We start from the raw sequence: 72,089 nt of genomic DNA on the forward strand, positions 1-72,089 counted from the left end.
CCGTGAGTCAGGCACCAACTTGATGACAACAAACAACAGTAATTGTGGTATCAGTTCTCTCTTTCTTTTCTCTTAGGAGACTTTTATGTTTTGTTCATTAAAAAAAAAAAAACTGTCGTTAGGGTGTTTGTTTTTAAAAAGAACAGAATTAAAAAAAAAAAACACAACACTATAATCCCGATACCCAAATGATTCCTATCATTTTTATACAGAGAATAAACAGTACTAATAGATTGAAGGATAGTTGAAGATTAGATTCCCACTTCTCCCCTGCCCCACCCCTAACCCCCTCCCCCCCCAGAAATTGCCATTGAGTCAATTCTGACTTGTGGTGACTTCATGTGCTACAGGGTAGAACAATTCCATTGGGTTTTCCTGGCCATGATCTTTATGGAAGCAGACCGCCAAGCCTTTTTGCTGCAGCGCTGCTGGGTGAGTATGAACTGCTAACCTTTCGGTTAGCAACTGATCATAACACACTGTGTCACCTGGGCACTTGGGCCTACACTCCCAGGGTACTGAATGTTGGTTGATGGGATGAGGCAAAATACTCACAGAGCTAGGAAGAAGTGAATCCGCCGGTACTGCCAGGAGAAGAGGCCAGCCCGACTAAAGTAAGCAATGACCATGCTCAGGAGATACTGATGGGGAAAGGCAAAAAAACCACAAGAGAGTGGTCACATCCCAGAAGAGGAAGAACCTTGGAATCAGGGAATGGGAGGCTGGGGCAGGGCTGTAGCTCAGGAAAGAGAATCTGTGTTGGGTGAGCGTGCTTATTTGGGGAGCAAAAGGGTGGCATCAGTAGGTTAGCTGCAAATCAGGGAAGGCAGAGATGGAGAAGTCCGTGATGTCTCAAGATGACAAACACTGACGGTTTGAGGGAGTGTGTTCAGAATGGCTGGTATCAGGAGGGTCTTTGATAGGCTGGAGCAAAGAGGACCCCAAGGAGCTGAGAGGAGAGGGGCCTGACACTTAAGGCAGCAGCAACCAAAGGGACCAATATCCAGGCAAGACTATGGTCTAAGCCTCAGATTCCAAAGGACCCTGGGCAAAGGCAGGGGCTGCCCATTCACACTGCAAGAACCTTCTAGGACCCCCAAGAGAGGTGTTGTCCGGTCATGAAGAGGCCAGGACTGTGTGAAGCATTAGGGTGGAGATACATAGAGGGAGAGAGAAGTAGAACTGTGGTTTAGAAGGTACCCCCTGCTCCAGGATATGTGTTTAGGCAGGAATAGGGTTTGGTGGAGAACAATGCTACCTTGTCAGAGACCCTCAGGTTTTTGTCCCAGGCCAGGAATTTTTTAATGACAGGATCCTCTGTGAAAAGAAGGCACCTGTTAGATTGGGAACCAGAGCAAGGTTGCCATGGGCATAATCCAGAGCAAAGAGGAGAGCCATACCTCCCTTGGAGAAGTTTCAGGGTTGTGGCCAGAGGTTAGGGCAATGGGAAGAGAAGAGAGAACATTTCGCTGGGCAAGGGATGGTAACTTCCCATCATGAGTTTTCCAAGGAGTTGGGTATCAGTAGAACGTGAGCATAATTAAGATCTTTAAATAAACAATTATGCCCCCTCATTGAACAATGATTGTACCATTTCAGATGACATAGAGTAATTCCCAGTCATTTTCTTATTTGATATTCACATCGGGGTGTGAAGATGGCCTTGTTATCCCCCCTGGTACAGATGAAGACATTTAGAGATTCAGAAAGGTAGGTAAGAGTTAAGAAGTTTCATAGGGTTCAGTTGAAAACAAATTTTCTTATACCAAGTGCAGACCTGTTCCAGGTCTAGCCTAATCCTCCATCGTTTTCTAGCTGTCCCTCATGAGTGGTCAGTATAGAGTTGGCTTGCCACCTCCAGTGATGAAGTGCCCACCCAACTAACAGGGAATTCTTTTCTATTGGAAAGGTGTAGCTATTGGAAGTTCTTCTTTTTAAAAAAGAAGTAGCATTGGAGGGTGCTATCTGGGGCCTTTTCCTACCAAGCAGCCTGTTGAAGACTTCATGATGCTCCGGTAGCACAGATGACACCCGCTGCCTCTTCAGCTTCATCTTGAGGCCGCAAAGAGACTCCACGACCCAGATATCCTCAGCTGCTGGAGTTATCTCCTCCTCGAATGCTGTTGACCAATCCCTCTTCCGGCCAGAAGACTGAAGCAGGGGGTTGGGCTCTACCCAGGGGACTGAGTACAGAAAGGAGGCTTCAGTATACAGCTTTTTTTTCTCCTTGGAATTCAATCATCTATCACGCAAGCTCCCCCACCCGAGACAGAAACTCTCCCCTTCATCCCCTCCAGCCTTGTAGACTATTGGTCTTCCCCCAAGCCATCGCCCCATCTTTCTCCTTTGTTGATACTCTTCTGCTCCCATTCACCTTGCCATTTTTCCATCTCCCTGTCCTCAAAAAATTTTTTCATTATATGTAATTTCTCCATATCAGAAAGAAAAAGAGGAGGAGGGGGGAGACTCTGCTTGTTTCCCTTTTCTCCTCCTTGAATCTCATCTAACCCGTCTTCCTTGATTCCCAGTTTTACCTTCCATGTGGATGTCTGTGTCTCCAGCTTTTGTACTCTCAAATTCCTTTCTTTTACTCACACCCTACTCAGGCACTCCTTCCTAACTTCTGTACCCCTTCCTCATTACTAGTCAACCCTCTCAAATCTCTCCTGATGGTCCAGGCCACTTACCTGATGGTCCTGGGATTTCTTCATTCACTATCACTTCCAGGGGGTACCCTGAGGAGCTCAGCTGGGGACTCAGGTCCTCCAACTGAGAACTTGGTTGACAGCTGTCCATGATTTCTCTCAAACTACTTCTTCCCTTCTACAGAACCTAAGCCCTAATAAGTCCAAATCCCTATTCAGTATTCTGGCTGAACCCAAGCTTGTTATCTCTTCTCCAGAATAGGGAGAAGTTAGGAGTGGGAAAGAGCTCTGAGAAGATGCTATTGCCCACATCCACTGCCAAGCATCCACGGAGTTTGGTCCTTCCAATCAGGAAGGTTGGAAGCCTCTGATGTCATCAGTCAATCCAACCTGGTAACCAGTTTGAAGGAAAACACATGTAACTGCCAGAGTGATGTGGGTTCTTCTCCTGGAGATCAGGGGTCAACGGTATCTCATGCCACTGCTCCAACCTCCAACCATCCCCCCAAACTACCCTCAATGTCTCAGAGTCATAGTATACCCTACTCCCAGCAGATGCCATGTTCTCTCCATTCTACACTTGAAATATATGGGACTCTCAGGTCTAGCCTAACCCTCCACAATTTTCTAGATGTCCCTCATGAGTGGTCAATAGACAGTTGGCCTGCCACTTCCAGTGATGGAGAGCTCACCCAACTAACAGGAAATTCTTTTCTATTGAAAAAGTGTATTTTTGATGGGAAGTCTCCTTTAAAAAAAAAAAAAAAAAAAGGATTGGAGGATGCTATCTGGGACTGCTTCCCACCAAGTAGCCTGTTGAAAACCTCATGGTGTTCAGGTAGCACAGATGACACCTGCTGTCCATCCCCATTTCAGAGCCCAGGCCAGTGGGAGAGAGAGGAAAATGACAAGGAAATTAAGGACAAGCAAAAATGATAAACCTTACAATAATGAGATAAACAAACAAAAAAACACAAACCCATTGCCCATTGAGTCGATTCCAACACCTGACTACCCGATGTGTTACTGAGTAAAACTGCTTTATAGGGTTTTCTAGGCTGTAAGCTTAATGGAAGCAGATCACCAGGCCTTTCTTCCAAAGTGCCACTGAGTGGGTTCAAACTGCCACCCCTTCAGTTACTAGACAAGAGCAAACTGTCCGTGCCACTCAGGGACCTTAAGAGTGAGTTAAGTATGCAGAAAAGCTCCCAGGTACATTGGCTTGTCAGATTAGAAAATTAGTTCAATATAGCCAGGATGCTGCTTAGAAGCAAGGATGGGCGAGACTTTTTTTCACATGCTTTGGACATGTTATCCCAAGGGACCAGTCTCTGGAGAAGGACATCATGCATAGTAGAGATCAGTGAAAAAGAGAAAGACCCTCAAGTAGACAGATTGACACAGTGGCTGCAACAATGGGCTTAAGCATAACAATTGTGAGGATGATGCAGGACTGGGCAGTGTTTCATTCTGTTGTACATAGTGTTGCTATGAGCCGGAACCAACTTGAGGGCACTTAACAACAGCAACAGAAGGTGAAATAGACAAAGAATATCTCATCTAGTATGATGTCCCGAATTCAGACTTCTAGGCTCCTGAATTGTGAGAAAATAAATTTCTGTTGTTTACAGCCTCCCCTCCCCCACCAAAAGATAGTTAAAGCACTCAATTTTGCTGAGCTATTATGCTCAAATTTATGGAAACTCGCTTTGTTCAGGGCTCTGTGCTGGAGGAAGTACATATCCCCCACCCTCAGGCATCTTTGAATCCAAAACACATTTTGAGAATCGAAAAACAGAGCGAACTCTACTTGTATTCACACTTGCTTCAAATGGTGTCTCCAACTTCAGGGAGTCCATGGGTTGCCAAAGCCTACTCTTCAATTCCAATTAAGAAACTCTAGTCTACAAACCAGGAGTCCGTGCATGGCGCAAAGAGTTAGTGGTAAGATTGGTGGTTGAAACCTACTCCAAGGTGCCTTGGAAGACAGGCCTGGCCTTCTGACTCTCAAAGATCGCAGCCTTGAAAACCCGGTGTAAACAGTTCTACTCTGACGCACAGGAGTTGCCATGAGTCAGAATCGACTTGTCAGCAAGGTACAAGTCTACATATCAATTTTTTTTAGCACATACATAGTAAAAACTGCAAAAGTAAGAACTTGTGTAAGGCAGAAACCTGTCAGAGAAGGAAAATTCAAATATTTTCCACTAAACCGAGCGATAGAAAAGTGGTAAGATTGCACCCTGTCAAAGCCAGAAAACTTGCAAGACCTGGAAAAACAAGGCAGTCTCGTCAAGTTCCAGCTGTCACAGGTTTCGCTGTATAGCTTTTGACCCAGAATTGCCACTACCACTTACGTATCATATGAATACAATATCACATGTACCAAAAAGACTAAATGGAAAAATCTCTGATTCACGATAGAATATGGTATTTTCTGTGAAGGTGGTTTCAAACAGGGGAGTACAGATTTGGAAAAGAATCTAACCATCTCAGCATATTACAGTATCAGCGGACGTATGTTCTGAACCTTATAACTCATGTCTGTGCTTTTCGGCCGATCCTGCTTTTGATCCATTGTTTGAACTTTGATGAGAAATAGACCTGTTATTCTGGCCATGCCTAAAGTTTTATTTTGTATTTTGCCCCCTTACATATTTATGGGGGGTTAGTGATGGTTCAGTGGTAGAATTCTCGCCTTTGACAAGAGAGACCCCAGTTTGATTTTCGGCCAATGCACCTAAAGCGCAGTTACCACCTGGCTGTCAGTGGAGATTTGCATGTTGCTACGCCTTGGAAACTCTATGGGGCAGTTCTACTCTATCCTATAGGGTCGCTATGAGTCGGAATTGACTCGACAGCACTGGGTATGATGCTGAACAGGTCTCAGTAGAGCTTCCAGACTAAGACAGACTAGGACAAAAGGCCTAGTGATCTATTTCTGAAAATCAGCCAATGAGAACCCTGTGGATCACAACGGTGCAATCCTGTTATGTATGGTGTTGCAGGGGCCAATTTGATGGCAAAGAACAACAACATATTTATAATTAACCCATAACGGGCATGAGTAAAGTCAAATCTATTCATCCAAGGTGCGGTGACTGAGTATCTACTTTGTTTACAATCATGGACTTTCAGAGTTGGATGAAGCTTCAGAGACCACCTTTCTTGGAAACCCTGGTGGCGTAGTGATTAAGAATGTGCTGCTAACCAAAAAGGTTGGTAGTTCAAATCCACCAGGTGCTCCTTGGAAATCCTATGGGACCGTTCTACTCTGTCCTATAGGGTCGGTATAAGTCGGAATCGACTCGATGGCCATGGGTTTGGTTTTTTTTGTTGTTGTTAACTACAGTGTGGCTGATTGGACCCTGTGGTAGCCTGTAGGGGCCAAGTGGCAGCACTCAATTGACAAAGACAAAGTGGGCATGGTTGCCATAATAGACAGAGGGGTCAAAGCAGTAATCAGAATAGTCAGACTCGTATGGACTTAGGGCATCGTCTACTTAGTCATGGTGTCCCTAGGAGTGAAATGGATGGGAAATCTACTAAATATTTACTTCATCTGTACAAGTGGAGGAATTCTATGTCAAGTGAATAGCAGCCTAACTAGAATCACCAGAACAGAGAGTTATGGCCTGTGATCATTAAGGTTGTGTGAACTGGGCTGGGCCATGATTCTCAGTGGCTTGGCAGTTATGTAGTTTGGCAGTTGTATAATGATGTAATCACCCCCATGATGAGATCTGATATAATGTGATCACCTCCACGATGGGATCTGCTGTGAGAAGCCAGTCAGTTGAAAGTGGATTTTCCTTGGGGGTGTGGCCTGCATCCAATATAGGCGGACTTTCTGGCAAGGCTCGTGGGCTTTTGCTCACCCTGGATCTTGCATCTGGCTCCTGTTCATCTGACCTCCAGTTCTTGAGACTTGGGAGCAAGCAGCTTACCTGCTGATCTTGGGTTCAGCAGACCCTGCAGCTATGTCAGTTGGGAGAAGCCTCCAGCCTGACTTATGGACTTGGAATTTTCTAGCCTTTTCAACCATGTGAGCCATTTCCTTGATATAAATTTCACTGGTTTTGCTTTTCTGGACAACCCAGCTTGAGACACAGCTCATCAATCAATTCCCAGACTTGAGCAAGTTTATAGACCCACAAACCTTTGAAAGAAGAGCAGACCAGGCCCCTTTGAAGAAGGATTCCACTACATTGCCAAAAATTTATACTATTAATCTTTCTCCCAACCTTCCCCAAGGGGATCTATGGTCTTTTGTGAGAGTGAGTGTTCGTTGGGGAAAAGGAAATAATCAGACTTTTCAGGGATTACTGGATACTGGCTCTGAACTGATACTAATTTCAGGAGTCCCAAAATGTCACTGTGGCCAACCAGTCAGAGTGGGGGCATATGGTGATCAGGCTATTAATGGGGTCTTAGCTCAGGTTCATCTCACAGTGGGCCTAGTGTGTTCCTAAATCCATCCTGTAGATATTTCCCCAGTTCTAGAATGCAAAATTGGAACAAATACATTAGCAGCCAACAGAACCCCCAGATTGGATCCCTGACAAGTGAAGTAAGGTCCACTATGGTAGGAAAAGCCTAGTGGAAGCCATTAGAATTGCTCCTCCTAGGAAAAGAGTAAACCAAAGCAATACCACATTCCTGGAATGACTGCAGAGATTACTGCCACCATTAAGGACTTGAAGGATATGGGGTGGTGATTTCCACCACATCCACATTCAACTCTCCTATTTGACCTGTACAAACTAAAGATGGATCTTGAAAAATGACTATGGTTTATTGAAAACTTAACAAGGTGATGACTCCAATTGCAGCTGCTGTTCCAGATGTGATTTCATTGCTTGAGCAAATTAATACATCTCCTGGTACTTGGTATACAGCTATTGATCTGGCTAATGACTTTTTCTCTATACCTCTTTAGAAGGACCATCTGAAGCAGTTTGCTTTCATCTGGCAAGGCCAGCAATACACCTTTACTGTCCTACCTCAGGGGTATATCATCTCTCCAGCCTTATGTTATAATTTAGTCTGTAGGGGGACCTTGGTTGCCTTTCCCTTGAACAAGACATCACACTGGTCCATTACATTGATGACATTATGCTGATTGAAACTAGTAAGGAAGAAGTATAAATGACTCTAGATTTATTGGTAAGACATTTGCATGCTATAGGGTGGGAAATTAACCCCCCAAAAATTCAGGCACCTTTCACCTCAGGTAAATTTCTAGGGGTCCACTGGTGTGGGGATGTTGAGATATTCCTTCCAAAGTGAAGGAAAAATTATTGCATCTGGCCCTAAACCAAACCAAAAACCCAGTGCCATCAAGTCAATTCTGACTCATAGCAACCCTACAGGACAGAGTAGAACTGCCCCATAGAGTTTCCAAGGAGCACCTGGTGGATTCGAACTGCTGACCCTTTGGTTAGCAGCCATAGCACTTAACCACTACACCGCGAGGGTTTCCCATCTGGCCCTACCACAACTAAAAAGGAGGCATAGTGCCTCGTGTGCCTCTTTGGATTTTGGAGGCAACATATCCATCATTTGGATGTGCTACTCTGGCTTATTTATCAAGTGACTCAAAAACCTGCTATTTTTTATTGGGGCCCAGAACAAGAGAAGGCTCTATAACAGGTTCACGCTGCCATACAAACTGCTCTGCCTCTTTGAGCCATATGTTCTTACTGACTCAATGGTGTGTGAAGTGTCAGTGTCAGATAGAGATGCTGTTTGGAGTCTTTGGCAGGACCCTATTTGTGAATCACAGCATAGACCCTTAGGATTTTGCAGCAAATCCCTGCCATCCTCTGCAGATAGCAACCCTCCTTTTGAGAAATAGCTTTTGGCTTGCTTCTGGGCCTTAGTAGTAACTGAACACTTAACCATGGGCCACCAAGTTATCATAAGCCCTGAGCTGCCCATCATAAACTGGGTGTTGTCTGACCCACAGAGTTGTAAAGTCGAACATGCACAGCAGCAATCCATCATGAATGGAAGTGGTATATATGAGATCAGGCCCGAGAAGGGCCTAAAGGCACAAGTAAGTCACATGAAGAAGTGGCTCAAATGCTCATGGTCTCCATTCCCGTCACATTACCTTCCATCTCCCAGTCTGCACCTATAGCTGCATAGGGAGTTCCTTATGATCAGTTGACCTAGGAAGAGAAAACTCATGCCTGGTTTACAGATGATTTTGCACCATATATAGGCAACACTTGAAAGTGGACAATGGCAGCACTACAGCCCCTTTCTGGGACCTCCTCGAAGGACAGTGGTGAAGGGAAATCCTCCTGATGGGCAGAACTTGGAGCAGTGCACCTGGTTGTTCATTTTGCTTAGGAGAAATGGCCAGATGTGTGACTGTATACTGACTCATGGGCTGTGGCCAATGGTTTGGCTTGATGGTTAGGGAATTGGAAGGAACATGATTGGAAAATTGAAGACAAGAAGATATTGGAAGAGGTATGTGGACAGACCTCTCTGAATGGGCCAAAGAAGTGAAGACGTTTGTGTCTCATGTGAATGCTCACCAAAGAGTGACCTCGGCAGAGGAGGATTTTAACAATCAAGTGGATAGGGTGAAATATTCTATGAAAACCAGTCATCCTCTCTCTCCAGCCATTCCCATCATTGCCCAATGGACTCATGAACAAAGTGGCTGTGGTGGCAGGGATGGAGGTTATGCATGGGCTCAGCAACATGAACTTCCACTCGCGAAGATCAACTTGGATACAGCCACTGCTGAGTGCCCAATCTGCTAGCAGCAGAGACCAACACTGAGTCCCCAACAGGGCACTGTTCCTTGAGGTGATCAGCCAGCAACCTGGTGGCAAGTTAATTACATTGGACCACTTCCATCATGGAAAGGGCAGCATTTTGTTCTTACTGGAATAGACACTTACTCTGGATATGGATTTGCCTTCCTTGGACATAACGGTTCTGCCAAAACTACTGTCCGTGGACTTACAGAATGCCTTAGCCACTGTCATGGTATACTGTACAACATCACCTTGGATCAAAGGATTCACTTCGCGGCAAATGAAGTGTGGCAATGAGTCTGTGCTCGTGGAAATCACTGGTTTTACCATGTTCCCCATGATCCTGAAGCAGTTGAATTGATAGAATGATGGAATGGGCTTCTAAAGACAAAATTGTGGTGCCAGGTAGGTGGCAATACCTTGCAGGATTGGGGCAATGTTCTCCAGGAGGCTGTATATACTCTAAACCAGCATCCAATATATGCTGCTGTTTCTTCCATAGCCAGGGTTCATGGGCCCAGGAACCCAGGGGTGGAAATGGGAGTAGCACCATTCACTATTACTCCTAGTGACCCACTTACAAAATTTTTTCTTCCTGTCCCCCTACCCTATGCTCTGCAAATCTAGAGGCCTTAATTCCAAAGGGAAGAATGCTCCCACCAGGTGACACAACACTGATTCCATTGAACTGAAAGTTCAGAATGCCACCTGGCCACTTTGGGCTCCTCATTCCTCTGGATCAACAGGCAAAGAAGGGAGTTTCTGTACTGGCTGACGTGATTGATCTTGATTACCAAAGGGAAACTGGACTGATATTATTTAATGGAGGTAAAGACGAGTATGTCTGGAATACATGAGATCCCTTGGCATGTTTCTCAGTACTACCATGCCCCGTGACTAAAGCCAATGGAAAACTACAGCAACCCAATTCCGACATGACTACTAGCAGCCCAACCCTTCGGGAATTAAGGTTGGGGTCACCCCACCAGGCAAAGAACAATGACTAGCTGAGGTGCTTGCTGAATGTAAAGGGAATACAGAATGGGTGGGGGAAGAAGGTAATTCTAAATACCAGCTATAACCATGTGACCAGTTATAGAAATGAGACTTTGATTGTTATGAGTATTTCTTCCTTTTATGTGTGCATCAAATATTTTTGTTTTCTTCACTTATAAAATATAAGATGTAAACAGTTCGGTTGTACACATGTTAGTTGTATCATGTTAGACATAAGCATGACTTTGTAATTAACTTTATTTAGAGATTAGATATGGTTTAAGGAGATACTTACAAGTGCCAAGTTGACAAAGGGTGGACTGTGATGGTTAAGGTTTTGTGGCAACTTGGCTAGGCCATGATTCTCAGTGGTTTGGCAGTTAGGATGTAGTTTGGTAGTTATGTGATGATGTAATCACTTCCATGATGAGATCTGATACAATCACCTCCCTGATGAGATCTGCTATGAGCAACCCATCAGTTGAAAGGCAGTTTCTTTGGAGGTGTGGCTTGCATCCAATGTATGTGGACTTTCTTGCAAAGCTTGCTGCCTTTTATTCGCTCTGGATCCTGCATCTGACTCATCATTATCTGACCTCTGGTTCTTGGGACTTGAGCTAGCAGCTTACCTGCCAGTCTTGGAATTCATCAATCTCAGCAGCCCATGCATCAGCTGCCTGCTCTCTGATCTGCTGCTCTTGGGTTTGTTAACCTGGACAGCTTTGTGAGTCAGAAGAAGTCTCCAGCCTGATGCCTGATCCATGGACTCTGGAATTGCCATCCTCTACAACTGTATGAGCCATTTCCTTGAGATAAATCTCCCTGTCTCTCTCTGGTTTTGCTTCTCTAGAGAGCCCAGCCTTAGACAAGTGTATATGTGTTCCCCTTAGATTGCCTACCGTGTGATAATTGCAGGGGTATGTGGTATAAAGGGGCCACAGGAGGGAGCAAGGGGTTACAGGAAATTCCTCTCTTAGAAACAGCTTGCTCAAGTGAAACGTGTCTTGTAAGTGATTGCCAGGGAGACTCAGGTAAGAGTAGCTCCAAGGTCTTTTTCCTGAGACATTGTTTCTGCATCTTTTTCATGGAAGAAAATTTCTTGAGGCCATCTGGTAGAAAACGTTTTGGGAGAACTGGAGAAATAGTTTGTCAACATTCTTAAAGTTTGACTGCAGAGAAAACATCTCCCTATTTACCCATGGTTGATCAGTGAAAGGGTGACCGTGTTGGTATTTGAATACCGTGGCATAGCTTCCAGCATCACAGTAACATGCAAACTCCGACAGTACGACACACTGACAAACACATGGGGGATAACTGAGGATAGAAAGGCAATTAGCCACTAAAGGAAAATTATGATTAAAATGCTAAGAATGAAAAGATATAAGCAGAATTCAATATTCATGTGAACCTTTTAGTGACTAGCATTAAACACAAGGGGCTTAGAGGTGCAACGAAATAAAAGTATATCAAGGCAAGAGATAACCCCACTAGCTTCTCAGATTAAATCTAAAACAATAAGTACTATGATAACAAGAAAACTAATTCCTAAAATTCCAACAGCAGTGTATCTCACCATTCTATTTATTTAAACGAGCAAAAATAGAGTCACTTTTGAACTTCCCATTTACCATAGACCTGTTATAAAGTCAATAACCTTGAGCACATACAATAGAAAAAAGTATAGCAAATGTAAAGAAAATAGTGGTGCAAAGTCCAAGAATATTTTCTCCACTTACTGGGATCTTTTAGGGTTCTGGAGAATATACAAGCTTGATCTGGTCATCTTGGGCATGGCCGTCCACACCAGGTGTCATCTGCTGTCCTCCAGGTCGCTTGAACTTCAATTTAAGTCTTCAGTGGGTAGAATAGTCCATTTGAGAGTGGAGGCCTTCCTCAGTTGAAATAAGTGACCCCAAGGCTTTACTCCCTGCAATTTTGCAGCACAAGGATTAGTAAGAAATACTAGATAAGGTCCTTTCCTTCAGGTTCAAGAGAGTTTTTAATTGATGTCTTTTCCAGTAAACACAATCACCTGACTGCAGAGCAGCTTCTGTAGCCTCTACAGGCTTTCCTTTGTTGAAGGCATCCTTAACTAAAGTACTGTAGGTTTTGGCATAATGCATCAAGGCTTGGCAACATTTTTTAAAAAACAGCGTGAATAAAACTGGAACCTCTCCAACCTGACCAGTAAGGAAGATCCAGAGGGCTTCCAGTAACAATTTCATGTGGGGTCAATATATAGCGCCCAGATGGTGTAGATCATAGATTTAATAGCACTGGAGGCGGTACTTGGTCCCAGGACACCTGCAAAGAATGTGATAATTTGGCTAGTTGCCCTTTGATGATTCCATTAGTTCTTTCAACCAGTCCAGATGACTAGGGTTGGTAAGGGCAATGCAGCCTTTGAAAAATAGGAGATATCTTACAAATATCTTTTATGATTTGTCCAATAAAATGAGTGTCTCAGTCACTGCAAAGGGTCTTGGGGGCACCCCAAGTAGGGGTGATGTTTTCTAAAACCTTGGGCTACAAAGGAGGCAGTAGCATTATGACTAGGAAAAGCTTCCATCCAATATGAAAACCTGCAGACCATTACTAGAACATATCTGTAGCTGTTGGGGGGAGAAAGTTGGATAAAATCAACTTGCCATTTCACCATAGGCCCAATAGGTAGGGATACCTCCCAGGGGGCAGTTGACATGGTTGCTCAACATTGAATTGGAAGCAGATAGTACAGTATTTAGTAACGTAGTTGGCAACACTCCAAAAATGGCCCTACCAATGCTGAGACAAAAAATTTACTAGCTTATCTTGCCCCCAATGATTATGAACATGAAGACTTTGTGCTAGGGAATGTGCAAAGATCTGGGCAGGACTGGTTTCTTATTAGGACCCTCCCAAATTTGAAAGCCCAGAGAAACAGGTCCTTCCCCTAACTTAGCACTACGGTTAAAATGGCAGTCTTCCCTTCTCCATTGTTCCTTTTCTTCTGGGGTCATGTTTTGATGTTTTGATGGCTCACTAAATTATGCCATATGGTCACATTGAGGGTGTCATCTTGGACAAAAATGTTTCCTTTGTCATTATCTAATGTTACAGGAGCACAGTCTCGACAATTATCAGATAGGCCAGCTTGGAATTTTGTTGATACCGCTAACTTGGCAGCTTTATCAGCCAGATTATTCCCTTTTATTTCCTCCATCTGAGGGACTCCGTTAGACTGATGGGCCTGCACCCTGATCACTGAGGTTGCAGAGGGAAACAAAGGAGTCTCCATCAGGTCAGCTACCACGGGACCGTTCTTTATTTGGGCCTCTGAAGAAGTAAGGAAATCCCTGTTTCCAAAAGATCCCAAAATCATGTACATCTCCAATGGCATACCTAGAGTCCATATAAATGGTTACCAACCATCCGGAAGACTTCGTGCAAGCCTGTGCAACCAATTCAACCTGTTGGGCAAAAGTCACCTCAGGAAGAGGACCACTTTCTAAAACTTTAGTGAAGGTGGTTACTTCATATCCCCCTTGATAGCTGGAGCCAGGAGATCTTAAATATGAGCCATCAGCAAACAAAGTTAAATCAGAATTATCAAGTAGAATCTCTTGTTAGCCAGGCCTGAAGATTAATAAGTGGTCAGATAAATCAATACAGTCGTGAGGAGGACCTTCTTCCACCTCAGGTAGGGCATTAAAGTGGCAGGGTTGAGTCCAGAGATAGTATGTAATTGGATGTATGTGGCAGCCAATAAGAGAACCTCATAAGTCACCCTGCTGGCTGAAAGGTACTGAGTGAGACCAGAGCTCAAAATGGCAGACACTGCATGTGGGACATAAACATTCAAGGTGTTGCCCAAGGCAGTATCACCTGTTGTCTCTACTAGATGGCCAGCGGCTACCACCGCTCTCAAACAAGTGGGATATCCTTTAGCCACTGGGTACAGTTGTACACTGTAGTATCTAACTGGCCTCTTCTTTCCCCCAAGTTGTTGTATTAAGACCCCTAGGACATTTCTGGCCACTTCATGAACATAAAGGGAATAATCAAGTGCACAGCAGGGAAAACCAAGGCAGTCATTTGTAACAGGGATTCCTTCAACTGGCAGACAGCAGTCTCTTTTTTTCCAGATAACTGGAATTCTTTAAATATTGATAAAGAGCTGGGCAATTAAAGAAAAGTTGGGAATTCAGGCATGACAGTAACCACCAAAAAAAAAAAAAAAAAAGCCAAACCCATTGCCATCGAGTTGATTCTGACTCATAGTGACCCTGTAGGACAGAGTAGAACTGCCCCACAGAGTTTCCAAGGAATACCTGGTGGATTCAAACAGCCAACCATTTGGTCAGCAGCCATGGCACTTACCCACTACACCACTAAGGTTCCCAAGCCAGTAACCACAGAGACCCAAAAAAACTCTTAACTTTTTCTTAGTTTTTGGACATAGGAAAGGCTAAAATTGCCTCTTTCCATTTGGGGTTCAGTGGAATGTCTGCTGGTGAGATATCAGGCCCCTAATATTTACCAGAAAGGTTGTACTAAGTGAAGCTTCTCCTTGGAGGCCTTATGGCCCCCATTAGCCAGGCAAGTCAAAAGAGTAACACTGTCTTTTAGGCAAGCTTCTTCACTGGATGAACAGAGTAACAGATCATCCATATACTGGAGTAGGACTGACCCATGAATGGATCTTAAAATTTTTTGTAAGTCACCATGTAAAACCTGTGAAAAATAAGTGGAAGTTGGTGTACCCCTGGAGCATCACTGTCCAGGTATATTGTTGATCCCCCCAGGTGAAGGTAAAAAGATATGGACTGTGTTTGCAGACAGGAATGCTGAAAAAGGCACTACACAAATCTAAACAGTAAAATGGAAGGAATCAGAAGGAACATTAGATAACAACTTGTGTGGGTCAGGCACAACTGGAAACCTGGGAATTACAATGTGGTTGATGGTCCTCAAATATTGAACAAAATGCAACCCCAATTGTTAGACTCCTTCACAGAAAAAAACAGGTGTACTGCATGGGCTAGTACAAAGAATAATAAATCTTTTGGTTAAAACGTCTCGTATCATGGGGGCAAGGCTCTCTTTGCCCTCCAGCTTTATTGGATATTGGGGAATATCAGGCAAGGGCTTGGAATGGTCAATTTGAACCTCAATAGGTGCAGCTGAAAGCATTTACTGAACATCTGTAGGAAATGTGGCCCATAGGGAGTGGTTTATAACAGGAGGTACTAAAGGGGCAAGTAGAAAAGCTTCAGGTAAGGTTAGGGCTTGTGGGTAACACAGAGTATACTTCTAATCACTGTACAATATTGGGTTGGGATACTTTCAGGTAGGCTTAAAAAAAATTCACCCTCCTTTGTAAACTGTAGGCTGCACTTCCATTTTGAGAATAGGTCTCTCCCTAATAGAATAACTGGCATGTCAGAATTTCAAAGGAAAGGACGCATGTCCTTTATAGGATCTAGAGAAATACTAACAGGCAGAGAATAAATCAAAGTTTGTTCCTGATCAGTCACTCCCACAATTTTAGAAGTTTTCATACTCTGGGGAAGGGGTTTCTATAAACACATGGGATTTAGAACTGACAAGGTGGACCCTATATCAATGAGAACATACAATCCTCCCCATTTACATGGAAAATAGCTTCTGCTTGGGGGCCTAGGGCCACCATGAAAAACCCCTTTTATTTCCCTTGAGTGCCATCACTCATCTTTGAGAGCTAGAGGTGTGGAAGGTGGTGTGTACATTTTGTTCTTAAGTTTGAGACATTCTCTCTTAAAGTGTCCTGTTTTTTAAAATAAAAACAAATATTAGTCCTGAGATTGCTGCTGCTTCTGGGACCTCTCCTTTGGGCTGGGATTCCTTTTCTTCCCCTAGGTTGGATAAGTAACTGTTGCAACTAAAGCCATTAATTTCTTTGCTGCTGCAGTCTCTTTAGTCTCCATAGTTTAAGCCAACTCATGGGCCAGTCCTGTGACCTCAGCAGTGGGGATATTTTTCCAAGTCAAATTCTTTCTCTTTACTAAGGTCGAAAGCTCAGAGCTAAAACCTCAGGGTTAAGACATTTTAACAAATGTTGCATTAAAAGTCCCCAAAGCCCCTGGGGTATCTGTGTCGAAGCTGAAGTGTTCAGCAATTTTTTAAAATCTAACTGTCTTGGTTATCTAGTGCTACTATAACAGAAATACACAAGTGTATGGCTTTAACAGAGAGAAATTTATTCTCTCACAGTCTAGTAGGCTATTAGTCCAAATTCAGGGTGTCAGCTCCAGGGGAGGGCTTTCTTTCTCTGTCAGCCCTGGAGGAAGGTCCTTGTCATCAGTCTTCCCTCAGTTTGGGAGCATCTCAGCGCAGGAACCTCAGGTCCAAAGGACACACTCTGCTCCCAGCACTGCTTTCTTGGTGTTATGAGGTCCCCCTGTCCCTTTGCTGGCTTCTCTCTTTTATATCTCAAAAGCAATTGTTTTAAGACACTATCTAATCTTGTAGATCTCATCAATATAACTGCCACTAATCCATCTCATTAACATCAGAGGGATAGGATTTACAACACATAGGGAAATCATATCAGATGGCAAAATGGTAGACCATCACACAATACTGGGAATCATGACCTAGCGAAGTTGACAGATATTTTGGGGAGACACAATTCAATCCATGACTATAACCTACCCTGATAATTATACATAGTCTCACCCCCTTCTGTACACAGCTATGAATTTTTGTCCAACCTGCTAAAGAAGGAAAGGCTTTCTTAAGAGCCTTATGCAATTCATCTGCTTTATCCTTGGCATCCTTTAGCATATCTGCAGCAGACTTGGTAGGATCTATAGTTAAACTAGCTTGGGCATCCTTCCAGTCCGCATGTTCTAACAATTTTGGCACACCCCCGGGGCTTACCAGCATATGCACTAGTTGATAAGGGTCTGGTAATCAAGGCTGGTACGCATCTGTAAGAACTTTGAATTCTCTGGTAAACTTAAAAGGATCCCTTCTTAAATTGGGAAAATCTTTACCAATTCTATGTAGTGCAGTACAGGTCCAAGGGATGAAGGATACGTTAGCTTCCCTAGTTCCCAGCAGGATGGGGTGCAATTTAAAAGGCATCTTGGGAACCAGGGCTTCCTCCTTAGGAGGTTCCTTGGAGGCCTCCTCCTTACAATAATAAGGCAATTTAGATAGAATATTTTCAGAGGAGTAAGCAGGTAAGAAAGGGCAAAGAGAGACAGCAGCTGCCAGGGGAGCAAAAGGAGGAGCAGAGAATGAAGAAGAGAAGAATTGGCTGAAAAAGAGGTCTGGCTCTGTAATTCCCTAGTTTGCTTAGCCTGATTGGATACTACCTCTCACTGAGAGGTAAACTTACTGGCATTTTGTCTTTTAGTAGATTTCAGGTACCAATAATTTTCCCGTTGATTCTGTTTTATTCTAAAAACTTTAGATTCTAATTTACTGCACAGAAAAATTAATTTATTCAGGTCAAAACTTCCATAAATGGGTGGCTGATCCCCAAGGCTCCCTTCATGAGTGCATGCAACTGATTCAAATAAACTACTGACCCCAGGCCATAATGCTTGCTCATATATGCGGTGGAGGTCAAAGCCAGGGGGCCTACGTGGTCCTTAGAGGTGGCATTCTTTATCTCACTTAGACCTTTATGTGTTCTTTAGAAAACAGAAGAAGAGCCTAAACAGAATTACACTATTTGGCCACTGTCATGGATTGAATTGTGCCCCCTCAAAATATCTGTCAACTTGGCTAGGTCATGATTCCCAATATTGTATGACTGTCTACCATTGTGTCATCTGATGTGATTTCCCTATGTGTTGTAAATCCTATCTCTATGATGTTAATGAGATGGATTAGTGGCAGTTATATTGATGAGGTCTACAATACTAGATAGTGTCTTAAGCCAATCTCTTTTGAGATATAAAAGAGAAAATAGAGCAGAGAGACAGGGGGACCTCATACCACCAAGAAAGCAGTCCTGGGAGCAGTGTGTCCTTTGGACCTGAGGTTCCTGTGCAGAGAAGCTCCTAGGCCAAGGGAAGATTGATGACATGGACCTTCCTCCAGAGCCAACAGAGAAAGCCTTCCCCTGGAGCTGACACACTGAATTTGGACTAATAGCCTACTAGACTGTGAGAGAATAAATTTCTCTTTGTGAAAGCCATGCACCTGTGGTATTTCTGTTATAGCAGCACTAGATAACTAAGAGAGCCACTAAATGGCAATTCTGGTCTTTGGTAATCTTGGAGGCAAGTGCTGCCTGGGGAACCACTCTCAGTTTTCTCCAAGTCATAGGCTAAACTTAAATAGGAATGCTATAGGGCTTGTACTGGGTTTTGCTTAAACAAATGTGTGCCTTCATTGCATGAGAGTCTGCTTGTGACTGGCGGGCAGCCTACAGTCCTGGCCCATCTCACACCCTGCTTATCCTGTCACAGGAGACTTTAACTGCTCGTGTGGCTGGTGACTGCTCTAGCAGCATTTACTAGCTGACCTGTGCCCTAGATTTCAGTGGCTTATAGTGACTCAGAGCTCTTTGAAAGTGGAATTACCCCAGTGGTTACTGAGAAACGAAGCAGCAACTATAAAGGCTTCACACAACATTCAAATTAGGAACAGAAATAAAAAGTGAAAGGCCTTAATAAATGCTCAGAGAGTCACTCCAAAAAATGCAAGGTTCCATCTAGAAGCTCTTACCTCCAAGCGGGTCTCAAGGGCTTTGGGAAAACGAAGAGCCCAAGAGGCAGGGTGCCAGCACCAGGCTCTGACCTGCAAATCCTCAGGGTCCACCAAAAGGGAAGATGTCTCCAGATCCTGCCAACTAAGCCAGAGAAATGTCTCAGAGAAGAGTCTCCAGACCTTAAATCAGCCAAAACATAGAGGATTTATTGCGCATTCAGATACCATTTGAATGTGGGAGCTGTAGGTCCACCTGAGTGAAACCAAGTGGGTCTAAAATGCAGGAGCAATGGACACATATTTAAGGAGTTAGAAGAACCTAAGTTACATCATTTGATTGGAGGTTACAAACTTAGATCAACATAAAGCAGGTTTCCTGGAAGCAGGGGCTGTGGGGGGATTGGCTTAGAGAGCATATGTGTTCCCCTTAGATTGGCTACAGCATGATAATTGCAGGGTATGCGGTAAGAAGGAGCTACCGGTGGGGATTACAGGACATTCCTCTCAGAAACAGCGTGCTCAAGTGAAACTTTTCTTGTAAATTGTTGCCAGGGAGACTCAGAAAAATATGGTGCCAAGGTATTTTTCCTGAGACACTGTGGCTGGTATAAAAAGTTTTGGTAGACCTTCAAAAACAGTTTATCAACATTCTTCCAGCTGGACTGCAGAGAAAACATCTCTGTAATTACCCCTGATTGTTGCCCAGAGAAAGGACTCAAAGGTGTACATTGTTAAAATTCTCAATTTTGATTTCGCTGAATATAGTAGGGGTCAGGGTTAGTTCAGCCATTTTACATTGATCAAGGGGGCTTCAGGGTTTCCCCTTTAAAGTTCAAACCACCAACTTTTCAGCTAGTAGTCTAGTCCAGAGTTTAACCATTGGAACCACTCAGGGCCTCCACGTGAGTAAAATTCTCTAATTCGTTTGATGTGTAAAATTTCTCATTCTGTTCTGATTAACTCCTCCACCCTCCCCTCACTTGCCCATGCTGGGATCTAATTTGGTTATATTTTCATAGGTAGTGTAGGGTAGACATAGTTCTGGGAAGTATGGACTCAAGGACTGCAAGTATAAAATCTGCCAGCAAGGCAAGACCGTCTCAACCAGAAAAAAGTCCTGTTTATGCAGGTGTATGTGGACCCCAAAGGGGAAACAGGCTTTGCAAGCCTGAACATGAGCGCCCTCATGCAGTCCACTGGTTCACGACAGTTTGCTGAGTCATTCTTATGTACTCCCCTGGCTTGTAGTCACTATTGTCCACTACCGCTATAAAACCTCTGCCTTCCCACTGCAGAGCGTGGAGATCTGCTTGGTCCTGTCACCACCCAAGACTCATCTCATATGTAAGTCTCCCTAATAAACTCCTTTGCTGCCACCCTGGAGTTTCCCACCTCTTTCTTCAGTCTCTCAGTGCCCTCCATTTTTGGAAACAAATTTCATGCCTGGACAATTGATGAGCCAGCCAAGAGACCAAGGAAATGGCTAGTGGGAGCGAAGCCTCTGTGGGGGAAATTCCAGGTTGGCCAGTGACTTCCATGTCGGGATGCATATGGACCACTGCATGGGTATAGGGATGCCCTGAACAGCATAGCCCGGTTGTGGGCAAACACGTGCCTTCGTAAGTGTGGAAAAGAAGCTAGGAGAGCAGTAGCGGCCATGGAATGGCTGCTGCTCTGGGCTGTTCGGCTGGCCACCAAAGCCCAGCTAGCTACTGAAGCATGCATAAGAGCTTTGCAGAAAAATTACAGTTGGAAGGGGATGTGCGGCAGTTGTGTGTGGCCACAACTGATGTATTCTGCAGCCGATCCGCGAACGGGAAGAGCAACTAGAAATGCTTGCCTGCAGGTTTGTAAAGATGGGGGATTCAAGGGCTAGGGGAACAGTTCCCTAGCCATTGCTCAAAGCCCCCCAGTCATGGGACTGGAGATCGTTGGGCTAAGCAGGTCCCTGATGCTGAGAACATCCTGTAACACCTAGCACAAAGCAAGAGTTAAAACAGCAGGAAAATAAAAGGAGTAAAAAGCCCTTTAAGATAGCTTGTGTTGAGCAGCTTTGAAGAGAATCTTAGAGGACCTCTGTGGGATTCTCTGATGTTTGCCCCCACCAAGACAATCGAGCAGCAACATAGTCACAACTCCAATAGTAAGGGGAAAACTGAAATAGGAGGGCTGGCCTCCATGTTACCAAGCAAATGAGCTGTACTCATGTTTGCAATTGGTATGGTAGAAGTGTGGTCCACAAATGACTGAGAGCTCTGCCAGCTTTGCCCAGGTCTTCTGACTTTCAGAAATAATTAAGGCTGAGGATAAAGCCTAGGTCTCTCTGTCACCAGGGAGGGCCAAAGGCCTTATGTTACAATTAAAGTTCAACGAGGAAATGGAAAGAATTATATGTCTTCAGTTTTTAGATACCATTGCACAGGTGACTGTGATCTCTGTGACACTTGGCACCAAAATGAGAAAAGTTTTTGAGCCTGAACTTACCATCATTGAAACCCTTGCCCAAGCCTGACTCTGCATAAGTCCCTTTAGGGGTTCTACAAACCCCTGTTGTATGTATTGGTGATGTTGATATATTAATGTACCAAAAACCAAAAACCAAACCTGTTGCCATCAAGTCGATTCCGACTCATAGCGACCCTACAGGACAGAGTAGAACTACCCCATAGAGTTTCCGAGGAGCACCTGTTGTGGATTTGAACTGCTGACCTTTAGGTTAGCAGCCGTAGCACTTAACCATTACACCACCAGGGTTTCCATATTAATGTACATCTTTGTAAATTTTTGCCTCCAAGCCCTGATGAGAATTGCTGCCATTAGGGGCATTTTTAGTGGGGTACCCAGAAACTGTGATGTGGGTTATAACTAATAGCCTGTACATCAATTCTGGCCACTGACAACCCTTGAACTGACATATAAAGCAAGCCCCTGTGGGGATGAGACATCTGGACCAATAATAATAATAATAATAATTTCTGGTCCTGATAAGCTTTTGTTTCTTGGGTGGATGGTCGCCAGACAAGCCCCTATGCTGAGAGGGAAAAACAATCAATGAGCAGACCGCCTTTGCCAACTGACTGCTGCCTCTGCTCCGGAGAAAGAGACATGCAACCCACCATCTTCTGGATTTAAGAGCCGATGACCCATGGAGATTCACACACCACCCTAGACTGGGCCTACGCTCGTGGACTGCCACTACCATCAGAAAATGCCAAATCAGAACAGCATAGAAAAGCTGACCTGCCTACGAGACCCTGGCCAAGGCTGAAATCTGCCCAGGGACTGATTCCTGAGCCAACAAGCCAGGGCGTTCTTGACAGGTAAATTACATCAGGGCCTATACAGAGGCTTCCACTGGATCGTGAAGGAACTCTTCACGCTCTATGTCACCCCCAAGCCATATTGAGCACTTCAATGGACAGGGTTAAATAGTTGATGGAAGGGGACAAGACAACCCCAGCCTGAACTTTACATTTCAGGCAGGCAGTCTGGGGTCTCAATACAGAAGTTCCCTGCAAGGTCATTTCTCATTTGCACTGTATGTTTGATCAAACTATTCTATAAAATGTGTTTCTTTGGTATACAACTGTTCCTGACAAAAGATCTGGGTTCCCACAGAAGTCACTGCCTCAAGGCCAGGACAGACAGCCTAGGTGAGTATAACTGGGCAACCCTCACCTCAAATCCCATAGGAGATAGAAGAAGGAAGGAGTGAATTCTTAATGTTGTCTCTTTTTCTCCCCAGATTATTTCACAGTGATGGACAGGCCCCTCATCCATGTGCCCCAGTGATACAGGCTTTTGTCTGAGCTACCAATCAGATCAACCTTGGCTCTGTCAACATTTGAACTCAGATGATGAGTCATCTCCCCACATGGTTCCGGCTGATCTGTCAACAAGGACGACACCTCGTGGACCAACCGAATGTGTAACCTGTTGTACTGAGGAGATCATGTGGTAAATGAATATGGTTGGCTGCACTATTATGGAAAATATCTTTCGAAGTATGAAAGCTGCCTGTGGGAAGTGCTCCAACTTTAGAAAAAAAAAATTCCTCTGCTTTAAAAATGTAAAGAGCATAGAACTGGGTGGCTTGTCTCTGAGAACGGTACTTTTAAGACTGAGTTTGACGTTACTCTGGACATAGAGATCTTGCAGACTATGACCAGGTGGCCCAATGTTCATTGAGTGAGTACGCCAAGTCTGAGTTAGCCCGGTCTGGCAATGGTAATACCTTGCTCATGTGTGCTGAAAAAGGGAGCTTTTGTACTAATTTGTACTAAAATGCATACTGTTTGTATAATATGCTATTTTTACATAAATAAATCAGGACATGTTACGCATACGTAAGACTGGACAAATGCAGCCATTTGATCTATTCAGGTGGGTTGGATTAAGCCACAACTAGGGTGGCTGGTTGGAATCTTTCCTCCACGTAGGCCTGATTCGTCTGCTAGGGGCAGTCCTTCCAGTAACCCTCATTAAATGCTGCTTCAAATGATGAACCGATATATCATTCACCAGAATTATGCATCAACTCAATATCCAAAATGGGTGATGAGCCTACCAGGACTTGGTATCGCTTTGCTTCTTTTTCTGGCACTCTGATGGAAGTCAGGGGCGTGGATTTTTGTAGAATGGTGTGCCTCTACGTGTCCCATTCAGGCTGCCTCAGTCAAGGACTTGGGCCCAGAACATTCTCTGATACGGAGGCTGGGAATTGGGTCACCTTCTCTCTCTCAGTTCCTTCTCCTTATCAGAGACGCTTTCGCTCTGTTCTGGGCACACAGTAACTTTCTCTGTTTCTTGTACATGTGTGAGCACCATAAGACACCTGGCCAACCCCACTTCTGTATTTGTTTCCAGCAAGGAGGGAACGGGGTCTCCTACACCATGACGCAGAAGGGGAACGCGCCAGATTGTAAATTCCGAACAGCCTCGGGGGGTCCACTGAAGGGGAACAGGCTCTGCAGGGCTGAACATGAGCGCCCTCATGCGGTCTACTAATTTGCTACAGTTTGCAGAGTCACTGTTATGTAAGCCCCTGGCTTGTAGCCGCTATTGTCCACCACCGCTATAAAACCTCTGCCCTCCCCCACTGTGGAGCACAGAGATCTGATTGGTCTTGCGGCCACCCAGGACTTGCTCGTATGTAAGTCTCCCTAATAAACTCTATTACTGCCATCCTGGAGTCTCCCACCTCTTTCTTCAGTCTCTCAGTGTCCTCCATTTTTGGAAGCAAATTTCACATTATTGGCCCATGCCTGGACAACCCTAAAACCTGAGGTGCTTGGCATGAATAAAATAGTTGGCCCAGCTCTAAATTAAAACTCCATTTTGGATCAAGTTGCAATTTAGCCTGGAGTCTCTGCTCCTGGTCTTCTAACAGGATAATTTAGTTTCTTGTAGAAATTTAACTGTTGAAACTCAGAAGGGAGTAAGGGTCAAGATTTTAGCCTTGTGCTGGGAATTTGTTTGTTAAAGATATTTGTCAAAAATGTTTACACAGCTTTCTCCTAGGAAGACTACTTTTAGTCAACATTGTCCCAGAAGGTTAGGACATAGAACTGATAATGTTAAGTAAAGATGAAGCCCGGAAATTTTTCTCATAACTTTGTAACCAGGATAAGTTAGAAACCAGTTAACAAGATCTTAGTTCTAATCTACTGACTTCCTCAAATCAGACTTTATTCAGTCACCGAGACCTTTGTCCCATTTCTGCTGACTCTTTGTAAAATCTATAAAGGTATAGCTTTTTGCCTCAAGATAAGAGGGAAAGGCAAACATAGAGAAAATTGACTCAATAATTCCTGATAGAATGCTTTGTTAAACAAATCCCAGGATGTAACAGACTACTAATGTTAAGAAAAACATTTAAGAAAGATTAACGTTTACCATGTAAACTCCAGTGCTTGCAAGCACATGGTCCTTTGTTAATGCTACCTGATAAATACCTCTCTCTCTTCTTGCTTTTTGGGACACTGCAGCGTCCTGTTTGGGTGATTGTCTGGCCTCCTTTTTTTGAGACATTTTATCTTTCAATAAAAACTCTGTTTTCAACAGAGTGTAAACCTGGTGCTTCATCATGACAGGCCGTACCTCAGTTCTGTTGCATTAGAATCAATGAAACTGGGTCCAAAACCAAAAAGAACCAAACCCATTGCTGTCCAGTCAGTTCTGACTCATAGCAGCCCTATGGGACAGAGTAGAACTGCCCCATAAAGTTTCCAAGGAGCGTCTGGTGGATTCAAACTGCCGACCTTTTGGTTAGCAGCTGTAGCTCTAAACCACTACGCCACGAGGGTTTCTGAGACTGGGTCCAGGCATCTCTATTTTAATTACTGTAGATATTTTTATATTAAGTCGCATAATTAAGAGGAAAGGAGGTTTGAGAAATACTTATTTTGCTTTTCCCTGAACATATCTGTAAAAATTGCGTGGGGGCAGTATCTGACCTCCTGTAACTTCACAAGGGGGAGGACAATCAAGATCAACAGCCCAAGACTGATTCCTATGAGGCAGAGGTCAGACATGTCTCCTCTCTCTGCCATCTTTACCAATTCTGACACCAACCATCCCTTCCACAGCACTCTCTACTTCTCTGCCAGGTGTGATAATTCATTGCAATGGCCACACAGAACTCACACACAATACTCAGGATTATGGGGCTTATTAGGAAGCAACAGGTTCCAATCCAGGCTCAGAAACACTCAGGATATAGTTCTTTGACCAGGACAGCCTCTTCCCAGCCGTGCAGGAGGCACACCTCTCTCTGGTCCCTCAGCCTCCACCCTGCTTCAGTTAGTGTTACAAAGCTCTTTTAGCTCTGCTGACTGTGAGAAAATAAATTTCTCTTTGTTAAAGCCATCCATTTGTGGTTATTTCTGTTATAGGAGCACTAGATGACTAAGACACTCTGTGGGCTAGAAAGCCCACCACATCATCTCCTGCTGCTGGCTTCTGCTGCCCTCGTTTCTCTGCCACTGTTTCTTGCCGTCTTCAGTATTACAGCTCTATCTCTCTCTCTTTCCTTCTGTCTTGGTCTCTTGGTTCCAGGAGCTACTCAGTGCAGGAGTTGTGGGTCCAAAGGATATGCTCCAGTATTGGCCCTTCTTCCTTGGTGGTAGTGAGATCCTCCTTCTGCTCTGGAATTGGCTCTCTTTTAAGGCAAAACTGACCAACCCCTTTGGTGGGCCACAATTACCTTATTTGCACAGTCCCACCCAATCAGTTGTGTGGGAGTTGCAAGATCATGGTGAAAAAGCCACACAAAAGTGATTCTTCACACCACAATATCAGACCCAACCTAGACTGTTCAGTCGTCCATTTTGGGACAACATACCAACATGCTTTAAGATGGGCATTGCCTAATTGTAGCATTTTTAGAAAAGGTGGCCAGGATAGAAAGGAATGTGCAAACCAGGACTTGAAGAGTGATTAAAGTGTCAAAGAGAGAAATTGATAGCAGATATCTTGCTTTGATCTTGGAAGTTTTCTTACCCACAAAACCAAATGTTCACTTAAAGAAATCCCAGGCCAAAATTAATCCAGCAGGGGCTTTTCTTTTACCCAAAGTGAAATCTTTTCTTTCCTGCTCCAAGCCAAAAAAAAAAAAAAAAATTCATACTATATGATTCCATTTGTATAAAATTCTAGGAAATGAAAACTAACATAACATTGGAGGTGATGGATATGTTCATTATTTTATTGGGGTGACAATTTCACAGCTATATGTATGTATGTGTGTGTATATGTATATACATACATATGTGTATATATATATATATATATACCCTTTGCCATTGAGTCAATTCCGATTCATAGTGACCTGATAGGACAGAGTAAAACTGCCTCGTGGGGTTTCCAAAGAGTGCCTGGTGGATTTGAACCGCCAGCCTTTTTGTTAGCAGCCCAAGCTCTTAATCACTGTGCAACCAGGGTTTCTTGTTCAAAGCCACACTTACTAAATTTGAATTTCAAAAGATATGGCTATGTGGGGAGCCAAAGACTATCTTGTGACCTGTAATAGTTGATCTCAGTAAAAGGGGAGGGCATGGTTCAATCAATTATGTTAAGATTAGCCAATGGTTGATCTTCTATATTTCTCTGTCCTCTTTATAAAGGAGCCCTGGTGGCACAGTGGTTAAAGCAATCGACTGCTATCTGAAAGGTCAGTGGTTTGAAACCACCAGCCACTTGTGGAAGAAAGATGTGGCAGCCTGCTTCCATAGAGATTATAGCCTTGGAAACCCCATGGGGTTGCTATGAGTTGGAATCAACTCCACAGCAGTGAGTTTGATTTGGTTTTCGGTTCTATTTATAAGCTTCATTGTACCTAGCTTCTTCAAGCAATTTGCTTTTTCTGGAATCAAAATCGTTTCCCTGTATGCATATAGGATAACTTCTCAGAATAAAACTTGTGTTCAAACATCGTTGTTACTGTAACTTGTTAGATGCCGTTGAGTCAGTTCCCACTCATAGTGACTGTACAACAGAATGGAACACTGCCTGGTCCTGCGCCATCCTCATAATCATTGCTATGCTTGAGTCATTGTTGTAGCCACTGTGTCAATCCATCTCTTGAGGGTCTTCCTTTTTTTCACTGGCCCTCTACCAAGTATGATGTCCTTCTCCTGGGACTGGTCCTCCTGATAATATGTCCAAAGTATGTGAGAGGAAGCCTCACTATCATTACAACCCAAGAATATTTTTTTAAGGCCCTGAGAGCCCATTTATTTGAAATGTAAACCTCAAGGAAGAGGGAGCCCCACCTCCCCATCACCATGGGAGTTTAGTGTGGGCACCTTGCTACAAACTGTTACTACCTGCTTGTTATAGAGATATGAGTTTTATTTTTTCCTGTGGCTAAAGGTAAATAACTTGCACATATGGCCACCTGGATTACCAGATGAATTTAGAATCAGCTATGTAAGAATGTGGCTATGAGTCAGAATCCAACCGGTTTTTTTTTTTTTTTTTTAGGCAACATCATGATAAATGGAGAAAAGATTGAAGCTGTCAAGGATTTCATTTTACTTGGATCCACAATCAACAGCCATGGCAGCAGCAGACAAGAAATCAAAAGACGCATTGCATTGGGTAAATCTGCAGCAAAGGACCTCTTCAAAGTGTTGAAAAGCAAAGACGTCACCTTGAAGACTAAGGTGCGCCTGACCCAAGCCATGGTATTTTCAGTCACATCATATTCATGTGAAAGCTGGACAACGAATAAGGAAGACCAAAGAAGAATTGAAGCCTTTGAATTGTGGTGTTGTTGAAAAATATTAAATATACCATGGACTGCCAAAAGAACAAACAAATCTCTCTTAGAAGAAGTACGACCAGAATGCTCCTTAGAAGCACAGTCTCACCAGACTGTGCCTTACATACTTTGGACATGTTTTCAGGAGGGATCAGTCCCTGGAGAGGGACATCATGCTTGACAAAGTACAGCGTCAGCGGAAAAGAGGAAGACCCTCAATGAGGTGGATTGACACGGTGACTGCTACAATGAGCTCAAGCGTAACAAAGATTGTAAGGATGGCACAGGACTGGGCAGTGTTTCGTTGTGTTGTGCACGGGGTTGCTATGAGTCGGAACTGACGCAAGGGCACCTAACAACAAAAACAATGTATAGCAAATGATGCTGTCAAGTCCCCTTCCACGAAGACAAGTTACTATTTACCTTGATAACATATATAAAATGGATTGTATATACAGGATTATATATAAAGTTGAGGTTTATTTTTCTTTTTGCAATCTTTTTAGGAGGTCGCCTGGGATCCGCATCACGGTCTGGCTTAATGCTTATTTAATAAAACTGTTTTCTTTCTTTCCTATATTTGTGGAGAGGATTTTCTGGGCTGACAGATTTTATTTTCAATTTTTCCCCAAACTGCATTTAAGAAACAATTGATCAACAACACTGTTGCATTGTTTTAAAAAGTAATAAATCATTGTTCTTGGATCCTATTTCTGGAAAAAAAAAAAAAGACATTATTACCTAACCATCAACATGATACCTTCGGAGAGTTAAGATTACAGGCATGTCTTTTCTTCTTCTGGTTTGCGTGTATTGTCTGAATTTTGTACAGTTTTTATGTGTTATGTAATCTAGAAAAGCTACAATTCCGGGTTTTTTTTTTTTTTTTTTTCCTTCCTTGGTGAAACCCTCTGTCCCTGGGTAATCTTCTATTGTATCGCTGAGAATTTTTTGTATCCTAGTACTTTAGCTTTTTTTGTTGTGTTTTAGTATGTTAGTGAGTCCTCCAGTATGTTAGTTAAGAGGATACACATTTTCCTTATCCTGGTTGTAGGGAAAAAGGAGTTCTTATTGAAAAGGTTTTAGAGAAAGGAAAGGACTAGGACTCCAGAACGCAATCACGCAGTCCGCTACGTGAGGCAAGACATTTCGCCACACGCTAAGTTAAGTCGGGGTTCTGCACGGCCAACCTTCCTAGCACGCATCGCCTCTCAACCGCCACATACGGTGGAAACGTTTAACATGTTCCCCAAAAGTGGAGACGCATCGGCTTATGGGAACTGGAGTCCCGGTGTCTGTACTGTTACCACCGGTGGAAACTGGTGGGAGGACTTCCGGTGTTTTCCTGCGCGTGCGCATCTCGCTCTGCATGCGTGTTCGCGCGTGCGCACCGCCGCCGCGCAGCTCTCTCTTCCGGTCCCTCCGCAGGTCGCTGCTCGCCCTCGTTCCTAGGCTTTGGCCTCTGGCGGGCGAGAATCCCGGCCTCTGCGCGTGTGGGCGCCAGCCAGGCAAACGCGGGGCTCTGCAGGCAAGGGTTCGTGCAGTCCGGGCGGAGCTCCAGCGGGCACCCCCGGGCGCGACCCCCGAGCCCGCGGCGTTGTGGCCGGAGGGGCAGAGCCGGGCAGTGGTGGCCGCCGCAGAGAAAGCGCTCTGTGGGCGGTGGGGCCTCCCTTGGCCCGGGCTCCGAGCGCAAGCTCCGCGCGCTCCGGGACCGGCCCGTCTGCATCGCCAGCGGCCCTGGTCTGAGTTTACCCACGGCCAGGCCGAGGCCCCGGGGACCGTGAGTTACACGGAGGCCGATCTGGGTCCGCGAGGAACGTTCCGGCCGAAGTGCACTTCTCCTGCAAGCCCCGACCCAGCTTCTCGGGGGCAGGAGACATCGGTAAAGTGGAAGAGGAGATTCGGGAGCAGAGGCCGCGCCTGAGAGATCAGACCCGGACGCGGTCCGCTTACCCGAGCCGTGGGGCAGAGCCGAGCGACCCCCGAAAGGGTAGGTCGTGAATCTGCCGTCCCCGAGGCAGTTCTTGATCCTTCTGCCCGAGTGAGCATCCTTGGGCGAATACGGTCCATGTGAGGACATTCCAGAGTGCGTGATAGTGGGAGGTGTTGGGTTTGTGGGCGTGGGGCAGGTTGCACAGGAAGGGGCCCTGTGTGGGGAGATTGGTGAGGACAGGGTTTACTGGGGGCGAGAGGGTCACCAGCCGCGGCTGAGGACATCCTGTCTCCACTCCTCCTTCCACACCTTTATATCCTTCCTTCTCCTGCCACCCTCTCCGGATTCCAAACGTGTCTCTAAATGCCCATCATCACCTCTGGTCTCCAAGTTTGTGCCGATTCCCTCTCAGTTTTGCTGTTGTGGAATCAACAAGGCTCTTAAAAAAAATGAAACAAAACCCAAAGCCATTCCCTGGGAGTATATCCCTAGTCATGGCAACTGCATTTGTTAAGAAGGTAGAATTTCATACTGTCTTGTATGTAATCTTGATGGAAGCAGATCAGGAGACCTTTAGTCCCCGGTGCTGCTAGGTGGGTTCAGACTGCCAGCCTTTCAGTTAGTAGCCCAGAGCGAACCGTTTGCACCACCCAGGTACCTACACAATGCACACAGTGCAGGAAAAGTCCAAAAGGGTTATCTCTTGTTGTCTTATTTGATAGAGGAAGAAACTGAGAAGGTAGGTGACTTGTGCAAAATGGCCATGTGTGGGATTGCTGACAGAGATTAAACTCCTAGCTCAGTACTCTGCCTGGCAGCCTGACCCCTCGTGATGTCATTACTTGTGTCCTCCTCCCCCAGGTCTGCCTTCACTCTTAATGTCCTCCACGCTTCCCCAAGAGCAGCAGAAAATGGATAAGGCCCTGGTGAGTGTTTCAGTTCATGTATTTCTTCCCTACTGTATTTTATAATGCATTTTGGGAGGGGTGTAAAGGTTCAGCTTTAAAACGGGAAAGTGGAAATAGAGGAAAGATATGGTCAAACAAAACATGGAGCGGAAGAGCAGCACGAAGCATCTTTGCCCTGTTCTGTGTAGCTGGTGTGATCCTGCAGAGCCACTAAAGCTGAGCCACACAGACGTCATGTTCTTGACGTTCATGACAAAAAAAAAAAAGATAAATACCATCTGTTTCAGTTATCTAGTGCTTCTATAACAGAAATACCAAAAGTGGGTGGCTTTAACAAATAAAATTTTATTTTCTCACAGTTTAAGAGGCTAGAAGTTAGAATTCAGAGTGCTTACTCTGGGGGAAGGTCACTGTCTCTTTTCAGCCTGGTTCCTTGGAGAGCTCCTGTGGTCCCCTGTCTGTGCTTGCTTGCTTAATCTGCTCTTTTATGTCTCAAAAGAGATTGGTTTAAGATACACACACTATACTAATACTGCTGCATTAACAAAGAAAACCCATCTAAACCACAGGTATAAAAAAGCAGTTGCCCTTGAGTTGATTCTGACTCAAGCAACCCTACAGGAGAAGAGTAGAACTGCCCTACGGGGTTTCCAAGGTTATAAATCTTTACAGAAGCAGGGTACTGTATCTTTTTCCTACAGAGTGGTTGTGGGTTCTAACCGCAGAGCTTTCTGTTAGCAGCCAAGCGCTTAGCCAGTACAACACCGGGCCTCCTACCACAGGTATAAAAAACCTGTTGCTGTTGAGTTGACTTCGACTCACAGTGACCCTATAGGACAAAGTAGAACTGCCTCATAGAGTTTCCAAAGAGCACCTGGTGGTTTCAACCTGCTGACCTTTTGGTTAGCAGCCATAGCACTTAACCACTACGCCACCAGAGTTTCCACCGCAGGATAGGAGTTAAAATTACAACACATATTTTGGGGGACACAGTTCAGTCCATAACACCATCCGTTACTGGACTTACACTGACCATAAGAAACATTTTTTTTTATGTGTGTGGGTTTTAAAGATTTCCTGGAGTTAAATTTTTCTTTGACTATCTTACTATGATTGTGAATAGCCCTCCTAAATAACAACCCTTAAACTGATGCCATTCATGCCTTAAACTCGTTTTCATGTAAGCAGAGGGCTCATGGCCCAAGGAAGACTCAGTGCATGTAATTTTTTTGGCGACTAAAACATAGTCCTTTAGAAATGGGTGCTGTGCGTGTGAGGGGAGAATTGGTGGGGTGAGGCCTTGAGTCTGCAGGAGGGCCTAGCAGAGTCTGTGGGTTGGGGGTGGACTGGCACGTGGTTAGAGATAGGCTGGACATATGGCATTCTTTTCTGATCTTTTTTCTTAGGGAGGTAAGAGGCTTATCAGCTACGAGTGAGGATGAGGGTGAGATAGTTTGTGAGGGCCTTGGAATGATTAGGATTTGAGTAGATTGCTCAGAAAGGGTTGGACGGTTTGCCTGAATATCTTGACAGTGCCGCTCCATTATTGTCTTGCTTTGCATTCTGTATTCTTGAGATGGTTGCGAGGGTAAGATGCCTAGTTCTCAGTGTACTTAGGTGCAGCTTCTTTAATGCTGGTAGTCCTGTACTAACGACTGGATTTTGTTGCAGCGACCCCTTCAGAAGTCGGTTCTGATGTAAATCGAATACCTCTGTTGTAGTCATCTAATGCTTCTATAACAGAAATACCACGAATGGCTTTAACAGGGAGAAATTTATTCTCTCGTGGTCTAGTAGGTTACAAGTCCAAATTCAGGATGTCAGCTCCAGGGGACGGCTTTCTCTGTTGACTCGGGGGGAAGATTCCTTGTCATTAGTCTTCCCCTGATCGAGGAGCTTCTCAGGCACAGGCACCCCAGGTCCGAATGATGCACTCTGCTCTTGGCACTCCTTTCTTGGTGGTATGAGGTTCTCCCCTCTCTGCTTGCTTCCCTTTCTTTTTATCTCTTGTAAGATAAAAGGTGGTGCAGCCCACACCCTGGGGAAACTCCATTTACTTTGGATCAGGGATGTGGCCTGAGCAAGGGTGTTACATCCCACCCTAATCCTCTTTAACCTTAGGCAGAGATTATGATTTACACCACATAGGAAAATCACAAAATGGAGGACAGCGACACATGGCCTAACCGAGTTGACACATATTTTGGGGGGACACAATTCAATCCATTACAACCTCAATTTTTTTTTTTTTTTTAGTTTCATTATTATTGCCTTTTATTAGTAGTATCTTTGTAAATCTGATCTTATCTGTCTTTGGGGGTTGGAGTGAACATGTGAGAACGGTAACAACAGCAAGTTACGCACTACGACATGTAGCACATATTACAAAAGCATGGCTCGTCATTAACTCAAATACATCGTAAGTCGGGGACTGCCTGTAGATGATGTCGGTGGTGTTGGTGAAGTGGGAGGAATTAGTTTGTCAGTGTTTCTTTTTCATTTCTGTTGTTAGCTGCTGCCTCTGACTCGTGGCGGTCCTGTGTGTAACAGAAGAAAGTTGTCATGTCCCACGTCATCTAACAATCTTTGGGATGTTTGAGTTCAGTCAGAAAATACTCTGTTTGAACCATAGGGTTTTTGGTACCAGGCCTTTCTTCCTAGTCTCTTAGTCCAGAAGCTCCACTGAAATCTGTCCACCGTTGGTGACCCTGCTGGTATTTGAAGTACTGGTGGCTTGCAGCATCACAGGAACATGAAGGCCACCATGGTGGCTGGTGATTTATGTCTGTGGGAGTCTCCATTTTTTCCTCTCATTATCTTTGGAGGACTTAACTGCTTTAGTTGTTTTCCTTGGGTAGGGCACATAGGTGCGGCACTAATTTTCTGACTCTTAGGTCTTTGGATGTCTGAGAGTGTCTGTCATTTTCCTGATGTGCACCAGCTATCTTGGTGCCAGTGGAAGACTCCTGGCTGCAGTCTTTTGGTCTCAGTAGGCTCTAGCTGTTGGTTGATTGTCATTTAGCCTCCAGTGATGCGTGTGTGATGTCTGAGGTACCGATGTCACTGTAACACGCAGAGCCCATCTGTTGACATCCTCTCAGGTCTTTGTCATATTACAATCCTCTGAGGAATATATTCTTTTTCTCCCAGTATTTACCAATGAAAGTCCAGTGCTTAATCTTGAAGTTACAGTCCTTCCCCAGAGCTGTGGAGCAGCGGGTACCCCCCACACGTAACCACCTCTGGTAAAGTGGGAAACTGAGATGTTGTCAGAAGCGGGCTCAGTCTCCTGCCCAGTCTTCTAGGTGGTGTGGAAACATGTAACCCAGCTCTGTGTTCTGTTGTTATAAAACAATCTGTATGGAGTGGTCTCTTAAGAACCATCTATTGTGGACTTTTCCCTTGTCTTTGTGAAACTGAGCTAAAACCTCTAATTGCAATTCTGTGTTCTAACCATTTGTTACCAAGGTTTTCTGAAACCCATTTTCTCAAAGCTTAAAATGCTTTTATAAAGCTTTTTTAAGCCAGAGGAAAAGCAGTATAGTTTTCTCCCCCCTTGATGCATACAGGTGAACTTGGGGCCAGCTGTTCAGGTTTAACTGCCGAATGAAAAAATCAGTTTGGAACATTCACCTTAGTGCTGTTTTCAAGCAGCCACAGTGCATGTGTTTTTCGTCATTCCAAATATTTAAAAAAAAACTCTAATTTTTTTCTTAGTGTAGTGTTTTTTTTAATAAGACAAAATTAGAAGCAATTTTTAAAACCCCACAAATTGCATATTTCGTGAAATTACAAATGCAAAACCAGAAACTTAGAGCAGGTGCACATTATTCCGTGTATGCATTAAAATTAGACTGCCACTTTTATGCTCGCTGCCTGTTTTAACTTCCCAGTGCTACGGTAACAGAAATACCACAAGTGGGTGGTTTGAAAAGAACAGAAATTTATTTCCTCACAGTTTAGGAAGCTAGCAGTCTGAATTCTGGGTGCCTGCTTTGGGGGAAGGCTCTCCCTCTGTCAGCTTAGGGGGCAGGTCCTTGTCTCAGCTTCTGGGGCATCTGTCTTTCCCCGATTTGTGCTTGCTTGTCTCTGTGTCTACGCTGCTCCTTAAAATGCCACAGCGATTGGGTTTAGGACACACACTATAGTGATATGGTCTTATTGACATAACAAAACCTCGTTCCCAAATAGGATTACATCCACATGAGTTGGGGTTAGGATTCCAGTACGTAATTGAGAGGACACATTTCAATCTATAACAGTTGTCTCACTTTATTGCATTTGGTAAGAACTTTTAATATATAAGAACTTAATTGGCTGACTCACTTGAATAATCATTTGTTTATTCATTTATTCACTCACAAAACTGAGCATTCTCCTAGCTTCCGGGACTCCAAAAAGAATTAAGTATTCCTAGGAGATCCCATACACTAATGGGAATGACACAAACAAAAAACAAGTAGTTATGACATTATATAAGGATTGTAGGATAGAAGCATGAATGAAATGAAATGGCATGTTTGTTTCTAAGGATGTTTTTGGTATAAAGAGATTTTACCATTTATCATAATCATAGATTTGTGTTGTTTCCTTTTATCTTACTGTTTTTATTTGAAATACATCCTTATTTGTTTGCTTCTCTTGCCTGAATTGTCCTGCTTTTCTTCTCCACATTTTTCCTCGTCCTCTTATGAATGATCTGAAGGTCATTTGTTGTGTTTTCACCCATTGTACCATCACTGTATTGACAGACAGATACTAAAGTCTAAGGTACAGCTTGACAGACAGACTACCCAGGGACACGCACTTGTGTGAGTGAAGCCAGGCTTATTTTCCTAAGAAATAACACCAGGCAGTTACTGTCACTCAGCAAGGCAGAGTGATGTGATATGTGACCTTCTGGACCTCTGGCTCCTCCTCAGGGCAGCCACAGCTGTGGTGGGTGGTGCCTGAATGAAGTGTGGGCAGGGCTTCTGGAAGACGGAGTGTCCCCTTCCGAGACTGTCCCAGTCATCGAGGGCTGGGGCAGCTCTGCACATAGATTAGTCTGGATTCGGTGGGAGCTCCGCCTTCCACCACAGATGGCTCGTTAGCCATGAGACTCTCTCCAATATTGTAACCCTCGACCTCCCCAGCAAAGCCTGGTCCATGGATGTTTCTGAACCTAGAGCTGAGGGAGAGCAAGGGTCAGCTCACCAGGCATCTCAGGGAATCCTGCCAGCAGGACACACGCTGCATTCTTCTCTTGTTTCACATATAAAAACTTAAACTCTCCAGTCCACATCAGCGGTTTGTCCTTATTTCAAATGGCCCCCGAGCATGACATCACTTTTCCCTTCCCTAGCCTTCCACATTGCATTCCTCCCTCCATGTTTGCTTGAAATTATCTGAGCCTTTTTGTTTAACATACAGATATCATCTTATAATCTTTTTTTGGTAGTTGGATAAAATTTAACAGTCATGTTATCTTTAGTTGTTTAAACGTACCTGTGTGTTTTTTGGTTAATTTTCTGTCCTAATTTGGAAAGCGATAGGATACGATAATTAGTCAACAATAGTAGCAGTAAAACCTGCAAAAGGCGGAAACCTGTCAGAGAAGGAAAACACAAATATTTTCCACTGAAATGAGCGATAGGAAAGTAGTAATACTGTACCCCGTCAAAGGCGGAAAAGTCGTGAGACCTGAGAAAACAAGGCAGTTCCAGCTCTCTGAGATTTCTCTACGGTAGATGTCATTTATAAGTACATACAGGTAGTCCCTGATTTTCATCGGGGTTCTGGTCTAAGGCTCTGATGACTCCGTTGTAGGTTGGTTCTGACATAAGTCAAATATCTCTTTTTTTTAGTTTTCATTATTATTGCCTTTAAATCTGCTTTTTGTCTTGAGGGGTTGGAAACATATATAAACTTACATATTTTAATATATACATAAAAGATATACAAATCATAAAAAAAAAAGGTCATAAGTGTGGTTCATCAGAACTTGTATACATTATAAGTCAGAGACTACCTGTATTATGTCCCAAGAACTGTGTTAAGTGCTTTACATGGATTAGCCCGTTTAATACTGATATTCTCTGATGTGATAAAAACAAAACCAAACCCAGTGCCGTCGAGTCAGTTCTGACTCAGTGACCCTATAGGACAGAGTAGAACCGCCTCACAGAGTTTCCAAGGAGTGCCTGGCGGATTCAAACTGCCAACCCTTTGGTTAGCAGCTGTACCACTTAACCTCTGTGCCACCAGGGTTTCCTGTGATGTAGTAGGTACCATTATTATTTATATTTTAAAGCTGAAAAGTTATAATAACCTGCCTGAGTATTTGTGAATTGGGACAGTTTATTTAGAAGTTACACATTTAAAGATATTGTTTAGATAGCTCTAGACCTATTGTTAGCTGTCTGTCTTTAGTCAGAAATGTGCTTCTCCTCTCTTGGAATGTGTCGTTGAGAAGAAAGGGAATTCAGGGTTCCTAGGCTGGGAGTCAGGGGCACCCTAACCAAGCTTTTACTGGTAACTCACGGGGCAAGTGTGGTCAGATTTGCTGTAGGCTTACCCTTGAAATACAACATAAGACTAGAATGTGTGTTGCCTGGCTTGCTTGTTGCTTAGGTATTTGTGGCAAATACTGCACATTGGTTCCAGTGTCTTGTGGTGTGCTGTGCCTGTGTTCTTCAGAGACTAGATAGCTAAAGGCGACATTTTTCAGACTCCCTTGCTGCCAGGATTCTAGATGTGATGGAGCATCTCTGCTCCTGTTGCTTCCATGTGTGTGTCAAGCAGGCTCTGTTGTGCAGTGCCTGATGATTTCCCAGCTACTGTCCCATCATCCCATCCCTAGCTTCATTGGGACATCAAGGGACAAGGTGCAGGACATCTGTTTTTTGGTTAGAGGTTGAGTTGGAGTATAGGTACAGTTACGTGTGAGGCCTTACAGCAGCAATGGTGGGGGTGTGGCGGGGAGGGAGTAGGAGTAGCTCCTTGGGCTCCGGGACAGAACTAGAAAGGTGGAGGGAGGAGGTGGCTCATGTCAGATGAGGAAGGCTGTAGGAGAAGCCATTCCATTCCAGGGGTGTTGAGTTTGAGATCTGGGAACATACGTGGAGTTTGAGAGTGAGGCCTGGGCTGATGATACAAATTTGGGTGATGTTGGGCTACATGTAGATATTAGTTAAAGCCATGGGGTGAGCTGGGGTCACTATCAAAGCTGGGAGTGCAGATAGAAATAAGAAATGAACCTGAGACAGAGCCCTGGGCACTCCCACTTCGGGATGACTTGGAGAATGAAAAGGAGCAGCCAGGGAGGTCAGAGGAGAAAGATAAGCGTTAATATTCTGGAAGCAGAATGAAAAGAGGGTCCTGAGGAACAGCGTGCCCGCTCTGGGCCAGGTGTGCAGTGAGAGCCATTGTTGTCTTTGTTTTTTAGTTTGTACTGAACGAACCCCATGGCAGTATGCTTATTTTCCTCCCACAGCCTGTAATATGGGGGGAAAAAAAAGTACAGGGTTTCTACTTCACCAGTGAACATGGTAGGATCTTGTCCCTGTAGGCCTTTTCCACGTCATTCAATTCCAATCATGGTGCCATTACAGGGGTCAGTGTCGTTCAAGGATGTGGCCGTGGACTTCACCCAGGAGGAGTGGCAGCGACTGGACACTGCTCAGAAGACAATATACAAGGATGTAATGCTGGAGAACTACAGCCATCTAATTTCGCTGGGTGAGGAGAGCTTGCATTCTGAGTTGCTAAAATATACGGGGTTGCTCTTAAATGTGGTGACCTTAACTGTGATGGGACAAATGTGTTTAACCTCTTCTGGGCACCAGGCAGGGCTTTTGTCTTTCGCCTCCCGATGAAAGGTTCTAATTTTGGTAAAGCCCAGATGGGCATGTACACGGTGCAGCTCATATGGCAGCACGTCCCTCCTGTGACACAGATTCCAAAGCCAAGCAGCAGGCTCAAGTTCTCTTCCATTTCTCATCAACAGGGCATCCCATTATCAAACCGGATGTTATCACCAAGTTGGAGCAAGGAGAAGAGCCATGGATAGTAGAAGGAGAATTCCTACTTCAGAGTTATCCAGGTGTGTTAGTGGAGGCAGTGAGGAGATTGGTAACTTGGAGGTGCTTTTTAGGATTTTTTTAACGGTCCCAAACCTTTAGAAGTGACTAAAGATAGTTACTTGTATGTCTTAGATACGTAAATCTCACCCTGAGCCCTCCTTCCCCACAGACCTTGTGTTATAGAGCTTTTCTGTCCTGACCACTACCCCAGAATCCAGTGACTTCCTTCCTTCTCTTCAACCTTGGGTATTGGCCTGCTCTCTCTAGCATTTTCAATAACCCATTACCATTGACTTCTTTTGTTTTCAGGCATTCATAAGTCCGTCATAAAAAATAACTTATGTGACTCTTGTGTTCTTACTACCTTCCCTGTTTTTCTTCTCCTTTGCTGTGAAATGCCTCAGACTGGTTTCTGTCCCCAGTTGTACGTTTCACATCTCTTTTCTTTGAGGTCAGATGCCAAGTCCCCATCCTGTGCCTACGCCGATGAAGTCTCCCCTTTGTTGTTGTGCACACTTTGGCTTCATCTGACAGTGCTGTTCGTTGTTCCTGGTATCTACTTGTTCTTCAGTTTAGTGACCACAGTAACTGGGTCTCCCTCTTTCCCCCAGGTGTTTGTTTTTATCTCGTCTCTCTTATTTACTGTTCTGTTACCTTGAATAACTTCCTGTCAGAGCAGGTACTCAATAAGTAATATTACGTATGTGCATTTTGAGGCATTTACCCACCTTCTCCACCCTCCAGGAATGCCTCTGAAGGATCCGTTTCTGCTTTCTGTGATTTTCCTTGTCTCTTGAGTTTCTCAAAGGGCTCCTCCAATGTCACACCTGAAGAATTTGTATTTGTTTTTATACTACTCACACTCAGACTGATAACGTCTAGCACCATCGTCCAGCCTCTGCCGTAGTCCAGTATTTTTTGTGATAGCAGTACAGCAGTTCCTTCGTTCTCGTCATGTCTGAAATGAAATCAGGAACTCTTCCAAATTATGACTACTACTCACCTTTCCCACCTCTTTATTTACTAAATTATACTCCTCCCCTCTTTCCCACTAGTGGCCACTATGAAATCACCTGAAAATATCCACTTTCCAGGTATTACTAATCTCTCCATGATTAGTGGTTTTTCTGTGTGAAGTGTCCTTATTTATCCTTTGCATAGTCTTAGCTTTCTTTGACGTAATGTACACAAAACCTTTATTCTGGCATGTCTGGATTGCTGAGTCCTAATTGAGTTTGTAAGATGTGTTCATCTGATGTCTCCAGTTGGTCTTACCATTGGCCTCATAAGATAAGCCTGTAGCTATTCCCTGTTACTTCCTAAATGGAATTTAAATTCCTTGTCCTTTCAGGATCCCCTCAATATGGCCCTGTATTACCTGCCAAAATTCGTTCTCTACTTTTTCCCAAAACACTCACTAAAGTCCATTTGATCCAGACTCTTAACTGTACTCTATTCACACAATTATTGTCCCTACAGCTTTACATTTTGTTAGGGAGTTTCTACTTGACCAGGTAACACATTTAAGTCCAAGCTCAAATTTTTCAACTCCTTGAAGTTTTTCTTTCCTTACTCTGTCATCACTACACTATCTTCCTTCTCTTAAATTTGATTCCACCCAGTGCCGCTGCCTTAAGAAAATTAGGTGTGATCATGTAGTCTATTATTTGATCATGCATTTTTTTTGCTTGCGTTTCTTTCCTCCCCTGGATTATAATCTTACAAAGAGAAGGATGTGTTTCCTCCCTTGCTATCGTGTACAGGTTATAACAGACATTTACTTCTTTTATTATTTGAGGAGATAGGTAGGTGAAAGAGCTTTCTTATCTCCCCAGAAATAATTTATAGGTGATTATTTATAAATTTAAAAGCCTAGGTCACACCCCCATACATTCTGCAAGTACTTGAAAGATACTCATGTAATTCAGATTAAGAGCAATTTCTTTAATTTCTACTTAGGGATTGAAAGGAAATAGAAAATGGAGTCATACTTTTTAGAAGATAGGTTTTGGTTAAGAAAAGAGAACAAAGCTGTGCGAAGTAGTTTAAAACTCAGCATTTTACATGAAATGTTTATGTTCCCATGCAAGGTTGGACCACTTTGTGCTCAAATTATTTTATGGACAGTATTGTTTTCTACTTTTAAGGGGAAATGGAGCTAAAAGAAGTAGGAAAGGATTTATTAAATTTTTATTTTTTAAAGCATAGAACAATAGGTCCCCCTAAAAGATAGGTTATGTGTAGATCAAGACTGGAAGTCAAGCAGATGTGTACAGCAGTAAGAGGACAGACTCGTGGTTGAAAATGAGCTGGGGCATTTGTTGGGTACTAATAGCTTTGGTTCCCTAGAGCAGAAGTTAACTTTTGGTAGACTAGTATAATGCTAGTTTGGAATCATTGTGAATCCAGGAGGTGAAAAGTATTATTTATCAGGATTTTTTTTTTTTTTTTTTTAACATGTTGATATTTTGGCAGTAGGCTCAGGGAAGTTGTAGATTTTGGAGGACAAGGTTGATACAGTTTTACTTAGTGTGGATGGTAGATAGAAGTACAATAGTCAAGTCCATCCAAAAATTTATAAGATACATAAAAATGAAAGTCATTATTTTAGGAAGAGATTGAGGACCCTGAGTCTTAAAGTTTCTACATTAAATAAAACTCAGAGGAGTGGGGAAGCACTATTCACATTCAGAATTAAGTGACTAGAATGCCAGAGACAGGCCTGGTCAGGAGATTGAGAATGGCAAAAATAATTGCTATGATTATTGAGCAAGTGTTTTGTGTCAAATTCTGTACTGAGTGATTTATTATTTATATAATCCCCACAACAACCCTATGATAGGTACCATAACCCCCATTTTACAGATGGATGAAACTGAGTCACAGAGGGGTATTATTTAATAAGTTGCCCTAGGTCAGCTAGCCAAAGTTTACGTTGTGTTGTCCAAATAGGAACAAATATAATTTGATGGTCGGAATGAATTCAGTATGAAATCATAACATTATTAGAATACGTAAGATATGTGAAACTTTTGAAAGGGTAGCATGCTCTGTGATCTGTTTCATACTTCCAGTTCAACTTACATGTTCCTGGGACTCTCAAGTGAAACTGAATTATAGTTGGAACCCAGATTACAGGATTATTCCTCTAAACATCAGGAAGTTTGAATGAAATTTATTTGGCACTACTGTACAGAATGGGGGAAAAAGGGGGAAAGAGTTTTAATGGATCTAGACTAATGAAGATGCTACTATAAAAGTCTCATTACAAGGTGATAATGCCAAATTTGATATAAATAGTAAGGTATAAAGTTAAACTAAGCCATACCTGGAGACCATCCTGGTCCAGCAGCAGTCTTTGTCATCCTGTCAGTTTACCCCATTTGCTGTGAGTCCTTTCACATCTACTTTATCAGCCATTCGTCCAACATCCTTTGTCTTCTGATCATTGTTCCTCGTTTATATTTCCCTTCTATGCCCAGTTTTGAACAAAATTTTAACAAAGTAGCTAAAAGCAGGTACTTGTGTTTTTTATCAGTTTGCTTCCCCCCTTCCCCCACCACTGGAGATTGTGTGTGTGTTGTTCCAAACCAAAAGAATTAAGGAAGAAAGTAAACTTGGAATTATTTTTATCTGTCCATGACACCATCACCTACCCCACAATAATATACTTATGTACAGGTATACTTACATATCTTACATAGGAAGATGTACAAAGTTCTGTTATTCTTTCCTCTTTTTAGAAGAAGCCCAGAAAGTTGATGACCTGATAGAGAGAGTCCAGGAAAATGAAGATGAACTTTCAGGGCAATCGGTATTCATCAACAAGACTCTGATGGAAGAGAGAGGTAATATTCTTGATAAAACTTTGAATGTGGAATCAAGCCCTGATCTTTCAAGAAAAATCTCCTATAAATGTGACTCATGTGAGAAGAATTTAAAGTCTATTTCAGGGTATATTACCAGTGATGGAAGCTATGCAAGAATGAACCCTGATGAATGTAGTGGATGTGGGAAGTCACTTCTCCATATTAAGCTTGAGAAAACTCATCCTGGAGATCAGTCGTATGAATTTACTGAAACTGGGGAAACTGATACTCTAAATGATGGAAGTATTTATCAGAAAATCCATATTTTGGAGAAACCCTTTGATTATATTGAATGCCAGAAAGCCTTCCAAACGGAGACAGTTTTTGTTAATCATATGGAGGAGAAACCCTGTAAGTGGAATGAATCTGAAATAGCCTTCCTGCAAATGTCAAACCTTGGTGTACATCAGAGATCTCATATGGAAATGAAGCCCTATGAATGCAGCGAATGTGGGAAATCCTTCTGTAAAAAGTCAAAATTTATTATACATCAGAGGACTCACACGGGAGAGAAACCTTTTGTATGTAATCAATGTGGGAAATCCTTTTGTCAGAAGGGAACTCTCACTGTACATCTGAGAACACATACAGGGGAGAAGCCCTATGAATGTAGTGTATGTGGGAAAACATTCTACCAGAAGTTACACCTCATTCAACATGAGAGAACTCATTCAGGAGAGAAGCCCTATGAATGTAACTATTGTGGAAAATCCTTTTGCCAGAAGACCCATCTCACACAACACCAGAGAACACATTCAGGAGAGAGACCTTATGTTTGTCATTACTGTGCAAAAACCTTCTCCCAGAAGTCAGCACTTAATGACCACCATAAAATTCATACAGGTGTGAAGCTCTATAAGTGTAATGAATGTGGGAAATGCTTCTGCCGCAAGTCTACACTTACAACACATCAGAGGACACACACAGGCGAGAAACCCTATGAATGTAACGAATGTGGAAAGTTTTTCTCTCGGTTATCATATCTCACTGTACATTATAGAACTCATTCAGGAGAGAAACCCTATGAATGTAATGAGTGTGGGAAAACCTTCTATCTGAACTCAGCGCTCATGAGACATCAGAGAGTACATACAGGAGAGAAACCCTATGAATGTAATGAATGTGGAAAATTATTCTCCCAGCTGTCATACCTCAATGTACATCATAGAACTCATTCAGGAGTGAAACCCTATGAATGTAATGAATGTGGAAAGTCCTTCTACCAGAATTCAGCCCTCTGTAGACATCAAAGAATACATAAAGGAGAGAAGCCCTATGAATGTTACATATGTGGAAAGTTCTTCTCTCAGATGTCGTACCTCACCATACATCATAGAATTCATTCAGGAGAGAAACCTTATGAATGTAGTGAATGTGGGAAAACCTTCTGCCAGAATTCAGCCCTTAATAGACATCAGAGAACACACACAGGAGAGAAATCCTATGAATGTTATGAATGCGGAAAATTTTTTTCTCAGATGTCATATCTAACTATACATCATCGAATTCATTCAGGAGAGAAACCCTTTGAATGTAATGAATGTGGAAAAGCTTTCTCTCGGATGTCATACCTCACTGTACATTATAGAACTCATTCAGGAGAGAAACCCTATGAATGTAATGAGTGTGGAAAAAAATTCTATCACAAGTCAGCCTTTAATAGCCATCAAAGAATTCATAGGAAAGGGAACATAAATGTAATTGACGTGGAAAGGCTTCTCTGAAATCAGACCTCATTTTATGCCATAGAACCTTTTCAGTATAGTGAATAAAAAAAATCCTACCCGGAGTGAAATACTATCACACATTAGAGAATTCACACAGGTGAAATGGAAAAGCCTTTGTGCATTAGTCAGACTTGTAATATGAAAACTCACAGGGTAGAAACCTGTAAGATCACAGAACTCACTGGATACCAGACTGTACAGGAGTAAAAACTTTAAATATTTAGAGTGTGTAAGTTTTCACTATGGACTCAAAATATTTAATAGATCAGGGAATTCATACCACGAGAGAGCTATCGGTGTAAGAAATGTGGAAAACATACTCGACATTTGGGAATTATTAATACTACGTTTGGGAATTGTTAATACTAAAAGATAGGTTTCAAATATCAAACTTTTTGTTTTTAAAAAAAAAAAAACCAGAAGAGATCTGCTGTGAATAGACATTCACCTTCTATAAATAGAAGCTGTAAAATCATCAAGATAGTTCATCAAAATAGCAACATTAAACATCTAGGAGCAGTTCTTGAGGTAGATAGGGCTTATTTGTATTTAGTTTTTTAGTATGCTCCGTTAACGGGAATTGTATGCTTGAAAAGGCAGAGTATCTTCATTAGAGTGATTTGTAATACATATGGTAAGATCATCCCTTCTAAAAAGCACCACTAAGTCAGTATCTTAATATACATTGCCACTGAAATAATACTTGGCAGGCATAAAGTATACTTTTAGTTGTGTTTGGTTATTGTTAATGAACTGAATCTTATGTAAAGAAGCTAGTGGTTTTAGTGTTTTCAACTGTATCTGATTCAGCAAAATACATAGAAATCTATGCATAAAATAGATAGAAAACTCTGTATAATTTTAAATTGTTAATACCAGAAGGTTCCATGAGGGAAAAACAGCTGTAGTATGCACTGCACTCTGTCCAGTTTAAAAATGAACTTAAAATGCTCCGTTTTTGTATATTGTTTAAGTGTAATGATTTATTTGGATGCCTACGTGAGTGTGCAGAGCACGAATACTGTGTAATTTAGGAATTACCTGTATTTTTATTTGATATGATACGCCTTTGAACATTGTGCATGCTCCTTCCTATTATTGAATTAATTCATAACATTAATATAGGTTTGTGGCAGACGTTGTTGAGTGACTGCCCTAGTCACGCCCTTCCTTTTGTTTACCGGCAAAGTTTGGGTGTCCGCTCCTTTAAGGAGTTGGGGTAAGCCCTGACTCATTTCAGTCAGTAATGAAAATCCCATCCTCATTGGTGGTGATTGGTTTAGTGTGATCATAGGACCCAGTTCTAGACAAATAAAGGGAGTATCTGTTAGATTATTTCTGGAAAAGTTTTCCTCAAAGATTTAAGGAATCATGCAGGATTAAGTAGAATTTGTTTTCAGTGAAAATTACGTTGTCTACATACGATGCCTGGTTATGTCTCTCAACAATGACAAAGCAGAAAGCCTGGGAGAACCTGGGACCTGGATGATGTTACTGAGCCACTGACCTGGTCAACTTTGTAGCCACTCCACCTCTGGACTATTTTTTTTGTGTGTGTGAGAGACGAAACCTCTTTAAGCCAGTTGATTTAGTGGGCTCTGTTAGTAATAGCTAAAGACATTCTGTCTGAAGTTATGCAATTCAGAAGTGGACTTTGGGGAAATCATTTATTTTGCACTGCTGATAAAAAGATTTGTCTTATTTTCTGTAAATTTTGATGTAAATAGATTGAGCATTAGAAGTCAACTTGAAACAATTGTGTATGCATCAATGAACTGTGTTACTATTGACCTAAGAAATTAACTTTTGGAATCTGACGTTAACTGTCAGGTATAACTTCTTTTTTTATAACACATGAAGTCTTGTTTAATTCGTATTGTTCGTTGATCATTGCTACAATGTTAGTTGACAGTACATGTTTGAAGTAAGGATCTAATTTTGTTTGCTTTCAAATGCCTAAGCTGATTGCCTGTATTAGTCAAATAATTTACCCTTTACCACTAAGATGAAATGCCATATTTTTTATGTATTAAAATCCACATAGATCCCATTTCTGTTCCTTAGCACTTTTTCTCCATGTTCTTCTAGATGATTGTGAGTATGCTACGTAACAGGAACTAGATGTCTGGTAGATTGCAGAGTTTGTGTAAGCAATATGTATGCATAATATAGTTGTTGGAATAATATTTGCAAAGATTTCCCTCATTAGTATATCATTGTAGCTTAACTCTACAGTATGCATATTAAGTAAAGTATTTTTAAAATGAAAAAGGTCTACCCCATTCTTTTTGTCCTACAGATTGCCAGCATATAAAAGGGTCTAAATTGTCTGTTCAATAATGTAGTCGTTGTGGAACATTCTCATAGTTTCAAAGATGCAAATATTTTTGTATTACCTCATCTCTGAAATTAGGATCAGTAGCATGTTGCAATTTAATTGGCATTGTTTTTATTTTTTCTTAGAGTTACTTAGACTAATGGTTTGTCTTAGATTTGATGAAAGGCAGTATTTGAAAAATGTTTTAATTATTCCTGGAAGAGTGTAAGATACACAGGCCTCCATGAAAGACATCACTGTGGGATGCTGGCTCAGCCTACTTGTCCTACAGCAAGGACTGAAAATGGAATTGATGGAGCTGAGCACGAGCACCTGCTTTTTATACACAGTGACCTCGTAACTTGGAGTGTGGGCAGATCAGGAACTGTTAGAGCTATTTTCAAGAACTGAGCAGACCTTCCTGGCAGGTAGAAGTGAAGTCCCCCTAGTTTTTTCAGTCATCCCAGGATTAGTGAAATGGTTACTTCCATAGTTTCTGAAATAGGTCAAAATGAGACATGATATTACCACCACAGACACATTATTTCTGAGGCTGAAGATTCATCCTGTACTCTCTATTCCATCTTAGTATGCCCAGCTATGTTGTTCAGTCAAGCTCCCTGTCTTAATTTTTTAGTGCTGCTACAGCAGAAATACGACAGGTGGGTGGCTTTAACAAACACAGTTCTCACAGTTTAGGAGGCTGGAAGTCTGAATTCAGGGTGCTGGCTCAGGGGAAGGCTCTCTCTCAGCTCTAGGGGAAGGTCCTTGTTTCTTTTCTGTTCCTCAGTCCTTTGGCAGTCTTCATGTGGCCTGGCATCTGTCTTCCCCCATCTCTGCTTCCTTGCTTGACCAGCTATATCTCAAAAGATTTATTTAAGATACACCCAACACTAATACTGCCTCATTAAGATAGCAAAGAAAACCCATCCCCAAGTAGGATTATAGCCCAGGTATAGGGATTAGGATTTACAACACATATTTTGGGGGAATGCAGTTCAATCCTTAACACTCCCTAAAGAAGGCTGTATATAATAACCCACATGATTGTGCATCCCCAATAATTGCCAGCTTCATAGAACGTCTCAAACAAAATGAAGCCCACAAGGAAATATAATTTTTAAATTTTTTTTTTTGCTCGTCATAGAAATAACTATGTAAAAACTTACTTTTTCCTTCGTTGACTGTAAAGTCTGTGGTTCCTGTCAGGTTGACAGATTAGCTTGGGCTGATGACTGTATTCCACAGCCCATGTCTGGAGATGCTGCAATAGTTAACAGCAGCATATGGCACCAGAGAAGTAAATGTGAAAAATACCCGGAAGGATTTTTTTTATTGTGGTTGTAACTACTCGATCTGTTGGTCGGTCACTTTCAAACATCCTCCCTATGCTGAAAGAATACCCCACCTTATGAATATTTGCATCACATTATAGAACTCCTTTGGTATAACAGACTGATTATTGTTCCCTGTCTTAATTGTTTTAAAGAGATTCCTCCTCAAGTTTCAACTGGAGACTTCATTTCCCAAATTTCCTTTTAGTTAGGAAAGCTTACTTCTGGGCAGTGAGATGCAAGGGGAGATAAGTGAAATTGAAAACGGAATCAGTGAAAACAAGAGTTAATTGAGGGGATCAACAAAATCAACAAACCTTTAGCTACACTGACTTAGGAAAAATAAGATTTCATATTACTAAAATCAAATGATAGTGGGGACATTAATGCAGACCTTATGAAATAAAAAATACTGTTATACTATGAAAAATTGTGCACCAGCAGATTAGGAAATACAGATGAAATGGACAAATCCTAGAAACTGCTAATACTAAAGAAGAAGTAGAAAATCGGAACACTTATAAAAAGTAAGGAGATTGAATCTGTAATCAAGAACTTTTCAACAAAAAAAAAAAGCCCAGGACACGATGGCTTCACTGGTGAATTCTAGCAAACATTTATTTAAAGAAAAATTAACAATCCTTCCTCAAAGTCTTCTAAAAAATAACAGGAGAAAACACTTGGGAACTCATTCTGTGACGATTGTCGTCCTTCCGTTTTCTCTGACTCGACAACCTTGTGTAACAGAACGAAGCCTTACCTGGTTCTGCACCGTCTTCATGATCACTGATGTGTCTGAGTCCATTGTTACGGCTCTTTTGTCAGTCCATCCTATTGAGGGTTTCCCTCATTTTTGCTGACGCTAAAAGCCAGCCACCACCTGTGGGAAAGGAAGATACTTCAGAGGGATTTCTGTTAGCACAGAAAGAACTTGCTGAGAAAACATTGAGGGTTTACCAGATCACAAAGGAGTCATCCTGAGTTGTAGAGAGATGCGTGCACAGTGGGGGAGTTTGAAAAGTTATATATGGGTGGAATTAGTGGTACGGACAGAGACGCGTGTGGATTCGAGCAAAGGTTTTGAAGGATACAATGAGCACCATTCAGATCTGGAGTCAGGTGAGGGGGGAAGAGACTGAGTTATCTGGGCAAAGATGTGGGTCTTTCCAGGAGGGACACATTGGAGGGTGTGACGGATTAAGTTATGTACCCCTAAAAATGTGTTTAGCAGTTGGGCTGGGCCATGATTCCCACCATTGTGTGATTTTCCTGTATGTTGTAAATTCTGCCTCTGTGATGTTAATGAGGGAGGATGGGTGGCAGCTGTGTTAGTGAGGTAGGTCTCGACCTACAAGATTGCACTGTGTCTTGAGGCAATCTCTTGACATATAAAAGAATTGAGCAGAGAGACGGGGGACCTCCTACCGCCAAGAAAGAAGCACTGGCAGCAGAGCGTGTGCTTTAGACCCAGGGTTCCTGGGCAGAGAAGCTCCTAGCCTGGGGGAAGATCGATGAGTAGGCCGACAGAGAGAGGAAGCCATCCCCTGGAGCTGACACTCTAAATTTAGACTTCTAGCCTACTTTACTGTGAGAAAATAAACTTCTCTTTGTTAAAGCCATCCACTTGTGGTACTTCTGTTACAGCACCACTAGATAACTAGGACAGAGGGCTATGTGCTACGTTGATGTACTTTGTTGAACACTGTCCTCAAAATGCATGCCCATCTGTGAATGTGACTGTCATGAATTGTGTCCCCCAAAAATGTGTCAACTTGGTTAGGCCACGGTTGCCAGTATTATGTGGTTGTCCTCCATTTTGTGATTGTAATTTTATGTTAGAGGATAACAGTGCGATTGGAACACCCTTACAAAGGTTACATCCCTGATCCCATGTAAAGGGAGTTTACCTGAAGTGTGGCCCACACCACCTTTTATCTTAACAAGAGATGAAAGGGAAGCGAGCGGAGAATGGGGACTTCATACCACCAAGAAAGCAGTGTCAGGAGCAGAGCGTATCATTTGGACCCAGGGTTCCTGTGCCGAGAAGCTCCTAGTCCAGGGGAAGATTGATGACAAGAACCTTTTTCCAGAGCCAAAAGAGAAAGCCTTACCCTGGAGCTGATGCCCTGAATTTGGACTTCTAGTGTACTATGAGAAAATTAATTTCTCTTTGTTAAGGCCATCCACTTGTGGTATTTTTATTTAGAAGCCCTAGATAAATAAGACACAGATGTAATTAAGTAACTGTTGTCCTTATAAGAAGTCATATGAAGCACATACACACAAGGGAAGACCACGGAGGTACAGAATGGAGTAATGGTGCCACAAGCCAAGGGCCACCAGAGGCTGGGAGAACCAAGGAGGGATTCATCCCCAAAGCCTTCAGATGGATTATGGCCCTGCTGTTTCAGACTTCCATCCCCCTAGAACTGTGAGAAAGTAAGTTTCTGTTGCTTTGAGACACCCAATTCATGGGAATTGAGCTGTTATGGCCCTAGAAAACTAATACACTTAAGGCCGAAGACATGTCTGGGAAAATGGAAATCTGGGGTGAAACACCTGTGAGCTCGAGTCCCAGGTCCTCTACACTGTGATCCTAAGCAGATCATGTCACCCTTCTGAGCCTTGGTTTCAATGTTGGCTACAAGCAAGATGGTACTATGACCTCACAGGGTGGTTATGACAATTAATTGTACTTAAAGAGTTTTGTCAACAGTAGCAGTGAACATTTTTGGTGCCTGATGACTGAAGGTTTGCCTGGCCCATCGTATAAGGAATCCCCATAACAGCACAAGGGGATATTAATCTTTAATAAATAATATTTAAACATTTTTCTTAGATGCCTAATGATCATAATACAGAGGAGGTAATTTTGACATGCATGAACTAGAAATGTGCAGTTTATATGAAGAAAACTATACAACTTTGCTGAATAGAACTTGTAAAGAGATAAATCACTTACCTGAATGTGACTACTAAATATTATTTGACACAATGCAAATAAAAAAAAATCTCAACTATTTGAAGGATGACTTTGACTTTTCACTGATGAATCTAAACTTCTAGAATAATAAAGTAGGAAAATAGAAAGCTTTTGTAAAAGCAGGGTAAGATGTCAAGTGCCACCGAGTCAGTTCTGACTCAGCAACCCCAGGTACAACCAACAGAACACGCCGGGTCCTGCGCCATGCTCACAATTGTTGCTATGTTTGAACCCACTGTCGCGGCCACTGTGTCAGTCTATCTCGTTGAGGGTCTTCCTCTTTTTCACTGACAATCTACAAAGCATGATGGCTCTCCAGGGACTGGTCCGTCCTGCTAACACGTCCAAAGTGTGTAAGGTGAAATCTCGCTATCCTCACTTCTAAGGGACAATCTGGCTTCCAAGACAGATTTGTTCTTTTGGCAGTTCATGGTATATTCTATATTCTTAATTGAAACCGTAATTCAAAGACACTGATTCTTCTTTGGTCTTCCTTATTCATTGTCCATCTTTTGCAAGCACATGAGGCAATTGAAAATACCATGGCTTGGGTCAGGCGCACCTTAGTCCTCAAAGTGACGTCTTTGCTTTTGAACACTTTAAAGAGGTCACTTGCAGAAGATCTGCCCACTGTAATAAGTCATGTGATTTCTTGACCGCTGGTTCCATGGGCATTGATTGTGAATCCAAGTGAAGTGAAGTCCTTAACAGCTTCAATATTTTTTTCATTTATCCTGATGTTGCTTATTGGTCCAGTTGTGAGGATTTCTGTTTTACGTTGAGGTGTAATCCATACTGAAGGCTGTAGTCTTTGATCTTCATCAGTTAAGTGCTTCAAGTCTTCAGTTTCATCAAGCAAGGCTGTCATCTGCATATCGCAGGTTATTCATGAGTCTCCCTCCAATCCTGATGCCGTGTTCTTCTATATAGTCAAACTTCACATACTATTTGCTCAGCACACAGACGGAATAAGTGTGGTAAGAAGTTACAACCCTGATGACCACCTTTCCTGATTTTAAACCACGTAGTGTCTCCTTGTTCTGTTCCAATGAATGCTTCTTGGTTTATGTACAGGTTCTGCATGAGCACCGTTAAGTATTCTGGAATTCCCATTCTTCACAATGTTATCCATAGTTTGTTATGATCGATACAGTCGAATGCCTTTCCATAGTCAATAAAACACAGGTAAACATCTTTCTGGTATTCTCTGCTTTCAGCTGTGATCCATCTGATATCAGTAGTGATATTCCTCATTCCACATCCTCTTCTGAATCTGGCTTGAATTTCTCCAGTTTCCTGTCGATGTACTGCTGCAACCATTTTTGAATTATCTTTAGCAAAATTTTATTTGCGTGTGCTATTAATGGTAGTTTGATAATTTCCACATTGCTTTGGACCACCTTTCTTTGGAATGGCCAAGTATATAGATCTCTTCCAGTCACTTAGCCAGGTAGCTGTCTTCCAAATTTTGTGGTGTAGACAACAGAGACTTCCAACAAGACTAAGACCTACAAAGTTTATCATGATTATTTTAAATATTGTAAAACCTACCAAATAATATAATTTTTAAATATCATAATAAAAATTTGTATAGGTCAGAAAATATATTTACAAAGGAAACTACTTGCCGTTGAGTCATTTTTGACTTATGATGGCCATGCTTGTCAGCGTATAACTGGGCTCCATTGGGTTTTCAGCGGCTGATTCTTTAGAAGCAGATCACTGGGCCTTCTCCGGCACCTCTGGGTGTACTCAAACCTCCAACCTTTCATTTAGCAACATAGTGCATTAACCATTTCCACCACTCAGGGGTGTCAGAAAATATAAGGCATGTAAAAATGTATTACATGGTAAAAGCATCTTCAAAACTGTGAGTGACATGGGGACCTAAACAGGATTGGAATAACTAATTATAGAGCAAAACCAAATTAAGTTTGAACCTGACCTCACGTCATATAAAACTTTTTTTCACTTGGATTTAAGACTTTTTAAAGTTCGTAATACAGAAATTTTCAACTATGCACTGTGGTAAAATGAGTTCCTTTACGTAGCCTTTTGCCCTGGTTCTTCAGAAAAACAGCTTGAGAGATTTTCCCCCTAAGCCTTGAGGTGTTACCTTTGCCGTAGTTTTCTACCCCAGAGGGTTTGTTACTTTTGTCCAGATTGATATTTCCTGGCTAAGTTGTAAACAACTTGATGGTCTGAACCTTTTTGTATGGCCCTAGGCTGCTGCCTGTCCTGTGACTGGTACACACCTTGTAGGGATTGGTCCACATTTTCTGTAAGTGAAGTGACTATTGTTGTTGTTAGGTGCCACTGAGTCAGTTTCAACTCATAGCAACCCTATGGGCAACAGAATGAAACACTGTCTGGTCCTCCACCATCCTCACAATTGTTTCTATGCTTGAGCACATCATTGCAGCCACCGTGTCAATCCATCTTGTGGAGGGTCTTCCTCTTTCACTGACCCTCTACTTTCCCAAGCATGATGTCCTTCTCCAGGGACTGGTCCCTCCTAATAACATGTCCAGAGTACATGCAACAAAGTCTCACCATCCTTGCATATGAGGAGAATTCTGGCTGTACTTTTCCAAGACAGATTTGTTTATTCTGGCAGTCCATAATATATTCAATATTCTTCGCCAACACCGTAATTCACATGCATCAATTCTTCAGTCTTCCTTATTCACTGTCCAGCTTTCACATGCATATGAGGTGACTGAAAATACCACGGCTTCTGTCGAATGCACCTTAGTTCTCAAAGTGATATCTTTGCTTTTAACACTTTAAAGGGGTCTTTTGCAGCAGATTTTCCCAATGCAATACGTTGTTTGATTTGACTGCTGCTTCCATGGGCATTGATTGTAGATCCAAGTAAAATGAAATCCTTGATTATACGTTATGCAAATGAATTGTTATAGACTATGAAAATGAAGTGAGTATGGTTCACTGAGGAGACTGGTCAGTTTGTGGCCTTGCTAGAAGGACCATGCCTTGCAATTGACAAGGAGTTTGCTTCTATAAGCAACCAACTGCGCAGAGGTTTCAGAAAGGAGAAAAGGCAGTTAACTCGTGCTATTTGATTATTCTGAAATAGAGGGTAAGCAGAATAAATTCATTCTCTCCACTTAAATGCCAATTTTCAAATAAGGACTTGGTACCTTAGTTACCTCCAATAGTAACTAATAATTTTCTCCTCTCTTTTTTGAGAATCATTACGCACCCATAGGTGTTTATATATTCAGTGTTTAACTCAGCTGTTATTCTTCTGATGCTCAAATTAATTCATCTTTTGCCAAGAGAGTCTTCAGTTGTCCCTGAATTCTTTTCATACAACCCAAGTGATACCTGATAGCTATCTTGCTTTCTGGCACAAAATAATGTTCCAGGCTCATAAATTTCCTGCCCCACACTTGGAATTAGCCATTTTCCCAAGGACCCTTTGGTTCCCTGGTGAGGAGTGATAGCATAACCTAAACAAAGTATTTAAAAAATATATTTTTATAATTATTCTTTATAACTCTTGGGTGGGATATACATGACACCAGATGCAGAAACAATAATGAATCACTGAGGCCCAGAAAGAGGGGCTGACATTTCCCAAGTCTGTCTTCATCTCCCACCTGCCTGTTTTCTCTGGATCTGAGGATCCCATGTCATACCAGGGAGTTTCTGGAGTCTGACTCCAGGGTCTGAGGGAAGAGGTAGTGTCTTAGTCATCTGGTGCTGCTATAACAGAAATGCCACAAGTAGATGCCTGTAACAAATTTGTCTTCTCACAGTTTAGAAGACTAAAAGTCCAAATTCAGGACACTGGCTCTAGGGGAAGGCTTTTTCTCTCTGTTGGCTCTGGGGGAAGGTCCTTGTCTCTTTTTTCAACTTCCGTTTCTTGGTTCCTTAGTGATCTTCATCTTTGCTTGCTTCTCTATGCCTAGTATGGTCTTTTCTATCTCAAGAGATTGACTTAAGGCACACCCTACACTACTGCTGTATAATTACCCTAACAAAAAAATGCATTCACAAATGGGATTATAACCATAGGTATAGGGGTTGGGATTTACAACACATATTTGGGGGGGGACACAATTCAATCCATAGCAGGTGGAAAAAACTCCCCAGATCTGATGGTGGGGGGCTTGGGGTCTTCAAACTCCAGTCACCAAGGGACAATGGTAGGTTCAGTGGAAATACTGAAAGTGGAGCCAGCAGTTTCTCTCTGGGAAACAGAAGGTAAATGTGAGGAGCCCCAAATCGACACCTCTAATTCCCTGGCTCACGTAGGCCAAGACACTGCTCCTGAAGCCAGGACTGTGGCTGTTAAACGATTGTGACGGGGCTGCTAAGGTGGTAGTGGCACCCCAGGGAACACAATGCCATCTCTTCCAGCTGCTGAGCGGGGCACTCAGCCTGAACAGGGGAGTATGGGAACCATCAGGGAACTGAAGGCCAGGTTCAAGGCAGGGCAAGCATGCAGTTCAGCAGCCAGGCTCAGAGGAGTCCTTGGAGGATGAACATGGCTGGGCACCTCAAATCCCAAAAGGTACAAACCTTCCGACCTTCTGAAAAGTCCACGTCAGCTGTCTTGTAGAGCGCCCCACATTCTGGATCTGTTTCTCATAGTGTCACTGAACTTGTTCCTCTAACTCCTATAAATATTTCCTGTAAACTAAAAGTCAGATCTAAACCTTGATTAGATTCATGTTGAATATTCTGGCAAGAATACTTCAGAGTACAATATAAGTGTGGTACAATTCCTTACCTTTGTGTGTGGCCACGGTCTTGTGACTTCCACCCAGGTTATTGGGTGAGGCTGTGCAAATAAGACAGATAATTGTGACCAACGGAGGGAATTGGTCAGTTTTGCCTTAAAAGAGAGCCAATTGCAGAGCAGAGAGGAAAGCCCTCCACCACCAAAGGAGAGACCTGCAGGAGACAGTCCAGTGGGCTTCTTGGCCCAGGGAGTGAGAAAGCTGAGTGCCTCTGGGCAGAAACTAAGGGCCAGGGAGAAGTCTACGCCTCGCCCACAAACTTGGGACTTGCCAGCCTCCACAACTGCCTGAGTCATTTCTTTATACAGTTCTTGAGTTCTGTGAGATGTTGCAGTGAATTAGGGACTCCAAAGACAGGAGGGAGAGTACTGAGGCAAGAGGGAGTAGTTGATGTTAGAGACGATGGAGAGGTACAGCAGCTTAGAAAAGTTAGACAATTGGGACATCTTTAACCTCTGCTTCACAGGAAACAGCTTTGTGCTGATCCTTATAAATTATTTGTTTAGTACCTCATATTTCATCTCATTAAGAGCGTCACTCGATTAGAATTGAGACAATCATGCCATTGTAAAGATACATTTTTTCCAGTGTCAATGAGCAAGTTATCTGCGACACTACAGCACTACACAAATATCCTGTTTCCCTTTCATCTAATGCTCTTAGCATCCTCTGACGACCTTTGCCTAGATACACTAACTAGTTGCCATCAAACTGATTCCAACTCATGGCAGCCTCAAGTGTGTCAGAGTAGAAGTGTGCTCCACAGGGTTTTCAATCCCAGGCCTTGCTTCCGAGGTACCTGTAAATGCACCTGAACCGCCAACCTTTCAGTCAGCAGCTAAGTGCATTAACCATTTTGTACCACACCTAGAAACTCTGAGACACACTAAAAAAAAACCAAACCCACTGCCGTCGATTCCAACTCATAGGGACTGCAAATTAACAACTTTTCAAATTCTGCAGTTCTTTCTACATTTATTAGCTGACATTATTCTGACAAATGCCTTTCCCACAACTGGAGGTGAACAACAGTTCCTTCTAAAAGGACAGGCTGAAGATCAAATTCCCTCTAAATACAGAGTAAAGAATTGGTGTAACAGTTGCCTCCAATGTTGATGAATGGGTTTTAGCCCCTTCCTCTTTTCTTTGTATCATTGTGGACTCACACTTTTACTTAATTCAAAGTATTACAGTCAGTTACAGTCCTTTTTGATACCCATATTACCTCAAATTTGCCAAGCTGAAGCCCCTTCAAGCTAGCTTCTCTGTCCTCTGGCACACCTCCATTAATATTTGAGTACTTCGTTGCTTTCTCACACAAGAGTTCCCAGATCACTTTGTACACTTCAGGTCCCAGACCTACGATCAACCATTTTTCCAATAAGCCCTAGTCTCTTATAGTGGCCAGTACAGGGGACTGAATTTGCTCATCAATAATGGAGCACCATTATTTCTAGGCTATTTCAGTAGACAGAGCTAGGGAATACATGTTTTTGCAAAATAATGAGTGATATTTTCAATTCACATTTATCATTATGGAAAGTTTTACAGGAATTCTTTGATTTTATCATTTTATCTCTTCGCTCAAACTGAAAATTTGGTTCCTAGTAACAATCTGCAGTATCCTACAAAAGATTAAAATATTAATAATAAGAAAATTAATGAGTGATTTTATCATTTTATACAGTTCTTTTTGTCCTTGAATATATCCCACTAAGAATGCACCCAGTACTGTGTTCAGAAATTTCTTGAAAGAATTATTTTCTCTGTGGTTAAGTTACCATTTTATTAAAGTTGACTTCTTTCTGTTTTCAATTTCACGGTTTGCTTTTTTCTGTTTCATTTTTGAATATGTAAATAATTTACATTTGTCCAAAAGTAAAAACATCATAAAAAGGTGTACTAAAGAGTTCTTCTTTCTAACTGTATTGTTACTGGCCTGCCTGCTCCTGCCTCCATAGGTATTCGTTTTTATTACTTTGTAGTTTATTCCTTTAGTGTTTCTCTGCAAAAATGAGCAATTATGGACATAGATTATTTCCACTCAATTCTTACATAAGAAGTAACATGTTATATACAGTTTTCTGCACTTCACTTTTCTCAACAATATGTGAAACTTGTCAAGCAGTGTCACTTATAATGTATACTGCAATATTAACATACAAGGAAACACGGTTCCTGGGTAGTGCAAATGGTTTGCTCTCAGCTGGTAAACAAAAGGTTGGCCCATCAAACCCACCCAGTGGCATCGCAAAAGAAAAGTACTAGTGATCTGTTATTGTAAAGATTCCAGCCAAGAAGACCCTATGGAGCAGTTCTACTCTGTAACACATGGGCTGCCATGAGTCACAATCAACTCAATGACACAGCAAAACACAATAGAAGCATTACTGAATTCTGAAATACTTTAAAAATCCTACACGATACAAAGGAACACTAATTGTATTTAGTATGGAAAATTTGTCATAAAAGGTATTAAGCTATCTGGAGTGTTTTATTCACCTCTCCTTTAATCCATTTCGACAGCACTGGGTTTTAATCCATTGGTAAGGAAGATTCCCACCCTAGGATTATGCGGATGGCAGGACACATGATACCTGACAATAGAGATTAGAGATGAGATGAGCAGTTTATTAATCACAGATACAGCTCAGGGAGGAAGACACTGCATGCCACATAAGGATACTAAAGGGTTGCACTTGGGAACAAAGTAAATGGGCTGTGAAAGGCTGTTTTGCAGTAAAAGGATTCTCTGATATATATAGTACAGTATGATTTAACAGAAAGTTTTCACATATTCATTTCATTCATAAAATTCTGAAATACCTACCCAATGTGTGTTTTTTGATGACATGTTAAGACTGCATTTACACAGAAGGGTTTCCCACATTATTACATTCATAAGCTTTCTCTTATGAATTCTCTATGGTGTGACAAAATTCTGCTTCTCATAGGATTTTCCACACTTGTTACAATTTAGTTTCTCGTGTGTAAGGGTTGATTTTTTTTTTTCCAGAAAGTTTTCCACATCTGTTATTCATAAGGTTTCTCCCATGTGAGTTTTCTGATGGACAGAGTCAACTTCATACAGAAGACTTTCCCACATTTATTATATTCATACAGCTTCTCCTCTCTGTGAATTCTGTGATTACTGAGGTTTGACTTCACATAAAAAGCTTTCCCACATTCCTTACATTCAAATGGGTTTTTCCCTGAGTGAATTCACTAGTGTAATGAACTGTGATATCTTAAAAAGTCTTCCCACATTAATTATATTTATAAGGTTTCTGTCTGAGTTCTCTAGTGTATGGTTAAGGCTGATGTCCTAGACTGAATTATGTCCCACCAAAAATGTGTGTATCAGTTTGGCTGGGCCATGATTTTTCCATTATTATGTGGTTATCCCCCATTTTGTGACTGTAATTTTATGTTAAAGAGGATCAGGGTGGGATTGGAACACCCTTACCCAGGTCACATTTCTGATCCAATATATAGGGAGTTTTCCCTGGGGTGAGGCCTGCACCACCTTTTCTCTCTCAAGAGATAAAAAGGAAAGGGAAACTAGCAGAGTTGGGGACCTCATACCACCAAGAAAGCAGCACCAGGAGCAGAGCACGTCATTTGGACATGGGGTCCCTGCGCCTGAGAAGCTCCTCAACCAGGGGAATATTGATGGGAAGGATCTTCCTCCAGAGCCAACAGAGAAAACCATCCCCTGGAGCTATCACCCTGAATTTGGACTTGTAACCTACTGGTCTGTGAGATGACAAATTTCTCTTTGTTAAAGGCATCCACTTGTGGTATTTCTGTTATAGCAGCACTAGATGAGTAATACAGCTGTCCTACAGCAGAAGGATTTCCCACATTTATCACATTCGTGAGGTTTCTTCCCAGTATATTTCCTGATATTCGATGAGGTATTATTTCTGGAAGATTTTGCCACATTCTTTACATCATATTTATATATTCTGTTGTTGATGAAGGGATGACTTCAGAGTAGGATTTTCCACATTACATTTACAGAGATTCTGTCCTGTGTGGCTTATGGCAAAGTGTTTACTTACATGCAGTTTCTCTTCTGAAAGTGCTCTCTGATGACGAGTCTTGACTTCACAAGAAAAGCTTTTCCATACTCATTACATATATGAGATTTCTTTCCTGTGTGAATTCTCTGGTGTATGGATAAAGCTGACTTATAGCAGAAGGGGAAACCCTGGTGGCATAGTGGTTAAGTGCTATGGCTCCTAACCAAAGGGTCAGCAGCTCGAATCCACCAGGCACTCCTTGGAAACTCTATGGGGCAGTTCTACTCTGTCCTATAGGGTCACTATGAATCAGAATTGACTCGACGGCACTGGGTTTTTTTGTTGTTGTTATAGCAGAAGGACTTCCCATATTCAATACATTCATAAAGTGTCTCCCCTCTGTGAGTTCTCTCTTCAAAGTTAAGGAAGTTTCTCCCGTGTGAGTTCTCTGATGAATGTTAAGGCTTGACTTCACATAGAACTTCCCACATCTGTTATGTTTATATGGTGTCTCTCCTGTGTGAGTTCTCTGATATGTTAGAGGGCTCTTCTTTGTGAGTTCTCTGTTATATGGTTATGGCTGACTTAAAGCAGAAAGATTTCCTACATTTATCACATTGTGAGGTTTCTTCCCAGTGTGTTTTCTCTGATGTTCAATGAGGAATGAGTTCTGGAAGGTCTGGCCACATTCTTTACATTCATATTGTCTCTGCCCTTCATGTATTCTCTTGTGATGAAGGAATAGCTTTACAGAGAAGAATTTTCCACATTCATTACATTCATAGGGCTTCTCTCCTATGTGAGTTCTTTGATGTACAGTTAGTTAGGTATGACTTATGGTGAAAGGTTTCCTCACAGTTTACTAGTCACTGGGTTTCTTTCCTGTGTGAATTCTCTGGTGTATGATTAAGGCTAATTTATAGTAGAAGGATTTCCCACATTTATTACATTTATAAGGTTTCTTGCCTGAGTGAGTTCTTTGATTTACGGATAGATATGATTTACAGTGAAAGGTTTTTTCACATTCACTACATTTATGGGTTTCTTCCCTGTGTGAATTCTCTGGTGTATGGTTAAAGCTATTTATACGGTTAAATCAGTATTTCCCACATTACATTCGTGAGGTTTCTCCACGGTGTGTCCTCTCATGTACAATGAGGTGTGACTTTCAGAACCAGGTTTTGCCCCATTCTTTATAGTATTTCTCCCTTGTCTGTATTGTCTGATGTTGACAAAGGGGTGACTTAACAGAATAGGATTTTCCACATTCATTACATTTATAGGGTTTGTTACCTGTGGGAGTTCTCTGATGTTTAATTAAAGTTGACTTCTTATAGGACTTCCCACATTCATTATAGTCAAAGCGTTTTCTCCCTGTATGAGTAGTTGATATGTAGTTAATACTCATAACAGAAGGATTTTCCACATTTGTTAAATTCATAGGCTATCTCTCCATTGTTAATTCTCTTATGATAATTGGAGCTTGATTTTGCATAGGATTTTCAAATTCATTACTTACATAAAGCTTCTTTTCAGACTGCAATGTCTGATGATCAATGAGGGTTGACTTCAGAGGATTTCTGTTCTGTGTTAGTTGTCTGATAGCGGGTTGTGATTTCTGAAAGGTTTTCCTGCATGTATTACTTTCACTGGATTTCTCTTGTGTATTCTCTGATGCTGAGTGAGGTGTGACTGTTGGCAAAAAGATTTCTCACAATGACTACATTCAAAGGTTTTCCCTCCTGTGTCAGTTTTATGAGACTGAATGAGATGTGACTGAGATTTTTTCCTGAAATTATTCTCACTTTCATCAAATCATGAGTTTTCTCCCCCATGTCATCTTTCTGATGTTTAAACAGAATTGACCTCACTATCATTAACTTCCGAGTGATTCTCATTTGTTTTGAGTCTTCTGGTGGACTTCCAATGTTAACTTATCACTGATATTTGCTCCACATTCTTTATAATCACATGGTTTCTCTCTTATGTGAGCCCTCTCATGTATAATGCTGGCTGCCTTCTTAAGGAACACTTTCCCACATTCATTATATTCAAAAGACCATGTTGTAGTCATCCAGTGCTGCTGTAACAGAAATACCACAACGGATGGCTTTAATAAAGAGAAATTTATTTCCTCACAGTAAAGTAGGCTAAAAGTCCAAATTCCGGGCATCAGCTCCAGGGGAAGTCTTTCTCTCTTTGTCAGCTCTGGAGGAAGGTCTTTCTCGTCAATATTCCCCTGGACTAGGAACTTCTCTGCACGGGAACCCTGGGTCTAAAGGACGCACTCTGCTCCCAGTGTTTCTTTCTTGGTAGTATGAGGTACCCAGCTCTCTGCTTGCTTCCCTGTCCTTTTTATTTCTTGAGAGATAAAAGGTGGTGCAGGCCAAACCCCAGGGAAACTCCCTTTACAATGGATCAGGAATGTGACCTGGGTAAGGGTGTTACAATCCCACCTAATCCTCTTTAACATAAAATTACAATCACAAAATGAAGGACAACCACACAATACTGGAAATCATGGCCCAGCCAAGTTGATACACACATTTTTTGAGGGACATCATTCAGTCCACGACAGGTCATCACATATCTGAATCTTCCATTGCTCAATAAAGTCCTTATTATGGACTTTGGGATTTTCCATCTTGATAACATTCATCAAGATTTCTTTCCAGTAGGAATGTTTTCTTGCATATTATCAAGAAACAACTTATTATGTCCATTAATTAGATCTGTGTTCTTACTTGTGTAACTTTTATCACTAAAATATGATTCTGAAACATATTTCAAACTCATTCCACATGAGTCATATTTACAGGGCATTTTTCTTAAAGAAACAGAATTTCTACTCATGTTAAATGGTTTTCTTAAAACATTACCTCTCTTCTTGATCACTGTTTTGTTGTTGGTGAATAAAACTTGCCACAAATGTTTATCTTGGTTTTCCTGGCTTTTCTCTATGAGGTCTTCAAGTTCCCAGACTACTAGAAATGAGAAAAATTAAGTATATCGTTCAAATGTTCACACATTTCCTACATAAATAACAGGTTATCTGAGTTCTTCTGGCCTACAATTTGGAGTTAATTCCAAGATCTGGAGCCCCTAAAGAGAAGTTATTGAAACACCTTCCAAAGGATCCAACCCCTGAACTAACCCATCTGGGATCTAATTTCCACTGGTTCTTCTTGCCTGTTAACTACTAACTCACCTGAATGATTCTGGATTAGCTTTCCCTTGCTCCAACTTGAAGATGATCTCTGGTTTGGTAATGCAATACCCTGTGAATGAGATATGCTATAAAACTTCTGACAGCCTGCTTGACCATCTGGGTTACTAAAGGACAAGGAAAGTGAAGCATCAGGAGTCATAGTACAAAGTGCCATTGGAACTTTCTACGAGGAAGGTGAGACCACAAACATTCTTTCTGTACCAAAAAGGAAACAATCATCTTTGACCTCGAAATATACATGTAAATATCACTAAACTCCAAAAAAGGTCCATAACTTTGGTAGCTATGAATGAGGGGAAGTAATACAAGCTATTAGGCATCACAAAGGAGAAACTCCTCATCCACGGAGACCAGGTGGCTGTAGTTCTCCAGCACCACATTCCCGTTCAGGGTCCTCTATATAGGTGAGTTGTCGCGACTCATCCCAGGTGAAGTTCACAGTCGCATCCTTGAATGTCATGGATCCCTGGAATAGCAAATTTTTGTTGAAAGTAATCAGTATTGGGTAACATGAAAGAGATATGTGGGAACTCAATCTTAACATGTTTGAGAGTTTGCCATAAAATATTATGAAGGTTGTCTCTTACACACCTTGCTTTGTGTTTTACTTTGTGGGAGAAAGAGAAATCATGATAGAAATACACAGTGTAGTAACTTATTAGTTTAAACAAAAAGAAAAAATTCCTGCCAAGTGTTGGTAACTGTTCTAGCTTGCCAGGAATATTCAGCAAAATAAATCATTTTGTCATCCTTAAGGACCTTAAAATTTAGCAAGGAGACATATAAACATTTATTCTGTAATGGGGTGTTACAAGAGCTATGCTAGAATCAATAATAACCAAAATCAGTGTTAAATATGGTAGAAAATATGGTTTTTATATTATTAATTTAGGCTTTAGTGAATTGTTTACCTTCATTAATGTGGTACAATCAAAATGTAGCAAAACCAAAGAGGCATAAAAAACACACAGCAGAATGATAGAGAACAGGGCTTAGTCTGGGATAAGGAGCTGCAAATGTATTTAACAGATTATGGAGTAATAGTACACTTATCCCTATAGTTTACTGGTCTCCAATATATTTGATCACCTCCCCAGAAATAAAGTTTTATTTATTTCTTTAATAGAGAATTTAAAAAAATACCCTGTCAATCTGTAAAATAAGCTGAACATCTCTCTTATCATTCTTGTTAAATGTAGGCAATCTATTATTTTCTTCCCACATGTCAGTGGAGTATCTTATGCCCTTCCTAGGAGGTAGGGTTGACTACTGGGGATAATGAGGAACCAATAAAGGCATAAACAATCACTGGAGGTCCAAGAGTATATTTGCAATTTGGAAAAAAATGTTCTAGATTATATTACTGCCCAACAGAACTATCTACTCTGATGAAAATGTTCTATATCTGCACCAATAAGGAACCCACTAGCCACATGTGGCTATTGAGCACTCTAAATGAGGGAAATGCAAATGAAGAAATACATTTTTAATTTTATTTGCTTTAAATTTAAATTTAGTCACATACAGCTAGTGGCTACCATATGCTCTCAAGAATATAGAGGGAAACATGGAGATTATAAGGAGAAAAATGGAAAATATAAAAGACCTAAAGGTAATTTCTAGAGATGAAAAATATAATATCTGAAAAAATATATATACTGGAAGGGATTAAATTAGACACTTATAAAAAAAAAAAAGTTAAATCCGAAGACATGTCAACAGAAACTATCAAAATGAAGCACACAGGAGAAACTCTATCATTGACATGTTGGCCATTATCAAGCAGGTTATATGGATAACTGGAGACCCGGGTGGGGGGAATAGAAAAAATATTTGAAGAAATTTTTTCAAATTTAATGGAAATTATAAATTCACAGGTACAAGAAGTTCAAAGAATCCTAAGAAGAATAAACATAAATAAAACTACACTAAGACATGTCATAATAAAACTGCCAAAAATGAGAAAAAGAAAAACCTTAAGAGTGGCCAGAGAAAAATGAGGCCCATTACATACAGATTAACAAAGACAAGAATGACAGTAGACTTCCTGTCAAAACCAAACAACCTAGAAATCAATAGAGAAGCACATTTAAAGTACTGAAGGAAACGAAACTTGCTAACCTAGAATTCAATGCCCAATAATAAATATCTTCCAAAAACAAAGGCAAAATAAAGTTTTTCAGATAAGTAAAACCTGAGAGAATTCATTACCCCTGGACTTGTGCTACAAGAAATTTTAAAGGAAGTCATTTAGTGAGAAGGAAAAATGACACAAGATGAAAATAAGGATCTTCACAAAGAATAACCAGAAAGCTAAACATGTAAGTATAAAACTTTTTTTTTCTCATTTGCAAACTTTTAGAAAAACAATATAAAGAAAAATAAATAGTCATGTATTCTAAGGCTAAAAAGTATGATAACAAAGAATGGAAAGTATGAGAAAAATGAAAAATTATAAAAGACCTAAATGTAATTTCTAGAGATAAAAAATACAATATCTGAAACAAAAAAATATACTGCAAGGGATTAACAGCAGATTAGACACTGCAAAAGAAAAGTCCGTTAAACCTGAAGATGTATCAACAGCAACTATCAAAATGAAGCACACAGGAGGAAAAAAAAGGAATTAAGGTTCTTCTCTGTACATGAAGAGCTACAATATTATTTGAAGGGAGAGTGTGAGGTATCAAATATGCATGCTGTAGCCCCTAGAACAACTACTAAATAAAATAAATCAAAGAGTTATAGCTAAAAACCCAGCAGAGGAGACAAAATGAAACCATAAATATTCTCAATTTGAAACGAGGCAATAAAAAGAGGGGAATGAAAAACAAATAGCAAAACTGTAGTTTTTTAAAAAAAATCAACAGTATCAATTTAACCATTAAATTTAAATAGTATAAGCACAGATACATAGAGAGAAACACAAGATTCAAATATATACTGTCTACAAGAAACCCACTTTACGATATAAAAACAAAGTGTGCACTAAAGACACTGGAAAAAGACAGGAGAGGCAAACACAAACCAAAAAAGAACGATATTTGGCTATATTTATTATTAGCCTAAGTACACCTTCAAAACAAGAAAACTCAGCAGGGTAGAAGAGGGCCAAAAAGATCAATTCAGCAAGTGGATGTATGTGTAGGAAACAAAGAGAGCTTCAAAATACATGAAACAAAAACTAACAGAACTGAAAACTAAAATGGTCATATTCACAACTGGAGTATTGGAGACTTAACACTCCTCTCTTAATAATTTACATCAGATAGCATATCATCAAGGACTTATAAGACTTGAATACTATCCACCAACTTGACCTAATTGAAATTTATGGAACACCCCACCACACAACATCCTTTTCAACTGCACATGGAACACTCCCCAAGACACATCATAACTCTGAACAAGTCTAAACAAATATACCAAAGTAAAAAAAAAGAAACAAACCCACTGCCATCAAGTGGCTCCTAAATAAATACAAAAGGATTCAAATCACACAAAGTATGCTCTTTAACCACATTAGAAATCATCAGTAAATTAGAAAATCAGTAACAAAAAAGATCTGAAAAATCCCCAAGTGTCTGAAAACATGTTTCTAAATGATCCAAGTGTCAAGGGAAAAATATGAGAAATAAGCATTTTGAATTGAATAAAAATACAAATTATAAAAAATTGTGGGCTACAGCTAAAGCTGTACACAAAGGGAAATTTATAGCACTAAAATATTTACGTTAGAAAAGTGCTAAAATCAGTGAATTCATTTTCTACCTTAAGAAACAAGAAAAAAAGCAAATTAAATCCAAAGTAATCAAATAAGAGCAGAAATCAATACAATAGAAAGCACAAAAACAACAGATAAAAATCAGTGAAACACTACAATGTTAACTATTGGTCTCTACGTGTTCAGAGTAAAAGAGAGAGACGGAAACCAAAAACTCAAAGAGACTAATCAACAGCACTAATATTCTACTTGAGCCACAATCTCATTTACCACGAGACCAGAAGAACTAGATGGTGCCCAGATACTACTACCAACTGTTCTGATCAGGAACACAACTGATGGATCCTGAAAGAATGGGAGCAAAATGTGGAACAGAACACAAATTCTTAAAAAGTCCAGACTTACTGGATCAGTTGAGACTGGACAACTCCCCGAAACTACTGCCCTGACATACTCTTTAAACCTTGAACTAAAACTATTCCACAAGGTCATCTTTTAGCTAAATAACAGATTGGCCCATAGAGTAAAGAGCATGACCCCTGAGTACTTTGCTGCTTTGGAAAATAATTTATACAAGACCCCCAAGAGACAACATTTACTCTAAAGCAAAGACGAAAAGGCAAGGGTGCAGGGAAACCAGATTATGAGAAACGAACCACCAGAACGGAAATAGTAAGAAAGCTGACACAGTGAAAAACATAACCCATGTCACTGAACAAATTGTGTAGAAATTGTTAAATGGGAATCAAATTTGCTGTGTAAACTTTCATTGAAAACACAAATTATTATTTATTTTAAAAAATCAATGAAATAAAGTTGGTTCTTTGAAAATGCCGATAAATTTTTCAAATCTCTAGTGTGATGGTTAAGATTGTGTGTCAGCTTGGCTGGGCCATGATTCTTAGTGTTTGTATGTGATCACTCCCGTGATGGGATCTTCTGTGAGTAGCCAGTCAGTTGAAAGGGATTTTCCTTGGGTGTGTAGCCTGCATCCAAATATAAGTGGACGTTCTGGCTTTTGCCTCCTCTGGATCCTGTAGCTGCCTCCTGTTCATCTGACCTCTGGTTCTTGGTACTTGAGCTAGCAGCTTATCTGCCGATCTTGGGATTCATGGACCTTCACAGACTGTGAGAAAGAGCCCTGCTCTCCAATGTGCCGATCTTGAGTTCGCCAGCCCCTGCAGCAACGTGAATCAGGAGAAGCTTCTATCCTGATCCACAAACTTGGTACGCTCCAGCTTCTACAATCGCGTGAACCGTTTCCTTGATATAAATCTCTCTCTATATATTTATACGCTTTACTAGTTTTGCTTCTCTAGAGAACTCAGCCTAAGATATCTAGTTAAGATTGATATAAAAAAAGACAGAGAGGGGACCGAAAGTACTAATATCAGGAACGAGAGGTGACACCACTAGAAATTCTCCAGATATAATAGTAAGAAATTATGAACAACTATGCAAAGTTGACTGCAGATAAAATAATGTCCTTGAAAGACACAAAGTATCAGAGATCACTAAAGAAGAAAGAAAATCTGATTAGCCTTTTATCTATTAAAGAAATTTAATTTGTAGTTAATAACTTCCCACAAAGCTCCAGGCCCAGATGGTTTCATAAAGGAAGGAAGTCTACCAAATATTTAAGGGGAAAATTATGTAGTTAATTCTACATAAACCTTTCCAGCAGAAAGAGGAGGGAACATTTTTCTACTCATTCTATGAAGCCAGCATTACTTTATAACAAAACCAGCTACACATGACAAGAACAGAAAACAGAGACCAATATTTCTCAAGACCATAGATATAAAAATTCTTTAACAAACTCTTAGCAAAACAAATCCAACAATATATAAAAATGATAGTACATCATGACCAAGTGGGGGTTACCCCTAGAATGTGGTTAATTTAATATTTAAAAATCAAACATAATTTACCACATTAACAAATTGAAGATCATATGATTATCTCAATAGATAAAGAAAAATTTGACAAAATTCAACAGTGATTTTTTAAAAACTTCCAACAAACATGGAATAAAAGGTAACTTTTTCAACCTAATCAAGAGCACTTATCATAGTAACGTAATGAAAACAGCTGCCATCATAGTCAAAGCCTTAATGTTTTTCCCAAGAGAAAAAGCAAAGGAAAGATGTCCCCTCTCATCACTTTTATTCAACATTGTACTAGAAGTTCTAGTCAATGCAATAAAACTAGAAAATGACACTTCCTTATTTTAAAACATACACCTACAGCAATCAAAACAGCCTGGAACTAAGTATCACAATAAACACACAGATCAATGGAACAGAACTGAAAAAGTTCAGAAATAAACCTACACATGTGTGGTCAACTGATTATTGAAGAGGAGGCTAGAGGCGGGGCCAAGATGGCGGACTAGGTAGACGCTACCTCGGATCCCTCTTGCAACAAAGACTCCGAAAAACAAGTGAATCGATCACATACATAACAATCTACGAACCCTGAACAACAAACACAGATTTAGAGATAGAGAACGAACAAATACGGGGAGGCAGCGACTGTTTTCGGAGCCTGGAGCCAGCGTCCCAGTCAGCAGATTTTCTGGAAAAACACGTTTCCCAGGTCTGATATCTCTGCTTATTCAACAGAGCCCTGACTGACCCATAACAGGGAACTGAGGGCTGAAGCTCCCCCCAGACCACCTAGCCTCTTGCCTTAGGGGTCTAAGGAGGGTGACACCTACCAATCAGTAGAGGTATTTGCACTGGGGGCCTAAGGTACAGCTGCAGTGCCCTCCCACCAAGGTGCTATAGGAATAGAGACACACCTACCTCACTGACACTTGGGGGAACCCTGTCAGCATCCTGCCCCCCCGGAGGGTGAATCCCAGCTGCTAATAGAATCTGGTGCACACAACTATCACCACTACTTCTCGAGGTGGATAGGTGTTAGGGTGCAGCACACACTTGACCCAAAATCAGATTCTACTCAAGAATAGTGAATAGACTCAGGCATACATATCTGGCAACAGCCCAAACCAGCTGGGAATAGGTCATAAGTAAGTCAAGGGCTACAACAAATAAAAAAGCACAATCTAGTAGCCCATCCACGTATATTGAAAGAAAACAAGATAAGACTCAGTGAGCAATTACAGATAAAAACCACTACTATATCTTAGTGATGGCTCGGAGACAGCAGTCGATATCAAACCACATAAAGAAGCAGACCATGACAGCTTCTACAACCCCCCAAACAAAAGAATCAAAATCTTTCCCAAATGAAGATACAATCCTGGAATTATCAGATACAGAATATAAAAAACTAATTTACAGAATGCTTTAAGACATCAGGGATGACCTGAGAAACGAAATAAGGCAAACTGCAGAAAAATCCAAGGAACACACTGATAAAACAGTTGAAGAACTCAAAAAGATTATTCAAGAACATAGTGGAAAAATTAATAAGTTGCAAGAATCCACAGAGAGACAGCATGTAGAAATCTAAAAGATTAACAATTACAGAATTAGACAACGCAATAGGAAGTCAGAGGAGCAGACTCGAGCAATTAGAATGCAGACTGGGAAATCTGGAGGACCAGGGAATTAACACCAACATAGCTGAAAAAAAATCAGATAAAAGAATTAAAAAAAATGAAGAAACCCTAAGAATCATGTGGGACTCTATCAAGAAGGATAACTTGCGTGTCATTGGAGTCCCAGAACAGGGAGGGAGGACAGAAAACACAGAGAAAGTAGTTGAAGATCTGCTGACAGAAAACTTCCCTGACATCATGAAAGATGAAAGGATATCTATCCAAGATGCTCATCGAACCCCATTTAAGACTGATCCAAAAAGAAAAACACCAAGACATAGTATCATCAAACTTGCCAAAACCAAAGATAAAGAGAAAATTTTAAAAGCAGCCAGGGAGAAGAGAAAGGTCTCCTTCAAGGGAGAATCAATAAGAATAAGTTCAGACTACTCAGCAGAAACCATGCGGCAAGAAGGCAATGGGATGACATAGACAGAGCACTGAAGGAGAAAAACTGCCAGCCAAGGATCATATATCCAGCAAAACTCTCTCTGAAATAGCAAGGCGAAATTAAGATGTTTACAGATAAACACAAGCTTAGAGAATCCGCGAAAACCAAACCAAAGCTACAAGAAATACTAAAGGAAATTGTTTGGTCAGAAAACCAGTAATATCAGATACCAGCACAACACAAGGCCACAGAACAGAACATCCTGATATCAACTCAAATAGGGAAATCACAAAAACAAATTAAGATTAATTAAAAAAAAATGCTCATAACAGGGAATCACTGAAGTCAATACGTAAAAGATCACAGTAATCAAAAAGAGGGACTAAATACAGGTGGCATAGAACTGCCATATGGAGAGTGATACAAGGTGATATAGGACAATACAAGTTAGGTTTTTACTTAGAAAAATAGGGGTAAATATTAAGGTAACCACAAAGAGGTATAACAACTCCATAACTCAAGATAAAAGCCAAGAAAAACGTAACGACTCAACAAACTTAAAGTCAAACACTATGAAAATGAGGATCTCACAATTTACTAAGAAAAACGTCTCAGCACAAAAAAGTAAGTGGAAAAATGAAATTGTCTACAACACACATAAAAAGGCATCAAAATGACAACACTAAACACTTATTTATCTATAATTATGCTGAATGTAAATGGACTAAATGCACCAATAAAGAGACAGAGAGTCTCGGACTGGATAAAGAAACACGATCCGTCTATATGCTGCCTACAAGAGACACACCTTAGACTTAGAGACATAAACTAAAACTCAAAGGATGGAAAAAAATATATCAAGCAAACAATAAGCAAAAAAGA

General features: G+C 41.6%; 2 protein-coding genes across 2 annotated transcripts in view; one reads left to right on the forward strand and one right to left on the reverse strand.

Moving 5' to 3' along the window:
- The window catches only part of LOC100662224 (speedy protein E4-like), a 5,746-nt gene extending 2,378 nt beyond the window's left edge, over positions 1 to 3,368 (reverse strand). Inside the window, exons 1-4 of the mRNA XM_064296012.1 lie at positions 2,688 to 3,368; positions 1,983 to 2,183; positions 1,259 to 1,317; positions 556 to 641 (exon numbers count right to left, since the gene is read on the reverse strand). Of these exons, the coding sequence (XP_064152082.1) occupies positions 556 to 641; positions 1,259 to 1,317; positions 1,983 to 2,183; positions 2,688 to 2,796 (455 nt within the window). The 5' untranslated portion in view covers positions 2,797 to 3,368. The remainder of the gene's footprint in view (positions 1 to 555; positions 642 to 1,258; positions 1,318 to 1,982; positions 2,184 to 2,687) is intronic.
- A 26,722-nt stretch (positions 3,369 to 30,090) lies between these two features.
- Positions 30,091 to 55,062, forward strand: ZNF12 (zinc finger protein 12). Its single transcript, XM_010596270.3, has 5 exons — positions 30,091 to 30,357; positions 31,162 to 31,226; positions 38,801 to 38,927; positions 39,196 to 39,291; positions 43,015 to 55,062. The coding sequence occupies exons 2-5, from the start codon at positions 31,179 to 31,181 to the stop codon at positions 44,862 to 44,864; spliced, it is 2,121 nt and encodes a 706-aa protein (XP_010594572.1). The 5' UTR covers positions 30,091 to 30,357; positions 31,162 to 31,178; the 3' UTR covers positions 44,865 to 55,062.
- Positions 55,063 to 72,089: the final 17,027 nt, after the last annotated feature.

Source organism: Loxodonta africana, chromosome 12 (genome assembly GCF_030014295.1).
Source record: "Loxodonta africana isolate mLoxAfr1 chromosome 12, mLoxAfr1.hap2, whole genome shotgun sequence".
Lineage (NCBI taxonomy): Eukaryota > Metazoa > Chordata > Mammalia > Proboscidea > Elephantidae > Loxodonta > Loxodonta africana.

Coding starts and splice junctions, on each gene's coding strand:
- ZNF12 (XM_010596270.3), top strand. CDS start 31,179: ATGTCCTCCACGCTTCCCCAAGAGCAGCAGAAAATGGATAAGGCCCTG. Junction 31,227..38,800: donor AGAAAATGGATAAGGCCCTG/GTGAGTGTTTCA, acceptor GTGCCATTACAG/GGGTCAGTGTCGTTCAAGGA. Junction 38,928..39,195: donor CAGCCATCTAATTTCGCTGG/GTGAGGAGAGCT, acceptor TCTCATCAACAG/GGCATCCCATTATCAAACCG.